Source organism: Lepisma saccharinum, chromosome 12 (genome assembly GCF_977018435.1).
Source record: "Lepisma saccharinum chromosome 12, izLepSacc3.1, whole genome shotgun sequence".
NCBI lineage: Eukaryota > Metazoa > Arthropoda > Insecta > Zygentoma > Lepismatidae > Lepisma > Lepisma saccharinum.
The window spans coordinates 62,955,376-63,027,464 of NC_139240.1; the positions used below are offsets into that span (position 1 = coordinate 62,955,376).

Sequence of the window (72,089 nt, forward strand, 5' to 3'; positions counted from 1 at the left end):
AAAGTAAAATAGCACCTTGAAGAATCTTTCTCAATGCAGAATAGGTAAGTACGAATGTTAAAAATGATGAAATAAACGAGTGAGAGGTGTTGGGACGCTATCGAAGTTTTACCCCATAAAAGAGTGATATATAAAACTAGCAAAAAACATACTTTCTTCAGGTTGGTAATAAGAGTGCTCATTTCAAGACACTGTTTCAAAGTCAAGATGTTTCCAGTGATGACTTTCTGTTTTCTAGATGCTTTGACAGAATATCAACAATGACACTAACTGAACAAGAAGAAGTCTCCCATGGTGTGGATGATGAAGAATTTGTAGCTGCAGAAGAAGAATTAGATTCCCTGAATCAGTCAGCTATAGAAGTTGGTGTTAGTCCTGTTAAGAAACCATGGTCAGTGAAGTCAAGTCATAAGCTGTATGCAGTGATGGAGGGGGGGATGCAAAGACAGTAAATTTCCCTTCGTAGATAAAATTTAGGATAGTGCGGAGGCAAACGTGGCGAAAACTGGAGAGGACAACTGCCCCTCCCCCCAATCTCCGCCACTGGCTGTATGCATCAAGAAAGTGCAGAGAAATTACTAAAGCTGTGGGTGAGTACACCAAAACAAGACTATTCAAGTAGAAATTCCACCTACAGAAGAAAATTAACCAAAAGAAGCTTGTGCAACTTGCCGAGAATTTATATCAAACATCAATTCAGCTGTTGAATCATGTGAATCCTGCAATGAAAAGGTGCAAGTCCTAACCATTATCCCAGGGTCCCTTTCCAAGGTACAAATTTTGCACCACATTTCATCTGCAACAAAATACATGGTGGACCAAATAAGAAATGTGAGGTCTGCAAAAGGAGTGTTTGGAAAACCGGATCCCTATTATGGCCATCCTGTGAATGAAGCACATGTTCAAATTGCACAGTCATTTTATCTGGACGATAAATGGGACTGTTCTTGCCAGAGTGCCAACAAAAAGGACACTATCACTATAACAGTTGTAGGAGAAAAAGTGGTGAAAGTGAAAAGATACATGACCTGCAGTATTAAAGAAACTGTTGCCATATACACTATGTTGCCAATAGTCACCGGACACCCCATACCAGTACGTTAATCCGGTCGCAGCACCACATCAGTATCGTGTAGGGCCATCTTTTGCCGCAATGACGTCCGCAACCCTTCGAGGAAGACTTTCCACCAATTTGCGATACATGTCGACGGGAATCTTGCCCCATTCCTCTTGCAAAGCGGCAAACAGCTCAGTGGTGTTTTTTTTTTGGGCAGCATGGCCTGGCTCTCAAGCGGTGCTCCAACTCGTCCCAAAGGTGTTCAATGGGGTTGATATCTGGACTTTGGGCTGGCCAATCAAGATTTTGCACACCCGTGTCCTCGAACCACGTGTTGATAATGTCTGCCTTATGACATGGAACATTGTCAGGCTGAAACAGGTATGGGCCAATACCGAATTGTTCCCACAATGTCGGTAGTGCAAAATTGTCCAGAACTTTTTGGTACGCATCGGCATTCATGTTTCCCCGAACTAAAACAAGAGGACCAAGACTATACCACGAAAAGCAGGACCACACCACGATGCCACCTCCGCCAAATTTCACTGTGGGTACGATACAGTCCTGTAAACAGCGTTCACCGGGCATACGCCACACCCACACATGTCCATTGGACCGTCACATCTGGTAGTGCGATTCATCACTCCATAGGATGGATTTCCATTGTTCGAGAGTCCAATGGTGGCGTTCCTTGCACCACTGTAACCGACGGGTCACATTGCGGGCTGTGATATGTGGCTTGTGAACTGCTGTGCGACCATGAAAACCAAGTGAGACTATCTCCCGGCGGACAGTACGATCTCTTGCAGCACTACTGGAAGCCGATCGAAACTCCTGTGCCACCATCTGAAACGACGCCTTCCGGTTTGACTTCACCACACCTTTCAAGCATCGACGGTCACGATCTGTTAATATTTTTGGTTTACTGGGTCTGGGTCGGCATGTCATGACCCCCTCTCGCTTCTACTTCACGATAACATCACTCACTGTCGACCGGTGTATCTGAAATTTGTTGGAAATCTCACGGGTCGAATGCCCAAACCTGTGGGCTCCAGTGATCATCCCTCTTTCCACCTCGGTCAGTTCACGTTGTCTGCCCATATTGACTGCTGTAGCTGGTATGAGTGTATTCTCAACCGGCAACGCCTTTTATAGGTTGTATGACGTGTACAGACGATCCCAAGCACTTTTTGAAGGGTGTCCGGTGACAAATGGCAACATAGTGTATAAGAAGGGGCATTCAGTATTCCACATTGGAAGATCAAAATTTTATCCACTACGACCTAAGTGGGTGGTTCCACACCCACCTAGAGATGTCTGTTTGTGTGTGTATGGTACCAATTTTGAACTTTGCGTGGTAACTTTGAAGAACTTACTTGAAGGCATGACATATGACACCTTGGTTGGACGTGTGAAGTTATTAGTAGTCTGTGAGTGTAGAGCGAGAGACCTGTTTGTTTCAGGAATGTGGTGACTGCCCTGGAAAGGGAGGACTTGCCTTACAGACACTTGGTCTGGAAAACATAGTAGATGACTCTTCGGAAGTTACATATGCAACATGGGAGGAAAATAAACTCATTAAGAAAACTGTTGCCATTGATACCTTCATTGACGAACTTGGGAAATGGACAGTGAAAGCAGTAACACACCAACATCTGAAGAAATTGAAACAACAATACATTGCAGAAGTGAAGGGACGTGTAGAGGCTGAACGACTATGTTTAGTGCTTCACTGTGATTTTGCTGAGAACTGGTCTGTGATTCTGCCACAAGAAGTACAAGGGTATCACTGGAGTAATGACCAAGTTTCAATTTTTACAGGAGTCACATATTTTCAAAACAAGACCACAAGTGTTGCAGATATAAGTGATGACAGAGGACATGACTCTGCACATGCATTGTTGGCAATATGCAAAATTCAACAACAGCTGCAATCACAGGCAGAAAAGATCATATTTATTTCTGATGGTGCACCTAGTCACTTCAAAAATCGTTACCAACTGTTTGAATTGGCTAAGTTACTTGTGCCAATGGAGTGGGTATACAGTGCTACTGGTCATGGGAAGGGGCCTTGCGATGGTGTAGGAGGCCTGCTGAAGCACCACGCTACAAAACATAATCTTTCCAGCCCAAGTACAGCTGCAATTCAGAATGCCGAGGATTTTACAAGAGCGGTGAAGTCATACACATCAACAGCCCTCATCCTGTTGCCCAAAGAGGAAGTTGAAGAATTCCGCCAGCAGAAAATAGAAGAATGGTCCAACCAAACTACCTCTGTGAAAGGAATTCAGAAGACACATGTCTGGACTCACAGTGATGGGCGAACCTATATTGCACGAATTTTAAAGAGCAAGAATGAAGAAATTTCATTTGTCCAACCAAGATCTCCGAAACGGCAGGAGAATATTTAGATTCACAACCTACAAAGAGGGATGTTTGTGGCCTGTGTGTATGACTGTGAATGGTGGATTGTAGAGGTTATAGATATCAGTTGTGAGTTAAATGATATCGTCGTGAACTTTAAGCTACCACTTGGACCGGCTGCTGGATATAGATTTCCAGCTGGAAGACAGCAACACCACCACCAGTGCTCACTTCCAATTCGCGATGTTTTAAAGATTGTGGGTGCCCCAGTTCCTATTGGTTCAACAGGAAGGCATCACTCAATATCAAAGGAAGATACTGATGCAGTAGAACAAATTTTTAGTTCATCGAATTGCTATTTTCAGTTCTAAGCAGAGTGCTTATAACCTGTAATATGTTTTGGAAGCTTTAATAGGTTTTGAAAGCTGTGTCTGTTACTTATATTTATGAAAAATTAAAATGCCGTTTCAAATAAGACTAGATTTTGATTTCATGAGACCAATATGTGAGAATGTGGTAATGGAAACTAGTTTAATGTATGGCAAAATTGTCAATTGTTTATAAAACCTGTTAAACTTAAAAGTGGAAGTTCTCCTTTTCAGGGAATGTAGTACTGTATGATGCTGATCAACAGTAAAAAAAATCAAAATTTTTGGAATTGACATTTTTAAAAAATAATAATAATAATTTCAGAAGGCTACAGCAAGATAACTTGGACACATATTTCCAAACGGAGGTTATCATTTTAATCAGAACATTATTTTCTTTCAAATAAAAAAAAGAGCAACAAAATATCTTGAACCGTTCCAGAAATACAGCATTTTAATATTTTGCCAAAATTCGCACGTGAGAAATGACGCCCGAGGTGCCATCTTTGGCAGCCTGTATCTCGGGCCAGGAATTTTTTTGGACAAGACCAAAAAAATACGGGTTTCTTACTTTGTCCTGAATTTTAACATATATATTTAATTCAATAACATCTGAGACTATGAAGGTAAGATTTTTTCTTTGCATGCCTGAATTGATATGGACTATCCAATTATTATTAATGAATCCTTATGGACACGTTGAAAGAAAAGACAAAATATATTTCTAATTCTCGTGTTTCATTATTTGAATCTCGGAATAGTTGAAAAGTTTTAAAAAGCTAGTTAATTTGTTGAACACAATTACGAATCTAGATATCGAACTTACGTTGTTGTGTGACTCAACACATGGAGAGTTTCATTCAGATGATCATTGAAACCCATCAGCACAACATTTGCAAGAATGCCGTGAAAAATGATAAAAGATTCAATCACCAATTATTTTATTTAGAAACGATACTAATTCTTTTAATTTTTTCCCCGATGGCGCAGTGGTAACTTAATCGCATTGAAATCGGAAGGCCCCTTTGGAGGAACATAGTGGTTTTACTCACTTTAAACTGTAGGTCCAGTTCCGATTAGCTTTTCTGTGCATGGAGTGGACATAAAATAGAAACTAAAAAACAACAACTCATTTTTTCAATTTTATGTTGGCACATGTAGCATTGAAATTTTTAACATGTGGATTATTAGTTATTTTGTTGTGTATTTAATTTATTAACTAAAATTTACATTCCATAGTTTTACAGAATATCAATTGCTTGTAAAAAAAAGATCTAATCGTAATAATTGAGGAATTTGTGTTTGAATCCATTAATTTAGCATATTTTAAAAACCCAGTCTCAGACCATGCGCGACCATCGACGCGTAACTTCTTGCATGTGACCCACAAAAGGTTAACAGGTGAAATTGTGCATTGTTGGACTACCACCTATTTGCATTTTTAGATATTCCTTATGCATATTAGCATTTTTGCATGTGTAACCTTTATTTTCAATTCACTGTTGTGACCGTACACTCTATGCTTCAGAAAAGCAAGACTTGTGTGCGTTTCTAGCGATCACGCTTCCTATTTTTTCCCTACTGCCCATACTTTACACCCACAGACAGTGGCGGTAATTGAATTCCAAAACTGAGGTGTTGCACAGATTGCAATATTCAAGCAAATCCTGGGATTCGAGTTTCGTCCGCCTGCCACGGCGGTGCCAGTATCGACCTAATTACCAGAAACACCGTTTGCATCTCCTGCTTGGTGTTTTGTTTTAGGTGTGGTGCACAAACACAAATCATATTCTCTGTGCCGCTGCAGTTGAAACATTTTGTGTAAATAAAGGAAAAAGGTATTAACTCCTTGCAATTGTCGTGCTTAATATATGAACCCTGTTTAAAGTGGAAGAGGCATTTCCTCCACAAAGTGTACCCCCCTTTTCCCCAAAACTGCTTTATTTGGACAATTCTGTACCAGTTTTGCTTGTAATTATCAGCAACTATATTTCACATATTGCCAATATTTTGCAAATCACTTAATCGTAAAACACATTGTGAAAAAGTAAATATATCAGCCTACCTGGGTAAGGCTGTCGAATTGAACTGCATAAGTCACTCGAAAAGTGGGGAGAAAGGCAAGCAGTCCTCTTCCTTCTAATGCGGATCAGCTGTGCTGCGTTGCTGAGCCTCGTAAAGTGTGCAGCCGCTTTATGTTTGCAGCCAATACGACAGGAAATATGGGAATTGAAAAGTCTGCGTGTGTAAATATCTTAAACTAGATAAATTACATTCCAAGGTGTATAAAGGCTTTGAAAAACATATCAAAATTGTTTTCAAACAAACAACGCAAGTGGCGCTTGCACAATCTTCCTTTACCACACGCTTCTGTACTGCGGTGGGAACATGCTGAAATGTGTCTGGATGGAGCTAGATTACTGTATTGACTTTTGCAGAGTAACGAAGGCTGCTCACATTGAGCATTTGAGAGTTAACTTCGCGATAACCATTGGCACTTAAACTTGGACACTTACATTAGATATGTGTGAAGTTGTATCTTATTTTGACAATTTATGAACATAATATAACTAGTTGAAATTGTTCAAATCATTTTGAAACCCTGTGTATTTATTATGCAGAGCATTGAAAGTACAAGGGTTTAATGATTACATTTAGAACTTTGTAATTATTACATTATTCTCCCATAACACAATGCAACGAAATGAAAAGTCAAAATAACTTTTTTCAAAAATGTATGTGTACTTTATGTATTTCGACCTCCTGAATTAAAATTTGATACTCAAAATATCGTATTACTCACAGTATTTGCACAAATCGCATAAATTTGCATTGAATAATATCATATAGGAAAACACCTCACGAAGCACAGAAGAGACACACAGCAAACTATCCAGTGGCGTGCCCAAGGGGGGGGGGTATAACCCCCCTTTAGGTCAGTATTCCTAAAAAAAAAAATGCAGGAAAAGATGGCAAAATGAGGGCTGACGACTAAAAAATGAATACCCAACCCCCTCCTTTTGAATATCCTGGGCACGCCACTGAAGCTATCGAAATGCAAATGGCGTTGCCTGTCCGTTCACTGTGTTGTGTTTGTAGCAGGAAGTGTTAGTGGAGGCTGTGTAAACTCTCCTAACAAATATTGTTATATTTGTGGTGAAAAAAGACCGAAGAAACATATCTGCTTTCGTGAAAAAGGTCTACCATGCCTATTTCGGAGTGAAACTAGGTGACGTAAATAAACCATCGGCTCCAGAGGTGGTGTGTGTTGTGTGTGCAGAAGATTTACAACGGTGGGCTGCAGGAAAGAAAAAGTCATTTCGATTTGGCATCCCTATGGTCTGGCGGGAGCAACAGAATCATACAGACGACTGCTACTTCTGCTCTTGTAAGGTAACAGGAAAAACAAGAAGGCTATTGTGTATCCGAACATTCACTCAGCAATTCGTCCTGTTCCACATGGCCCGGACATACCTATACCACAGCCTCCGCAGACATTACATACGGACGACAGTGATGACACAGATACCATTATAGGAGACAGATGATACAGCGTTTGAAGTAGGCACTGATGAGGGCCCTCAACTCTTCGCTCAGTCAGATCTCATTGATTTAGTCCATGATCTAGGGCTGACGAAGGATAAAGCAGAGGTCCTAGGGTCAAGACTGCAGGAAAGAAAATTGTTAGCAGCTGGTACATCCATTACATTTTATAGAAAAAGGGACTTGATATTCACACAATATTTTGCTGAAGAGGATGTGTTAGTGTACTGCCGTGATGTACAAGGTTTGATGCAGACGTTCAACATTCTGTACGCGGCAGGTGACTGGAGACTTTTCATTGACTCATCGAAAAGAAGCCTTAAGGCATTTCTGCTGCACAATGGTAACACCTATGCCTCAATACCTGTCTGCCATTCTGTGCACCTCAAGGAAACATATGACAATATTAGGATGCTTCTTACTACCATTCATTATAAAGATCACAATTGGATGGTGTGTGGGGATTTGAAAGTGTTGGGTATGCTTCTAGGCCAACAATCCGGATATACTAAGTTCCCCTGTTTCATCTGTGAATGGCATAGTTGGGCCCGTGACAAACATTGGGAACAAAAACATTGGCCCCGAAGGTTTGAATTGGTTCCTGGGGATAAAAATATCAAGTGCGAGCCTCTAGTGGAAAGAGAGAAAATACTTTTGCCACCTCTGCACATAAAACTGGGCATTATGAAGCAGTTTGTCAAGGCATTACCAACGTGTGGCAACTGTTTCAAGTACCTATGCAATAAGTTCCCCAACCTATCAGATGCTAAGTTGAAAGAGGGTGTTTTCATTGGTCCAGATATTCGGAAACTAATGTTAGATGAAGATTTCCTCCAATCAATGACTGACGTACAGCAAGAGGCCTGCACTGCCTTTAAGTGTGTGGTTCACAACTTTCTGGTAAACAATCTTAGCCCGAACTATATTGACATAGTTGAGAACATGCTGACGAAATTCAAAATGATGGGATGCTCAATGAGTTTGAAGTTACACTTCTTAAATTCTCACCTGGACTTTTTGCCTCCAAACTTGGGTGCTGTAAGTGAGGAACAGGGGGAGCGATTCCACCAGGATATCAAGGAAATAAAACTACGATATCAGGGCCAGTGGGACGTTCGGATGATGGGTGACTACTGCTGGATGCTTCACTGTGAGCACCCCGACATGTCCCATGAGAGGAAAGGCAGGAGTAACACCAAGACAAGCAAGAAAACCCGGAATGAATGAGGTAATTGGTGCTGGCGATGTGTACTTGTATTCTGCTTCTGCATGATGCTTGTGCAATACATATGTACTATATGATATGCAAATTTATTTATGCGATTTGCACAAAAACTGTGGGTGATACGATGTTTTGAGTATCATATTTGAACTCAGGAGGTCGAAATACATAGAGTACACATACATTTTTGAAAAAAGTTTTTTCGCTGTTGCACTATCTATGCATTTAGGAATAACGATTACGAAGAAATTAAAGGGAATCCTATTAATAAGATTAAGAATGAGGTCAAGCAAGGCATTGAAACCAGCATCACTGGGTAGCGTGGAGAAAAAGAGACTCCTTAAGGGCATTAAGGAAGGGAATATTCCCACCGCTTTCGGCATAGTAAAGATGCATAAAGTGGGGGTACCACTTAGACCCATTATCCCCATGTACGAACACCCAGGCTACGGTTTAGCCAAAAGAGTTGACTAAGACAATAGGGAAAATCAACGGAGATACCCAATTTAGTGTTAAAAACTCCGTTAAGGTTAAAGGGTCCATTGAGTTAGTTATATGTTGGCGAAACGGACATGATCAGTAGCTTTGACGTAATTAATTTGTATCCCAGCATACCCCGGGAAAAAGCCGGAGACTGCTTCCAAAGATGGTTGTTAGATAACAGCGTTGACATTTTGGTGGCATGGGAGTATGTCAGGTGGTTTTTCCTAGTCACAGGATATAATTAATTTTATGTTAATGACAAAATTTTCCGACAGAAAGAAGGGTTGGCTATGGGCAACCTATTTCAAGCCTCGTTGCTAATATCTTTATGCACTACGTTGAAAAAAACCACTTTAGAACAAGTAGGGGAGGGGTTGAAGTATTACGGGAGATATGTCGATGACATCCTCATCATTGGGGATGAAAAGGAACTCGACAAGGTTTTTATCAAATTAGGAAAACAAGACACTAGAATCTGCTTTACCAGGGAAAACCTAGTTGACGGGAAGATCAATTTTCTAGACCTGTGCATTACCAAAACTGACCAAGGGATTGTAACCGGGGTTTATCATAAACCGTTGGCAGGCGACTTACACCTCCAAGAAATCTGAACATTCTGATAGGATAAAATCAAATGTTCACCTTAATATTTTCATCCAAGCTGAAAGACTATGTAATGACGAATAAGAAAGAGAAGAAGCATGAATAAAGAGGGTGGGTATAAAAAATGGGTATACAATACTGGATATGGAAAAGGCGGCCAAGAAAGTGAAGAAAATAATAAAGAGGGAACGCTCTTATAGCGTTAAAGAGAAAGAGGGAGATGAAACTGGGGTAGGAAAGTGCAGAAATGATACCCATTTTGTTGGAATCCCCTATTGTAAAGGTGTCTTCGAAAGAACTGAGAAAACAGTGCGAGGGTATGGTGTAAAATGTGGGATGAAGGCCGTCGGAGTATTGAAAAGCATTTCACTGGATATAAAAAAGGGGGGAGGAATCGGCAAGATAACCCGGAAGGGCAAAAGGGAGTTTATAGGATTAGATGCGAATGTGCGAAGGAATACGTGGGATAGACGGGAAGGAGCATGCGCATCAGGTGGGGTGAACACGACGAGGATATAAAGGAGGATATACCCAAAAGAGGACTATCAGAGCACATATTAGTTAGCGGGCATAAGATCGCAACAAGGGAAGTTATCAGGAAAGTGAACAACAAATTGGATAGGAATGTTTATGAAACAGCCTATATATGCATGGATAATTGGAATTAACTTGATAGAGACGACGGCAATTTGGAAGATGGGTGGATTGCATTTTTCAAAAAAAGGGATAAAGCTGTGAATAATGATGCCAAGTTGGGTTTCCATGTTACGTCCGAGGTCAGGAGGGCCGCTGAGGTGGAAATAGAGTTCACCTTGGACTGGTGACTCGGGGCTTTCATGACTGGAAAACTAAGGAGGGGAAGTTTGCTTCCTTCTGGGTGTTGAGCATACGCTGCACATTCGCTGCTCCCAAGCACTGGCTGGGTGGCTTCTAACAGCCACTTCGGACGTTTCTTTTATGAGGTTTTAGATTGTGATATGCACAGTTTTAGATTTGTGTGTGGACAGAATGACTGTTTTTATAGGTACGATGTGGGTTCTTCAATAAGTGTTTTTTACCATAACCTTTAACCTGTATCCTCAACTAACACTTTCTTAACGTGACACCATGTTTGGTGCCTAGGAATACGCATTAACCTGAAGAAGGATGCAGTCTTGACCTCTGTAACATTGTTTTGATCGACAAATCGTACTCACACACGTAAGTAATTGATCTTAGATCTTTTTAAAGTTCTTCATTATTTAGCTGTGAGTAATATGCACATCACAATATGTTATGCATTCTGCAAATGCTGAGTTAGTTGGAAGCATTTTATCTGGTGCTGCAATTTTATGGACACGCAGTTTAATTTTTGCCTCAAAGTTCTAGATTATACCCCCTCCCCCTCCCCGATAAGAACCTAGGTGGGTTCAAAAATTCAGAAATATTTTAAAGTACACATCTAGACATTAGACATTCTATATTTTTATGATGTTAACAAGACATGGTGTGCGAGATTTTATCATTCTTATTTCAGTTTTGTAAAAAAAAAGTTAAAAAGATGGATTTAAAGCCAACAACTGACCCCATACATTCATCCACAAAACATATAAGGACAGCAGAAACTCCTCTTGTCATCGGTAATGGTGAGTTTATTAATTACAGATGTTATTGTTGAAAATGTTTTTATGTCTAATCATTTTGTATTGGTTATAGAGGAATAATTTGTACATTAAAAAGTCTTGCCAATGACTGAGTTTGTATTCAAGATGCCCTGGGTTCAACAAATTTCATTGGTTCAGGTTTTACTTGAAAACATAGATCCAGCATCAATTAAGACAAGGGTGTGCATTATTTCAGTATTATTGGATTGGGCATTTTAACTCTCTAGCTGTATTGAATCCTAAGGTTTATTGCTGCAGCAACACAAGCCATTTTCATCTGTCCCTATCCAATCTTTTCCATCCTTATCAATTTTCTTTATGCCATCTCAAAGTTATCCTTCCATCTTTGTGTTGGTCTTCCTACAGTTTTTTAGGCCCAGTAATTCCTAAAAGAATAAAGAATGTTAAAGGCAGATAAATGTGGCAAAGGAAATCCTGGGCACGTCACTGCATGGCAGAGCAGTACCACATTATGCCAAATGCAGTTTTGAGTCCTTGCCGAGTATTCTGCAATAGAACGATTCCTGTGTGTGCCAAAATTTATTGTCATATTTTTTTATCTTTTTTGTTTATGCATGAAAGCCAGATTGGACAAGTAAATCAAGAGCGCATTGATTCAGACTTTCTCACAAAATTCATTTAATCAGTCGTTGTAGTACTTCAAAAAATTTAACACTGTACTGTGTAAGTGGCATATATGCTGTATATTCAAAAATAATTTGTTTTTGAATGCTGTTCAACATTCAATGGCTGTGTCGTGAAATCCTCCACCGTCGATTTCTAGCACATTTCAAATTTCTTTGTCCAAAATGAAGTTTCTTCTGAGAAAGGGTGTTTTTAAGTAGCGCGGAAGGAAATTTTGAGAGATTACGTGCTACAAAACTTACATTTTTGTCTACGTAACGTCACTACGGTTTTTCAGGGCTTCTATAATGGATTCATGTCACAGGCGCACGTAGTTTAATTTTTTGGTACCTTCCTAATGTTTGAGTGAATTGTTGAAAAATAGTGTTGAGCAGGTTCTAACATGCCTCTAAAGGTGGGTAGCTGGAACGTAGCGGAATGGAGGCAGGGCATCATTTACCCCAGGGGCGCAGCCTGGAATCTGGAGGCAATTTTTATGATTTTTTTTTCAGCCCTGAAAAAGTGACTGTATATCCATCGGTACGGGTGCAGGTGGCTGCTACGAAACTGACATGGCTGCAAGTAGACTTCCACCTGGCAACTTTTAAACGGCTCTTTCTCCACTTTAAACGTCTGTACACTCGTAAATATTTGTTTCCGCTCTCGAGAATTTTGTTTTTCACAATTTGGAACACACAATCTTCCTAAAAAGAAAAAAAAATCCATAGCAAATTCGAGGGTGGAGGATTTCACGATGGACCCCATTCAATGTGGGGGAATGTTAGGTGTGGGATGCTTGATCTAGCCCTGAGGAAGAAATATACGTATAATAGAGAGGTGCATGCTTGGGCTTAAAACTCTAAACATAGTATATTTTGGTGCAGGTGACAATATTTAATAATAATATTAACTTTATTTTAATAGCAGATCTTGTCTGTGGCATGAGGGGTCCAGCATTTGATCCCTGAAGGATCTAACATTTCTTATGTTGACTCAGCATATTAAGCCTTGTACTGAAGTGAACGTACATTTTCTTTGTAAGCATTTATTGACAGCTGTGGTGCCATATTCCCATCAGTTTGAAATGTCAACATAGAACAGCAGGAAATATCCTTAAACCTATTTGTAGGGTTGCTACCCTGCTGATTTTTGGCATGGGTTTATTCTTTCACTTGCCCAAAATTATTATTATGCCTATATTGTCTGCATTTATACATTTAATTAGTGTACAATGTGTGGACTGTCTTCCAGGGTCGTACCAGTGCAGGGTAGGATGGGCCACAGAGCAAGAGCCATGCTTGGTTTTTAAGAACTTGATTGCTAAGAGGATGGATGCAGAAAAACTACTAGTAAGAGCTTATAATGCACAAGGAGTGGGAATAAGGCCAAGGGGAGACCAAGATGTTGGTGGAAAGAGCAGATAGCAGAGAGTGTTAGGAGAAGAAGACAAGGTTGGAACACCGTGGAAAGAGAGGAGTGGTTGAAGACCAGTTAAAATGAAGAGGCTTGAGTTCTATGCCGACCCAGCCAGAGGCAGGAAATGGCAAGGGATGATGACTATTGCTAAGCAGCGTAAAGCAAGAGAGAGAAGGGTAAGTATTTTAAGTACCAGTATGACTGAAATATGTAGAGTAATGCACTTGAAAATGTATTGCGTGATAATTGATAGCCATATTTGCAACTAGTCCCACACCGTGGTTGTCCAGACTAAGGTGTCAGGTTTTGGGCTCCATCTTCGGATCTGCGCTGGTTCGAGTCTCCTGGGGGTTGGGGGGGCATATCAAACTTTTATCCTGAGATTTTGCTAAGTGAATGCGACCACTTTCCACCCACCATCGTCAGGGAATTAGGGAGCTACGAGTGAGTAGTGTAAGCCAGTCATAACGACTGGGAGTTTGCCCTGCTGACCACACCTCACCTCGTTACTGGTTGGATGATTGGCTACATCTGCTGAGGCATGTGTGGGAGTGAGGCCGGCAGTCCCTCGAGGGCTGTTGCGCCACAGTTTATTATATTTGTGACTACCAGTTGCAGATAAAGAAACAAGTGCAGTGTAATTTGTTTAAAGCCTTATTTCTTCCCAGGGGTGCCCATCCCCCCAAAAGCCAATGACGCATCCCCCCACAAGTTCATCTCATAATCCCCATAAAGTATTTAATTAGGACAGTGTTTTCGGATATATTTTTTTATTTACTTTTAATGAACACTTCACTTGATACTCCCCATCCTGAGTTATTCCTTTTCTTTATGTATAGATCCACCAAGCTTTCTGAAACCTCGGAAAATATGCGAACTAACCGGCCTCCCCCACCCCTTCTCTCACCCCCAGTGTTGGTCGGGCAAGGACCTTCCCACTTCCGCTAACACAGTGTTGCTAATTTTACTCTCTTCAAGAATTCGAGGAGTGTTGTTGATGTGCGTAGACATGTTTTTGAGTAAGTGTAAAATGTCGAAAGTTGTGCACAGCAGTGAGCGAAATTTGATACTACGAATCATCAAGAAGTGTGAAGAAGAGAAAAGAGACGGGTGGAATTATCCTCGCGATCAACCCCTAAAGAGAGCAGTATATCTAACGGGACGGTCGGAGTCATTGCTTAAAAAACTGAAAAGAGAGAAAAAAGATTTACAAACCCCTGACCAGAAATTGTCAACTCCTGGTAAACGGAGACGTGCCCGACAGAATAAGATTGTCATTGACGACATGGATAAGTGTATACTGCGAAGGAAAATCCATGAAATGTACGTAGTGAAAAGAGAAGTTCCTACAATATTAAAACTTTTAGCTATTGCTAAGGAAGAAATTAATTATCGGGGGGGGGGGGGGGGGGCGACAAACATTATGGAAAATTATGAAACAGAAAGGCTTTAAATTTAAAAAATGTAGAAACTCTCGCTTAGCTCTGGTTGAACGAAGCGACATTGTGGTTTGGAGAGCAAGATATCTTCGTGCGATCAACAGATTCTGCAACGAAGGGAGGCCTGTTGTTTACATTGATGAAACTTGGATTCATTCTAATTACAAAGTAAAAAAATGTTGGCAGAGTGGAGATGTGTCAGGTGTCTTCACAAACGACAGTCCGGGGCAGAGACTTATCATAAGTCACGCCGGGGGTTCCATGGGGTTTGTTCCAAACGCACTTAATATATTTCAGGCCAAAACAACTTCTGGCGATTACCGTAATGAAATGAATTCCGAGAACTTCGAGAAGTGGTTGGAACAGAAACTTATTCCGAATCTCCCACCTAGATCTGTCATTGTTATGGATAATGCCTCCTACCACTCAATTCAAACCAATAAAGCCCCGAACACAAAAAGTAAGAAACTAGAGATTCAAGAATGGCTATTAAAAAATAACATCACTTTCGATATCGAACAAACAAAGCCAGAATTGTTGCTGAAAGTAAAAAATAATCTTCCCAATCCGGTATATCGAGCTGACACAATTTTGAAAACCCACGGCCACCACGTCCTTCGACTTCCACCATATCACTGCGACTTGAACCCAATCGAGTACGTATGGAGCACCATAAAGCGAAGAGTTGCCTCACGAAACGTAAGTTCAAATTTGAGAGAAATAAGGGCTCTTACCGAAAGTGCAATTGACAGTGTCACAGTGCAGGAATGGGAATGTATGTGCCAACATGCCATCCGTTTGGAAAAGGAATACCAGAAGAATGATGGAATTCTAGAAGATGAAGTTCAAATGTTGATTATAAACCTGGAATCGGGTTCCGAAAGTAGCGATGTAAATAGCGACAGTGACAGCGAAAGTTCGAATTCGGACCTCTCCGGCATAGACACCTTATAATCTGCCTCCAGGCCAACCGGAGGCAAGAACCCAAAAGTAAGTTGCTTTTTTTTTACATAATTTTTTTTATAGTTTACATAATTTAGAATATTAATGTTATGTGTTTAAATTGTTGATATCCTTCTGCGAGACAGCAGGCGTTTATATCTTTAGTGTCCCCCTCCCTCCTCTCTCTTATGCTATGTTATTTGAATTACCACATCTAGAAACGAAACTTAATATTCGGCCTGCATATTTGTTTACTTGCAAACCTTTCACGGCACACGCCCACTTCTAGATTTGGCAACACAGGGGGGAAAACTCGTGTTTCTGCCATCCCTTCCCTTGCCCCAGAGTTCCCGAGCTCCCCTCCTAAACATTCGACACTAGCGCCACTTGTTTCTGGCCAGGGTTTCAAATAAGTTGGTGGATCTATAACATATGCCACTATTGCACCAAATACTGTGTAGTGCAAAGTGGAGACTCGATGATCTGTTTTGCGTCTAGTATGAGCAAGATTTACCATTAATCAGGGGATAAGAGATGAATTGCCACATCAAACTACATGGTATGGATGTAAAGACAACTCTTAACATATTTAACGTCATAAATTGCATTATCATTTTTAATCTGCTAAATTTATATGAAATAACAATGTGCGAGTTCTGTTAAGAGAAAATATGCTGCATATTTGGAAATACAATAGGTAATTATAATTATCTGAATTTATGCAAAGACACATATTGACTTTTTACTATTTATTTCTTATGCTCATTCATTAAAATATTTGTGTGAACAAAGTGTACAATTGTTTTCCTAGTAAGAACTAAAAGCTTAATATTTTGTAGAAAGAAACCAATTAATCATATTTATTGAACGCCAGCTTACACAGAACATTTTTATGATGACATAAGAATTCTTAAGTTCTCAGAGTATCACTTGAATGGTAAGCCATTGTTTTGTTATATGTGCTGTTTTCAAGTTAATGTTTATTTGCAAGACAGCATTGATACTAAAATAAAATTTAGTATGAAGATCTTAAAAGAAGCTTTTGTCTCTGAATACAGGAACTTACGAATTTATCTATTATTTCATCATTTGCAATTTGTCCATCTCACTACACACAACAAGCAAACTTGACAATAAAGAATCCTCCAAATTAGAACGCAACCTAATTTTAATAAAACCTTTAATCGAACATCACCCTAAGACCATGGATTCATTACCTCCCCAAAATTATTCGTCATTATCCCCCAAAATAGTTTGGATGAATAATTAATAATTGATGTTTATTTGAATACAATACCATGTTAAACTGTCCATATATTTTTAATAGTTCAGTTTTCGAAATAACTGAGAGCTCGCACATTGATTCGTTAAGTGTAATAAATTATATAAGGGTTTCCCAAATGAAGGTGAGACTCTTGTTTTTTCTGTAATGTTTTATTGGTTGGAATATATGAACATACAGGAAGTTAAAGTGATCCACGGGTGACATATCCTCTACACATAGTCACCTTGTCTGTTCAAGCAAGTGTCCCAACGCGTCACAAGGGTATGGATACCCTGAGCGAAGAACGTCTGAGGTTGACTGCGGAACCAATCTTCAACGGCGTCACAGACCTCAGCATCGTTGGCGAACTGGTGGCCCTGAAGATGTGATAGTTGCAGGGTGAGATATCGGGGCTGTAGGGAAGATGCTCGATGACTTCCCAGCGGAATTGCCGAAGCAGATCACTGCACTCCTTCTGCCTTCAAAAATTCAATAATTGCTCGCTGGACCTGTTTGGACGAATCAATGTTGTGATCGTGCTTCTGCACATGTAAACAACACACTGCTCCGTCAGACCATACCAGTCTGCTTTCTTTCATACAACGCCACCTACCAGAGCAAACACAAAGCTCTGCGTAGTTAAGCAACGACGCTACGGCAAAAGTCTTGGTTTCATTTGGGCAACCCTTATATAAATATGCATTTAAACAATTTGTGAATGGAGAATAAGATTTATAAAACCCACAATTGGAGTATTTAACAGAAATTGTTACCTGCGCAAACCAAATAACATGCTGCAGCCATGTGATCGATTCAATTATTGTTTCAGGAGACATTACAGAACTTTAGTTAGAAATTCCTAAGCTAATGGCGAGAATTTTATGCGTTCCTCCTTCAAAAAACACCCCCTCTGCTTGGGGTAAATATTAGTAATCCATAGCAATAATTACGTGGATTCTATCTTCAGTGCAAATGTCACTTGTTAAAGTAAAATTGTCCTGTGACAAGATCTTAGAAATGCGAAGGAATTTGATATTTTCTTATAGGGTAACGTGCAAGTACACTTAGTACAATTATTACAGAACACAGGGAATCAATACTACAATAATACTGCAAATAGAAGTACATCATCCAAATGATGCACCTGCTTTTAATTAAGCAGAATACCAAAACTATAAGCATTATATTTTAAGAAGTGATGTTATGTAATGCAGTTATAGTATAAAACTTTAGTAAAATGCGCAACATGCATCTTTGTAACACAATATTGCGAGCAAGAAACTTTTTACATCCATTTCTTTGCAGTCTTTCAAGAATATTAATTTAATGGGATGTCAATACTTTCTTAAGACCCCGCGATATTTACTCTTTTCCAGCTTCTCTTTTCGCACGTTCGGTGCCAAAAACGTGTGTATACCATATCGCTAAGTATAATATTCGAACTCTCCCCCACTACAAAAATACTTTGACAATCTAAGATTTAACACTTTATCGAGAGCTTCATATCTCCCCCCTTAAATTGAATACTTAATCTTACCACCAAAATTTACATGCCAATTTAAACTTACTGTTTATGTTGTATGTTGAAGAGTGGGTGTTGCCTCCTCCAAAACAAATAATTCTCGGTCACCAGAATTTTCGTAACAGTCTAGACAATAGTAATATACAAGAATTGGATACCCACTCAATTTAAAGCTCAATCCCCCCTAACTAAAATACCCTCTATAATCTAATTCTAAAAGCACTGGACTTTGCAGACGTGAATGGGCTGAAGAAAGTCCTTGTGTGCTGCAATTCGACCAGCGTGTTGCAGTCTCTGGATTCGCCGTATTCCCGGCATCCGGTAGCGCAACGCATATTAAGACGGCTTGTGTCCTTATCTGCCAGTGCGGATGTACACTTCTGTTGGGTCCCTAGCCACGTGGGCATTCTGGGGAACGAAGCAGCAGATGCTGCCGCCAAGTCTGCTGATGCAGATGGCGACGTTCTCGTTCACCTTTTGCCAGCTTGCGACCTGCGGAACGTTTACCGTTGTTGCCTTCTTGACACTTGGCAAGCCGAGTGGGATGCGGAAACGGGGAACAAGCTTCACGCTGTTAAGCCCACCATAGGTGCTTGGCGTTCCTCGTCCCGTCCCTCTCGGCGAGAAGAAGTTATTCTTACCCGCATGCGTCTAGGACACAGCCATCTAACGCATAGTCCAGGGCTGGACCCTCCGTTGTGTCATGTTTGCAATGTTTTATTAAGCATTCGACACATTCTCATTGAATGTGTCGATCTTGCTTACCTCCGGCAGACTTTTAACCTTTCTGGCTGTTTGTCATCCCTCTTGGGTGATGACAGCAGTATTTTAACAAATGTTTTTAGTTTTTTGCGAAGAGCTGGACTCTTCCACCGTCTGTAAGGAGGTTTTTAGTTTGTTCTGACTTTTTAATGTGTCGTGTTTGTCTCGTGCAGGTCTTTTTACAACCTTGCACTTTTAGTTTTTCCCAAGGTGCTATCTACACCCCTTTTTTAAAATTAAGTCAGAATTTTAGATAAGGGGACATTTCCCCGTATACATAGAAGGGTGCGAAATGGCCTTAAGTACCGACGCACCCAGAAATTGTAATTCAATCAATCAATCAATCTAAGACTTAACACCGATATTCAAGAGTTGAATATTGTCCCCCTCCCAACATTTAATTCTCAATCCTCCCCAGAATCCACGTGTCAATATGTAAGAGTTGGATATTTCCTTTCACCCCCCTCCTGATAATACATATTACCCTTTACATTTCCCTTGGAAGTCTACAAATTGCTATTTATATAGCAGCAATGGTAACTTGTGTCCAATGCTATATTGTTCACACCAAATTTCCATCATAAAAATCCCCCCCAAATTGGGTTTACGGAACTGGCATTCACAAACCCACCTGTGAGCACTCCTGCCCCTAAGTACTTTCTTTTCTTCAACTAATGGATTGAATATGGTGCATTTAAGGTGTAAAATGTTTAGATATATTTTAGAAAAATATATTAATGTTGAATTTTATGTTTTTTGAAAGGGAAAAAATCCCACCAAAAATCTCGATGGCGCAGTCTGCCTGTGGGCATCCCTGTATCTTCCTGACAATTTTTTTGTCATAATTTAACATGTTTTCATCTCCATACAGCCATCAGCTTTGGGCATTGAAATAATTCAGGTTTTAGCAATATCAGCATTACCACAGTACTTTTAATCGAAATTTTAAATATCAAAATTTGCTATTTAAAAATTAAGATTTAAAAAAGGAGTGTGAAAGTAAACAGTGCCCATTCTCTATTTCTGCTCTACTGCAGGTGATGCAAACTCTGAAATAGCATAAATTAATGTGTGTCTGCTGAAACAAAAATGGCAATCACTTCTAGATCAAAATTATGGGAAATCAGTGTAGGGCTTTTTTGAACTACCAGTATAACAAGGTAGCAATATAGAAAATAATTTATGATAGTTATGTAACTGGACGACATGGGCTTTTCTTTGTTTCAGCTTGCCTACATCAGTGCCTGCATATCTTAGGCAAGGTCCACCAGTGTTGTTGCATCCAGAGAGAGTAGTGCCGTTTCAGATTCTGAACAATTTGAACGAAGCTTTCAGCCAAACGTTTCCCTAGCGCCAGTTCTGCAGCAGAAGAGGGCCTGCCTTGAAGCCATCAAGGTCAGTTGCAATAGCGTGGCTCTTTTGGGGGGATCATTCTATTACCAAAATCACATCAGTTGTTTAAGAAATTAACTGCAGGGATGACCAATTGTAATCACTTGCAATTGATGATATTGAACTTCACGTCGTCATGCTGTGTACTGTGGGGAGAAATTGGGCAGACAGACTCGTGTGTGCTAGGGAAAGCATACAAGAAGCCTTATTACAACAATAAAATGCATTTAACAACTTTACACACTTACTAGTTTCTTTTGAGCTTCTAAAAGGCAAAAAGTATAAATTTTCCACATGATTGTTGAATCATGTGTCTTGGAAGTCACAGGATCTGATCTTTTTGCCCGAAATATGGTGCAATGAATTGTGGGGATTTTTTTTTTTTTGCTGAGTACCATCCATTCGTTGACAGAATGCTGCCGACCTCCATGGTGGAGTGGTTAGCACAGTACGTTACGAGGCTGGGAGTCATGGGTTCTAATCCCAGCCTGAGCATGGGTGTTCTTTGTGAGTGTCCCTTCATTAGTTTCATCATGGGTGTAATTTGGGTGCCTAACTTTGGGGAAGGGGACAGAATCCAACTTGGACTTAACTTGGAGGGGGTGCAGAATGTAACTTGGCACTTTACTTTGGGGGGGGGGCAGAATTAATAAGTTTTTGCTGAATAGCTTACATCATAAAAAAATACACTCCAAAACTTTTCTACTCAGGTCCCAGAGGGTTAACAGAAGTATCATTAACTTCTAAATTTAAAAGCCTGATTTTTTTTTGGGGGGGGGGCAAGTGCACCCTTTGCCCCCACCAAGTTATGCCTATGAGTTTCATCATATCAACACTCATCCTCGTCTTCGCAATTTGCCAAAAGTGGCTGCAAATTGAGGTAAAATAAAGCAAATCAAACATTTAGGATACGGTACTGGTATTATGATCTTTCCCAGGATAGGGACAGATGGAAGGCTTGTGTTGCTGCAGCCATAAACCTTCGGGTTTAAGAAGGCTAGAGAGTTAGTTAGTTACTGGTATTGTTGACTTGAGGAAATGAAACCAACAATATCTTCACAATTCACGAAATATCTGGGGTGCTTAAGAATCGTCCAGAATTACAAAAAAGTAAATATTCTAAGATCTGTAGTCTATGATGAATACAGCAAATGTGGTGTATTACCTACATGAAGTTCGTGTTTCTGCATTGCACAATTGAGTACCCAACTGGCTCCTCCAGAAACTCGCTGCTCACGACGACAAGGTAACCTACTGCTTAAAGAGCAGCCTTGAAGCAAAAAAAATATCACCTTCATCAAAGCCAACAACTGTAAGCATAGTTAATACAGGGTGTCCGGAAAGTCCCTTTACACTGAATTTGAATTATGTGGATTTAAAGTGTCCATGTGAGTTCCTACATGTTTGTAGCATAGCCTTACGCGACTCAACGTCCGATTGTTTATTGCAAACTTTTAAAAGAAACTAGCGGTTAATAAATTTTTAATTTGCCCTGGAAAGCTGGAGGGCTTTGTTTTACATAGTTAAAACTAATACAAAAATTACCTCCAGTTGCCTTAGGTTAATCTTAGGTTAGTAACATAGATTAATAAACAGAAAATAAACACTTTAACCTCAATTAAAATAATATGGTCGATCTACGTACGAAATTTACTCAGCGCTGCATTTTCACTTTTACTGCAATCAACACTTCCGATATAAAAGTACACATCTCGAGAGCTCTCGACACTAGGGGGGAACACTATTGGCAGAAGCTCCTTGATGTCTTCTTTCCGCCGCTTCTTCTTTCCCTCGAAGATCTTCGACGTCTATCCCTCGAAGTAATTCACCGTCGCATTCATAGTTCAAAGGTCGAACTTGGTATCAACGTCGTCACCTCGATTAGCAATTCTCAGTTCACAACTACACACTTACAGTGTTCTTTTCACTTCTCACACTATAAACGTTGCCACGAGAAAACAGTCTGTATTTAAATAAAATTCCGCGCGCTCTTTTCCCAATCACGCGAACGTTCAAATGTCCGGAACACAGGTCACTGTTGACTGTCCACTAAACAAACGACATCTACAAAAACAGTCCACGAATATCTAACTGCAACTTGCTGCCGATGGCACAATCAAATTCGCAAATTCTCCATACCCAGAGATATCGACGCCAACTGCTGCATGTAAACTTCTGCAGTCAACGCGCGAAGCAACGCGGCCTTTCACTCAAAGGCTCTACAAACACTGCTCGAAAAACTTCACCGCGTTTTTCTTTGTCCCTTTACACAATGCATATTAAGGACAGTTCATTTTGCCCGAGGGGTGTTAATCTCTCTATCCTCCTTCTTCTCGGAAGAAATAATCAGTCCTCAAACAGCATACCATGGGTTACATTTTGAAACATTGCTCGTTGTCAGTCTATCAGTGTTTCTGCACCTCTTCTGACCCCAGAGTGCAAGTCAGTTACTGCTGCAACTATTTCAGAGTGCAAACTACAAGAAGAACATCATTATCTTTGATGAGTGCCATTTATCGCAGCTTTCGCAATCGGAAGGTCTTTTCTGGGCAAAAGATTTTTTTTTTTTTTTTTTTGTTGTTGTTGTTGTTGCAAATCTAGCACAATCTGCCTCATGTTATGATTTGGGCAGAGGTGACACAGCCTTATTGTTTTGATGGCTCTGTTAATCAGCACAGTTATCTGAGAATGATCAATGAGCAGTGGCGTGCGGTGCTAAATCAGGCAGGGGAACAGGTGACCTGCACTCGCCTCCTCCCCTCCCATACCTGTCGTAATATAATACAGTAGACCAAGTAAAATTCAACCCTTGTTGAAATGAACCAAATAAACATACGATACATATGTTACAAATTGTCAGAAGTGACATACATGAAGGACGTTAAAATTATGACAATACCAATGTTAAAGCAAATATGATATAATGTAAAGAAAACATTAAAAGCAAAATTGTTGATGCGCAACAAAGAAAAATTAATAAAAGCAATTTATGAGTGATCAGAGAAAAAAATGTTTTGTCGAAACCGGTTTCATCTCTCAATTTGTAGATTAAGTTGACTTTTATTTTTTATAGAGTTGAGCATTCTTGTAATTCAAACGGCTTCAATGCAATAATGGCAATCAGATGGCCGACTCTTTTCATGACTTCCGCTAAATTTGTAGAAATTGTGACAAAACCCGAACTGTTCCAAACACCCTTCTCGGGAAAAAACAAGGACGACAATAATTTGCCACTGGAAGAGTATCCAGTTAATCATTTTACAGAGTTGTAGTAGCTTGTTTGAAAATGTCTTGTGTACGATTTCGTTTTAGTTTTTAATTCGGTTAGGATAGGTGTTGGTTTGCTGTCTTGTCTGTAAAGTTCAATGAACTAAAAGCTTTCGTCTTCAGCCAGTCGATCATACAACATTCGCAACCCTACACTTGCAACATCCGCTTTCTTGTCCTGCCGCTGCGTGCGCCTTGGGCTGTTGGAACAGGTGGACGTGAGCTGTTCCTTGCAAGCTATTTCCCAGCATTTAGCCAAGGCATTTAGCAGACGCTTAGACTGTAGAAGATTTTTCCAGTTCGTTATGACTGGCAGACGCAATTTCGCAATGAGGTTAGGAAACTATAGACTTACTACACTCAAAACTATCACTACGATGCAATTAAACTTTAGCACAGGAAAAACTCGAAGGAAAACGAATTCGCTATGTGTCTCGTAGGGAACAGCTAGAGAGAGTTCAGCTTCCATGGTGGGAGGTGGCAGCACAAGGATCGTTTACCTTCGTGCGTGGTCGGAAATACTTGATGTCAGACAGCAGAGGGTGGGACGACGAGGGTAGGTGAAGTAAACAAACACCCTGTTCCCACTGTCAATGAGTGGTTGCTTCCAGTGTTGATGGTAAAATTAATCACAGACACAGTTTGGTTTCAACATGATGGCGCACCAGTGCATTTTGCTTAGTCTGTCGGCAGATGCCTGGATAAAATTTTTCGCAAATTCCTAGATCAGACGTGGGTCAGCAGAATGTCCGGCTCCATTGCCTTGGCCTGCACGAAGCCCTTAATGTAAGCACACCTGACAATGTGAAAGAAGATTTGCTGAAACGCCGATGCACGGACAACGAGCAGATGAAAGATGCTGTCCCTGCAATGTTTTGATTGATTGATTGATTAGGTTATTTTACTTCGCGTTTTGTGCCTCTTGGCTAATTTGCGAAGATGGGGATGAGTGATGAAATGATGAAATTGATGAATGGACATTCACAAACAACCAAGCCCGACCAGGATTCGAACCCGGGACCCTTGGTGTCGCAGCGCGATGTGCTAACCACTCGGCCACAGGGTCGGGCCAATGTTTCAAAATGTCAACCATGTTATGCTGTTGCTGATAAACAATTGGATATGGAGTCGCATCATAAAAAATCACTATTTGATATAATGACTTTTAATGTCCATCATTTCAAAATGCATCTTCCATTTTACAAACAAATTTGAACAAAAGCATATTTATGTTCAACAATTAGCACCAGGGGTGCCCCCCCCCCCTCTCAAGGCTGAGGATGCATCCCCCCAAAATTAATTATTCAGTCGTAGCACAGGAACACATACAAGCGAAACAAATCGTGCATGAAATCATCCAACACCAAAACTGAAGTCTGCATGTCGGAAGTTCCGAGCCGACTCTGAACTACCACGAAGAAACACCGGACAGTTTACCACTGGCCGAGATGCCAACAATTGAAAGGCGCATGAAATTCGAATCCTTTCATTGCAGTTAAAATCAGAAGACTAAAAAAGAAAAAAAAAAGCACGGCTCACTTCATGTTTGCTAACATAAAACATGCAAAACTGCTCATGCTCACTGCCATTGTTAGTGTACTGAATCAACCTTATTCTTAATAGTTTGTCTGCTTGACTAACCTTGTAATAATGCAAATGCCCCTCCCCCCTTTCAAACAGATTGTAAAGGCATAAGAGGTGGTGTTTCATTTCAACCCAATTGCCACGATCACCCACAGGTAGGAAGAAAAAACAATAACCATAACTAAAATTCGATAGCAAGTCAGTGAAACAAAACGATCCCCCCAATTTTGTGTGAAGATGTTTAGAATTGGTAGCTAAACTATAAAATTTTGTTCCCCCAAGAAACATTTCCATGACACAGGCACATCATGAATCCCCCTGTGGGCTTAGCACATACTGGAATTACAGGTTTCTTTTGTTTTGACACTGGTTACTAGATTATTAAGAAGTAGAAATAAATTTGCAAAAAGAATTGGCAATAAATTGTTATTTAGGTTGGTCAGACTCACTTTAATATCACCAGGACCCAGATTTATATACTTAGAGACAGACATGTAATTATCTTTTCGAAGACAGGTCTGGAGTCACTTGAAAATGATAAAGTAGTAAGTAACCCAGTGAAGTAAGTGTTGACCAGTTCAAACTGTCTACTTTAGAGATTTCTTGTGTTTCAAAACCGGTTATCAGATATGGTGGATAGTCTAGAGACAAATATGTTCAATAGCTCATTTGGTCCTGTATGCAAGTTTATTTTTCAATGTACGATACTAGTGTCAAAAGTAAGTACTACTTTAGCATTCTTTGATTTCCTGTAACCATTTTTACAATATGTTGTGTTTGAGTTTCATAACATGATTAAGACATTGTTTCTATTGTAGGCGAAGCCTGAAGTTGTAATTATTGACGAAAAGAAGTTGGATGTACCATCGCTTGGCAAACACACTTCCTACACTCCAGAAATTGAACTCTCGACAGACACTGATGAAAGTTCTGACATAGTTGGAGGTACGTTAAGACAACATACACAATCCTTTGCGTGCACACGCACAAAAAAACAGTAGGTCATGTGACTTTAAAATTAAGATACTAGTTTACAAGCACAGTTATGGTATAATTTTAGTATATTTAGCAGGAAAATAATTTGTGCTAAAGTAAGCATGCAAATTTCAGCGAAAATAACATAAAAAATTTGAGGCCTCCTGTGATTAGGTGTCCGGTGGTGTTATTTCTATTGGGGTTGTCAATCTTAGCCTTTGAAGATCCCTTTTAGACAAGACAGTGGTTGGTTCTTTCTTCATAGTTTCCATCAGGTTGCCTCTTCCACCACCAGCACCGTACCTTATGGGATTATCAGCTGAACCAAATTTTTTTAACAATGCATTCATTACTTCTTCCCTATTCCTTTCTCATTCGGGTTTGGGGCTGACAATGGACTTCTTTTTTTGTCTTCTGCATTACCTTACTGTATGATTTTTGCTCAAGAAATGTTACTTTCTAATTAAAAAAAATATGGGTACAAAACGAGTTACATCAATATTTAGCTTATTCAATTCTACTTTAAGCTATGGTAAGCAATTTTTCTTCGAGTATGCCTTAGATTTTATATCGTTGTGAGAACAAAAAAGTGCCTGTTTTTTGGTGTTTTCCAACTGACCGCTCTCTTTGAAATCCTACAAATAAAAAATTGTTGTCCGATCATAATGAAATTTAATATAGAGGTGATTGAAAGGTTTTCAATAAATTTCTTAATTTTCAGATTTTTTTTAAATTACCAAATTAACATTCTTATGAAATTTGTGAAACAACTTTTTAGTATTGGATAGTCCTACAAATACAATCTTGGTCTTGTTTCGAAGCTCTTTACAGCTGTTATTAAAACCCATTATCATTGTCAATTCACATTACGAAAAAACTATTTTATACAGATTTTTATTCAGTGGAGCATGTGTGTGTTGAATGTGGCACCATCACATACAATGACAGCCTGCATTCTACGGTTCAACAAACATTAATCTAGTGACAGTATGTTCAGGTATTTATGTTTTTTGTATTAATTCTTACAAAATGGGACATTAGTCCAATAACCATAAAAATGTGTTTTATTGTGTTCATTAGGGGTGTGCGGGACAAAAGTTTCTGGGTTGGGATGGGAAATTTTTTAAATCCCGACATTCGGGTTGGGAAAAATTCTCAATTTCCAGAAGCTCTTGAAATCTCGAATTCTACACGCGATTTTCATCTTAATTGATTGTTTTTGCATTTCTGGTATAAAAACTAACAATTTCAGACATTTACAATGCAGAAAACATCGAGAATTAACATTTAAGTCGGGATGTCATTTCCCGAAGTCTGTATTGGGACTTTTCAGGATCCCGCACACCCCCAGTGTTCATTGTGAAACAACCTGCATCATATTTCGTAATACATCAAATGCAAAATGTAAGGCTATTACGAGAAAAATACGTGGGTTGGAAATTTAATAGTGGCAACACTGCTCTACATACGCCATGAAACTGAACCAGTGCTTCTCACGTATACCACTCCCAGTATGTGGACCTTTCCTGCCAACATTAGGTGCATGCGCAGTGAGAAGAGGAATAGAGTATTATTGGAGTTAAGGTCTAAAGTCGTGTATTCAGAACCCCACTAAGTGAAAGTTCTGGTGATTCCCGCCGTACCTCCAGGACAGACTGTCAATGCACAGTATTACTGTTCATTTTTGGAACGTAACCTGCAACCTGCTTTCCGAAAGAACAGGGGACACTTTCCGCTGAATCCTCGTGTCAGTTTGCAGGACAGTGCTCGGGTACATGTAGCGCAACCTGTGGCTGATTTGTTAGCTTGATAGGACTGCTAGAACTTTGATTTGATCCCTAAGATGAAGCTTCCGAATTGTTCCAGAGATTTTTTAGGCAATAGACCGCTCTATTGAAACAATCAACAGAACAGGCACTGCTACGGAAATACTACTGCTTCCACATCGCTGGCAACGGTTGTAATCAATTCTGGTGACTACATTGAAGGGCTGTAAAAGTTTCACAGAGCATCTCCTTTGTATCATTTGAGAGTAAATACGAGGGTCACTATTTATATTTTGAGCCTAACAATGAAAAAACAGGAATTTGGCATTGAAAACTGCTTCATTGTTTTTCGAAGTATTCTCCTTTATGGTCAATACACTTTTGCATTCGTTCGAACCATTTGTCAAAGCAGTTTTTCCAATCTTCTTGAAACACCTCCATAATATGGTTTTTGAACGCATCAACAGCATCTTCCGCCGATGAAAATCGTTGTCCACGCAATTTATTCTTGACATTCGGGAACAAGAAGAAGTCATTGGGTGCCAAATCAGGACTGTATGGCGGATGACCCATCAATTCGATTTTTTGACTGTTCATAAAGTCGGTTGTTAGACGAGATGTGTGACAGCTGGCATTGTCTTGATGAAGAATGATCCAACGGCGTTTGTTTGTTTTCCATATTTGACCGAAGACCTCTGGCAAACAAATTGTTGTGTACCATTCAGAGTTGACCGTTCTACGTTCCTCTAAAGGCACAGTTGCAACATGTCCAGTTTTCCCGAAAAAACAGGCGACCATTTGTTTCGATGTGCTTCGAGCGCGAACAACTTTTGTTGGATTGGGTTCATCTTGAAACACCCATACAGTCGACTGCTGTTTACATTCCGGCTCATATGCATATATCCATGATTCGTCACCTGTTACAATCTTATATACGTCTTTTTTTTTAAGCACCACGATCGTATTTATTGAGCATTTGTTTGCACTAATTGACGCGAGCATCTTTTTGAGTTTTTGTCAAATTGTGTGGGATCCAACAAGAACATACCTTTCTCACAGCTAAATGATCACGTAATATTCTATATATGCTGGTGGAACTAATGCCTATGGTTGCCTCAATCTCACAGCATGTCACGTGACGATCTTGCAGTATTAGGTTTTGCACAGCATCAATGTTTTCTTGAACAACAACTGATTTTGGACGACCTTCGCGAATCTCGTCGGTGAGCGAATGGCGGCCACGATTAAATTCGTTATACCAGCGTTTCACAGTGGCAAAGGATGGGGCTTCATCGCCAAATGTGGAAGTAAGTTGATCGATGCACTCTTGTCTTGATAATCCACGTCGAAAATTGTAAAAAATCATCGCACGAAAATGTTCACGAGTTAATTCCATTTTATTGTTGTCGCGCAATCTCCAAGGCAACATGAACAACACAAATGAAGCTATTGACAAAACATTTGAAGTACGTTATGGTCAATAATGCCAGACGATTCCGTGCAAACGTCAAATCGCGCCTAACTTCAATCAGTGTTGCCAAGGCTCAAAATATAAATAGTGACCCTCGTAGTTGCCACTTAAATTTGCAACCCAAAATAACACAAGACCACACACATCTCATGCAACAGTGTGAGGAATTCGGAACTTCTTTTTGGAGCGAACTCATTATGAATGTGCGAATTACTCACAATAGCAATATAACACGTATTTTAAAAATATTTAAAATATTCAAAAAAACACAAAAAAGTGGTACTTACGTTCTGTGAGTATGTTATTTAGAAGACAACATTTCGAGAATCTACTGTTCTCTTCTTTAGGTCCAAAACTACGACTAAAACTTTCGACTACGAAAAACTTTCCATAGTCACGTCAAGATGTTTTAAAAACCAGGAATATGGATGTGGGTTTGATATGGGTTAGACAGGAATTTAAAAACTATGCCTAAAACTGTTGTTGCCTCCATATTCTGTTACAAATTAACAGTCCCTGAAGTTAAAAGACCCTTTCCGTCTAAAACACGTATTTCAACATTGAACAATTTGAGTGAGGAAACATTCTGAGGTTACTACGGGTAGTGAAATGACGCGGACCTGTTTTAAGTAAGTACCACTTTTTTGAATATTTTAAAAATACGTGTTATATCTTTTGGAGCATCTACCACATCTTGCATATTCACTGGACCTTGCACCGGGCGATTATCATGTGTTTGGCAGTGACACAGGCGGTGCACGAGTGGTTGCGCAGTCGGTGAGAAGAATGCTTTTCTCGTGGAATACGGGCATTAGGGGAAACACTGGCATACCTTCATTGATCATGGTAATGGCTGAAAAAGTCATGAAGTGATTTCAATCCTATTGTATGGAAGTATTTTTTCCATGACTACATATTCTGCTAATTAAAAGTATGTATTCTGCTAATTAAAAAATTGAGGTTTCTATTTGACTCCCATGTGGTTGGTTTTGCTCCGAACAGTGTTGCCACAATCTAGCAGAACAACTTCCCTTTTTCGTCCAATTTTTCCCCTTCATTTAAAGAAATTATAATAATAACAATAGTAAGTAGTAGTAATAGTATCTACAAGACTCGTGACTAACACTGCTTGTTCTCTTTGGGTGTTGGCAACCTTGATGGCTGTGTTAGCGTCGTTGCCTTGTAACCAAGGGGGTTCCGGGTTCGATACTCAGTTGAGGCACATAGTGGTTCGGATCCCACTTTAAGCTGTAGGTCCAGTCCCGATTAGCTTTACCAGGGTGCAAAATCCTGGGGGGACAGGAGGAATTCTCCCCCACCAACGATCTTGCCCTGAAATCCCCCCCACCAAACCTTTCCGGGGGGGGGAGAGTTTTGCTTGTAACAACAAACATAAACACTTAGTTTGGGAGTCAAATATACTGTACTGGAATAATATCTAAAACACACAAAAGAACGGACAACAAAGAGCCTCCTCATCTCTAAGGGCTCTTCTGAATCCAGCAATTCCTGGAACACAGAAATTAGTCCGACTTGTTATTTCTTCTCCATTTCTCATCGCCTTTCGTCAGCTACCACAAAGTACTGTATATAAATATATTTATAAAACACGTAAGAGAATTTAGATGTGAATTTTATACAGGAAACAATTATCTTCTTAAGGTCTCTTAATTTTTGCCCCTTAGTCACGCAAAGCATTGTTCATTTCACTGGTAGTAGCCTTAATTATAATCTTAAATTTGCAATCGAATTTTAAATGGACAGTCGATATAATATATTGTATGTTTTATAAAATAATTAGATTATTTAATAATTGACACATATTTAAATTACATTACATATACTATATATACAAAAATGGCCTTTTCTACTTCATACTTTCTACCTACTGTGACAATGAGGTCATGACCTCGAAATATGAAACTTTTCTTCAATCGTGGTAAGTGTTTACTGTCTCCTATGCCATGTTTGTGTGTGTGTGTGTTTCTGCTCCTTCCCCCCCTCCACCAATCTGCAGCAATTTCAGACCCTGAGCCTTACTGTGCATGAAGTGAACTTGAATCCAGGCCCGTAGCTAGAGGGGGGGCAGGGGGGGCAACTGCCCCCCCTGTGAAAAATACAGAACACATTCCTACTTCGAATTCTCACTAATATTTACAATTATATCATGTGTTACTCTAGCAACATTACAAAGACACTTATTGATTGTGTGATTTATTAGGGTGTATGGGATTCCGGATAATTTCGAATCAGGATTGGGGGTAGGGGGATTCCCTTCCAGATTAGACTTCGGGAAATTATTTCACAATTTGCAGTATCTAGAACAGTTGTGACATTTTGAGTAGTATTGTATTAAAGGTATCTAATGTGTTTGGATATTTTTCTTGGATGTGTTGCTATGAACTTTGAATTGGTTAAATTTTTGTTTCCCAAGTCTATCTTTTGGTAATAGTGTGGTAGAGAGAGGGAGTGGATATTTGATTTTTGTTACTTTGCGTTGCTTTTCTGCCACTTCTAGCTAATCGCAACAATGAAGGATGACGTGAAATTGATGAAGAGACACTCATAAACAGTGCCGCAACTACAGGGGGGCAGGGGGCATTGTCCTCTCCCCCTGACCTTGACAGAAGTCCATTCTAGGGGAAGCAAACATTTAAGTAAAAAACAAGACTAGGAGAATCTAAGAATAGCAGAACAATTGGATACTCATGATGGAATAAATTTTTACGTGTTCCTTGCATTTTTCTACCAGACGGACAAGGGCACTTGCAAGGGGCACAGAGGGGCAATTGCCCCCCTCGATTTCAAATTTTATACAAATAAAAAAACATTTCGTAAAATTTTCTTGCTCGCTTCGCTCGCAATATCTGCTGTTCTATTCTGTTCTATAGTCCAAGATCAGAGCCATAAGTATCTATGGGGTGGCAGAAGTCGGCTCTGGAAGCCAAACGATCTTTATGAAGAAAAAAATGTTAAACAGAATGCCATGGTGCCCCGTAAAATTATTGCACCCTATTAAAATAATTTCTTTCTATGAAACTCAATATGAAATATTACTGATGACACTGTAATCCAAGAAGTCATTGATCAATGAAGGGATTCCTATTTGTTTGTCAGGTGTTAAAACATGTATTTCAACTATACTACAATTCACACAATATTTTGCAAAATGGTTAACGTAACCAGTAGGCAAACATTGTCTGTAGTGATGCAAGAGTCTCCCCTTTGAAATAAATAAAGTCCGTGGTGGACTAAGGGACCCATGTTTTAATGTTTTAGCAAGTACAAAAAAAAAATTAGCTACAAATGTTTACACAATTCATCAAAGTGTAGATAATATGTAACCAACATTATTTAATTAATTCTATTTTCCTTGTATAATACAACACAATGGTGTTGTTGGATTCTCGTTAGATTCCTTTGTGTGTAAAAATCTTGCATACTAGAAACTAGAGGGAATCATAATGAAGCATGATTTATAAAGGGCTCCCTTAATCAGTTCTGCAGAGAGGCCCAAAGTTGTTGGTGCATATTAATAATCTATTAACATTATCGACCTGTAAATATCAAGTAGATACAGTCCCAATTAGCCTACCTAGGTATTTATGTTAAACTTCATATTCTTTGGCAATCTAGAAAGGTCATTATCGAAATATTGCTATTTGATGTTGCTCGAAGTTCGTTTGTTCGTTGCACTTTCAAGATATCATCCCTTTCTGTTACTTACCTCTTTTCGTGGAGGGGGCAAGTGCCTCCGTGTACCCCGTTATATCTGCCAATGCGACACAATATATTAAAAATTTGCCCCCTCTAGGATTGACTTTGCCCCCCCTACAAAGAATTCCTGGCTACGGGCCTGCTTGAATCACCAACTCAATCAATCAATTGATAGCTGTGCAGCCCCCCCAAGGTCTTGTCATTTTTAATACGTGTAATCTGTTCCAATATTGAGCCTGATGGATTCCCTGAAATTTTGGTATTCATGGAATTTTACTTTTCTCTTTTAGTTTAAAATTCTGTCCAAATTTCCCTGCAAAAAAGGGAATTTTCCTTCATGTGGCAACATGGGCTCCAAGTTATAAACACGGTTTAAAAAGAGATATTTCCCTTCATGTAACACTGGCATCAAGCATGAGCACTGTTAAAAATCGATTAAAATCTTTAGTCGATCAAAAATACTCATTATTTAATGTGCTTTTGTTTTTTCTAGGATGTTCATATGTATGAAGAAAAAAGCTTTATGCTGCCAAGGGAGATGCACGGTCTTCAAGGTAAAATCCACGAGAACATCATGAAGGAGTGCAGCCCAGTATCAGTCATAACGGGCCCTCTAGTTATCAAGACGGAACCAATAGCCACCATGGAGTGAAGACTAGGTGTGCGGAACAAGTTTGTTCACACCGGATTCTTTGAGAAGCCTTAGAGGATGAACATTTGGGAATTGCATTGCTTTCGGTAAACGAAAAGGCATTGCTTTTTCCATAGCAGAAGAATGGCTGTAAATCTGTTCATTTTTGCTCACCCAGTAAATCTTGAGCCAGTGAGAGCATTACGACGTATCTTTGTTTTTACTGCTTTGACTTGTGTTTTAATTTGTTATTGTTAAAACTTACTGCTGGTTTGTAAAAAAAATAAAAAGAACAAACATGCATTGAAGAATGCATCAATTCCAATACATAGGGGTGTTAAGGGAGAGCTGATGGATGGATGGATTTTGGTTTTTGTCTTTCTTTTAAGGTGCAGTGCTTATCTTCAATTAATACAAGCATTATATTCGTAGTAGGAGGTTTAGAATATCACTGGCAAATAATTTTATCAATTTTTCAAAGTACAAAATGAAAGGTGCTGAATTGTACTCAGCACAATCATAATTTGTTTCCAATGGGAATTAAATAGTGTGCATTCATGGCCTGATATCTTGTGTGCCCTCCTTGGAGTACTATCTTACTTTGTGAAATGGCAAATTCCAACCCATTCAGCACGTGAGACAGGTGTAATGTAAACGAGACATTGTAACATCCCAGAAACTTAAACTAAACAATGCGTGCTGTACGGGAACTGGTTTTATGACATCTGCATGATCTCATTGTCGAAGAAGGCAAAGTAGATGGGGAAATAATCATGAGATAGCGAAGTTATAAGGAAACGGGTAGAAATGTAGTTATGGTGCTAAAAAGGCTAGGTGAGTGTTGTGTGTATTTACTTACCTGTAAGAGGTATTTTTTTAAAATTTCTTAGTGTTTTTTTTTAATCAAAATGAGAACAGCAGACCTTTACCTGTAAATATCAACATATATATTTATGTGAATTTTGTTCCGTCTTTTCTTACGTTTCCGAAAGCTTTATCTAAAAGGAAAGGAAAAATTAACCACATAAAACTTTCTTAGAAAGGAAATCAAGTGGGATATTTGATGAGCAAAGACCAAAAAAATAATAACTAACTGCTATTGGCAACTGCTGCTTGCATACTTCTCCTGGTGTGTTATTCTTATACAGTTTTCTTAATATTTTTTTTTAAATGGGGGAGATTTATTTTTTTAAAAAAAGTGGTTCATACTTATAGGTGTACATATGCATATATGTGATTTTTCATTTTTTTATGAAACGTAATTTCTGTTTTCATTCGTTTCTTCTCAACTTTGGTTTGTATAAAGCATTGGTATCTTTTATCTTGTGTTTATTTGATGTGCAAATAAATGTAGAGGAGAATTATTGTTTTAAAACAGCATTAATCTCAAATTTAGTGCATTTTGTCAAAGAAGAGTTTTTTGTCCGAAAAAGCTTGCAAATCCAGAAAAATATTGCCGTTCCGAGGTTCAAACATGAAATGATAGTTCTCGAAAAATTTAAATTATTTTGTAGTTAATTTTTAGAGTAACCAAGTACACACCTGTACATATGCATCGTGTCTAAATGTGGGAAGAAATGAAGGTTGACAAACAGTTGCAGGAACCCTCTGCGGATATTCACTGCCACACGTTGCTCTATTAAATGCTCAGAGAAGATGGTGGTCACGGTATAATGCGTGTGTATATATCATCTGTATAGACCATTCCTTAGTGTGTTATTGGATATTTTTTTTTCCGGAAAAGGTTAAATCAAATGCTCTATCTGCAGTTGTTTTTTCTTTGTATCTTTTGTACAAAGTATTCGATGAAGTAAAATTGGAAGTCAATAATGCTTCTGTACGAGATAACTACATATGTATATTATATACCAGGTGAGTCACCTAAATTTACCGCCGGAAATATTTCGTGAACAACAATAAATATTGAAAAACTGCTTTCGCAGATATATAGGTATGAGAGGGCTCATGAAATTAGTGGACACAATATGTTAAACTATGTAAGGAAATAAATATGGTTTTCAACACAAACTTAGTTTTTTTGTAATGGAAACCCCCATTTTATTTTCAGCTCATTTAAAAGTACGGAAAAAATAATTAAGAATGGCGTTTGTTACATTGTACTATGTCAAGTAGTTCTCAAGTAATTGTAACGTGAAGTTGAGCGTGAAGGCGCATCCCCACTATGCCTGTCGGCAGAGCCGAGCGCAAATGCAGTTGCCCATACAGCCTGGAGAGAGAGGGGGGCGAGGGAGAGGGGGTAGGTTGAAAGAAATAAAAAAAAGTGGTTTTGTAAAAAGAAGGAACTTGTTTCTGAAGATGCTTTTAAACCATGCTAATGGTCAAATTTTAAGCTGCTAGTTTACTTGAATGAACAAAGATGCCTTTTAACCTGCTTCAGAAACAATTTCTTGGCTACTGTTTACCTTGTCTGTAATATTACATTATTAATGTTGTAAATTTTATAGAGCAATTCTGTAATGAGAATTGCCTGACGTGTTGCTTTGACAATATGAGCGAGCATTCATGTCAATAAAAGTGATTAAATAAATTGGTCTAAGTCACATGTGATGGAGCATTTTCATTGTCTCGATGATATTCCCTTCTTCTAGCAGTTCCGTGAACAATACAGGCATCGACGTAAGTCAGTTTACCGAAAGGGCATGTCAAAGGGTGCAGTGGTAAACTGACTTATGACAAACCCTGTATACAGGTTGGTACATATTGTATCTACCAGTTTTTTTAATAACAAGTTACTTTTTTTTTAAAGGAACTGTTAACTAGTTACAGCAATCTCCATGGCAGAGTGTTTAGCACATTGTGCTATGATGCCAGAGGTTCCGGGTTCAAATCCTAGCCTGGAACATGGTTAAATTCCGTAACTGTTTCAGCTATATGTCTTCTCTGGATGCTAAGGCAAATGGATTTTCAGTGATACCGAAGAATGTTCAACAAACTTGGTGCAAAAATTTGAAAAATAACTCACTTTTACCATAGTTGTAAGTGATTTTTGGTTTGTGCAAGGTACAACGATTGAACGCTGGGAAATGAGTTTGTGAAAACAAAATTTGAATGATCTTTTGCTCTAAAGTAGATCCCTCAGTAGGGCTAAAACAGATCAAATTGCAGTTTTTCACTGAAAGAAAACTCTGCACTGTCCACAACCTGTGAAAAAGCAAAATGATTATGTAGAGTGGAGCTATAGAGACACTAAAGGTAGGAATGAATGGAAAAAGAAATAATAAAAATAAAAGAATGTTTTAGAACACTGAACAGCAGCTATACATTATTCTAAATTTTACAAATTTGTAAAAATTATTGCTCTAAAAAGCAAAAACGTAATTGACAGTAGAGTACAATTAAATATTGCAAGTTTTTGTAGAACAGCAAAAATATATTCTTAAAATATTCAACACAGAAAAATAAACTGCAAATTATATTTTCTGATTATGATAGAACATTTGCACATCCAATTAAAGTAGCCTGAGTATCAAGTTGCATATATAAAAACTGAAAAAACCTATACCAACTAGGATAAAATGAGTTTCCTAATAAAACTGCCCTCTACTGTTGGAAAAATGAAGTGGAAGATGCCATTTTTAAATATGGTTTCCCCTTTGATTTACAAGAGTAAAAGAGGCAGAAATCTTTTCATGTGGACAAATTGCACCATCTGAGGTAGCTAGATACTCTTTTGTGGTGAAAACCTTCATCTGACATGGATGCCCCCTGGTGGCAATAACATGAACTAATTCAAGGATGACAAAGGTCAACTAGAGGACTTTGAAGGTCAAATGAAGGTGAAACCAGTAAAATGGGGCAAATTAGGAAAAATTGCAATTTTCATGGAATTTTGCAGATGACCTTGAAACTGGTTGCCTAACCTACAGGTTCCACCCCTTTGTGGAATGGACTCTTCTAGTCGATTGCACAATCTGCTGGTTGTCTACACTCAAGGAGCAGTTTCCTTCCCTCTCTAGAATTGACTCTTCCAACAGATTGCACAATGCGCTGGTTGCCTACACTCAATGGGTAGTTTTCTCCCCTCTCTAGAATGGACTCTTCCAATCTTCTTACTTCCCTTTTAGAATGGATTCTTCCAGGCAAGGGTCAATTACAGAATAGGCTGGTTGCCTCATATTGGGGGTGGGGGGAGGAAGTTGATGATGCTTTACCTTCCCTCCGAACTAACTCTTCTGGAAGAGAGAGTCCATATTCAAGAGGGGAAGAGCGCTGTACAAAAAGATGGTGTAGTTAGCTAGTTGCAACAGGGCAATAGTTCATTTTTATAAGATCAGATGGCAGCACATTTGAAAATTGTATTTTACAACTGGAAATGCAAATGCTGCAAGAGCTTACTTCACAGATTTCACTTTTAAGAGAACAAATGGCAAATGTTACATTTTTAATGTGCTTAGCAGCCAATAAGAGGGAAAGTTATTAAATTGACTTTTTTTTTTAATGAATACACATTATTCACAAATACTTACATTCTTAAGATAGTAGTATTTCCACACATTTGTTGCTCAAAGTAAAACTTTTAGGATTCTCTTTGGGTTAACTAAAGGAATCTTCACTATCATTTTACACAAATTCAAATAAATTTTAACGTATCAAAATATGTTGAAAGTTCTTATTGCATTCTAAGAACTTAGTACAGTTGTCCAATACTTATCCTTGCAGTAAATTTTGAACTTTTGCATTCTAAAAACTTCCTTACCTTTGGTACAATTTTAAGAACAAATGTTTCAACGAAAGGTTCTTTTTTGGTGAAAAGGCATCCATTAAAAAATTAAATCAAATGGAAAACTTTCTTTTAATTCTAAGGTATGTAACACTCGGTCACCTGTAAACTAACTCTCTTCACCCCCAGACAGGCTGCAGTAAGATTGATTGATTGATTTAGTTTATTTTACTTCGCGTTTTGTGCCTCTTGGCTAATTTGCGAAGATGGGGATGAGTGATGAAATCATGAAATTGATGAATGGACATTCACAAACAACCAAGCCCGACCAGGATTCGAACCCGGGACCCTTGGCATCGCAGCACGATGTGCTAACCACTCGGCCACAGGGTCAGGCAGGCTGCAGTAAGAAGAAAATGTTAAAAGTAAGGAAGTTTTTAGATCTTAAGAAGTTACTAGTGTCCAACTATAGCCATCTTTATTCAAAGGGAGGCTGGAGTCTTCAATTTGACAACCCTGTATTACATCATTTTCTTGCTCTATTTTCAAGATTGCATAACAGGATTGCCCAGCCTCACTCTGAATAAAAATGGCTGTGGTCAACCACATTTATAGTGTGTGCTTTTGGTGAAAAACATGACACTTGGTAAGGGTTACTATAGTGGTAGAATAAGAAAAAGCATATCTCAACATAACGTTTTTTATTATCTAAGATTTACATTTACATAACTATGGATTTTGGGAAAGTTCTATGTCACTTTAAAACAAGGTATCACTTGACAAATTTTATATTTTAGTTTAAGACCCACTGGTAGTTTATTTAATACACTGCATTCAAGATTAGCATTTATGCAAAAGTGAAATTGATCAAAAGCTTTGATAATTTCCAATTTATCAAGTCTCGTATATCCCAACCATGACAAACGTCTACAGCTATTAATTTTGATAATTTCTTCCTTTGTGCTGAAAGCTGAAAATAAATATAATGGATGACTGAGCAGATGAATCCTGTTGCATCTACAGGTACTTCCACATTACAGCACTTTGAAATGACTTTTCATTTGGTTATTTCAATAGATCCTTACCAAGAACTCCAAGGCTGCCGTTAAAGGTGAGAGATACATGCTACCGCACAGGAAAGGTAAACTTGAATAAAGATTCTACAAGGCTAAAATACATAAAAAGATGTTTCTAAAAAGGCATGCACATGCTTTCGAAAAATGTTTGATACATTTAAATACTGTTCAGCAATGCATGAACTGGGTGAAAGATTTCATCCTGTTGGCTTTTCTGCTGGCGTAGTTCAATGTTCGTAGTGTGTGTAAACACTATTTTTGGACACACTCTATACATGTCTCACATTGAAAAATTAGCTGAAGAATACTTTTATCTTATTTAGGTTCTCCAAATTGTCCGATTGACCTCGACCCAAAAATCTGGATAAATAAAAGAAGGTTCATGTTGCGACTATAGTTATCTTCACTCTTCTGGCTTCCTTCAGGTTTCTTTAATTTTCTACTCTTGGTTGGATGAAACTGAATTACTTACCCTCCTCCAGTAATATCAAATTATCACAACCTATTAATAAATTAGCACTTTAAAAACAACACTATTTTCATTTTGTACAAAAATACCAAGATTACTGTACTGTAGATAAACCACACAACTTATATTTTTCAAATGCTCAAGAAACACAGATGGCTACATTCAGGGTCCCCACGCAAACTCCAAATCCATTTTCCCTGAGTTTTCCAGAATCCTCATATTTTTTCCAGAGTATTGAATGCACAGTAAATGACCACTATAATTTTACAATGGGCTCCTCAATTTCCCCCCATAGCCATACCATCCTCACATTCTTTATTACTGTTGTTTTCTGATGCAAATAACAAAACTAGTTCAATAATAAAATAAAATTACACTTCTTTGCATATAATTAAGAACAAAGATGATCAGTTTTTAGAACTTTAAACAACTCTCAAACAATTTCTAACATGTCTGATATAGAACATTGAAATATTTTCACACTTTTCATAGATGTTTATAAATGGATACAATATCAATTAATCTGTAATGCGTACAATAATAATTAAGACAAACAAATTATTGGAATTTTTAAAACATATAAAAATGAAGTGACAATTATTAGTACCAATTTAAAAAGGAATAATAAGTTACTGAGACTGAAATATAAAACAAGAAATGTACTTAATGTCGGATACAGCAAATTAAGAAACTTTACTTCTCAGAAGCCTTTGCAATAGCCTTTGCTTCTTCTTGCATCTTTTGTTGTTTGGCTTGTAAAGCAACATGGACGTGGCATATTATCCCGATAATAGTGTTGCCCCTCAAAAAACACTAATTGAATTTGAAATTATTCCTGCGTCCCCATTACATAATAATTAATCTAAATTACTATGACTGAAATCATATTATGAAATATATACTTTTATGTTGACATTCGTTTTCAAAAGGGGAGTGTAGCCATCCTTGTCGTTGTCCCCCTTCAGAAGTTTCATGCCCCTACATTATTATACTTTCACCTAGAAATTTAGTGTAGAGGAATCTTATCGCTGTTATTAAACGATATTATACCCTTAAAGAAAATGAAATATTTTCAAGCCGATGAAAGTTCAAAGCAACTACGGGGGAAGGGAGTGCAGTGGCGCAACCACAAGGGGACATTGCCTTTTCCCAACCTTGGATGAAAATCAATTTCAGGGGGGGCAAACACTGAAGTAAATGAAAGCAAGACTAAACTAAGAGTAGCAGGGGAAAAGGATGTAATTTGTTTTCACGTCTTCCTTGCATTATTTCTTCCAGAAGGCTAGGAGCTCCTGCAGGGGGGCACTTGCCCTGTCGACTTCAAATTTTAGACAAATAAAAATACATTTCCTGAAATTTTCTTCCTCGCTTCGCTTGCAATGTCTGCCTTTCTTACAGTCTTGTTAAGTTCACATAGCTAGGGGCGGCGAGAGTTGTCTTTGGGTGCCAAACGATCTGAATGAGAAAGATTGCCATGGCGCTCCATGAAATTTTTTTGCGCCCTATTAAATCAATACTATTCTCATTTGCATAAATTTGGATCGAAAAATTTTGTTTCTCACTTCGCTTGCAATTTCCTTCTCTTCTGTAATGCATCGTAAATTACCAGAGGCAGAAGTAAAAACAACTAAGTACTTCAGACAACTGCTGCTGTAACAGTTTGGTTTGGAGGAAAAGGAGCGGGCACATTTCAAACACAATTTAATCATTTTGGCTGTTGGTTTGTTATTGGGCGGATGAATTGATTATGTAATGTATTTAAATAATATGTTATATAGCTATATACTTTGTATATATAGACACACACATATATACCTATCAATGCAATGAAACTAAAAGAGTGAGATAAAATGAGGTTTTTCTTTTCAGACTGAACTTTCATCAAGGCATTCCCCCTCCCCCCTCAATCACAGGGTCTGTGCATGCCTATGCTGCTTATGATAAACATGGGAGTGACTTCATCCTTCTGCAGTAATTAAATAAACATTCTTAAATGTAATGCACTGTATGGGATTCAAAATCCTGATGTTGGTTTTGTAACATATTTTCACGGCACCTTCTAAATCAATTCATCAATCTAATGTCCCAGAATATGTCTTCAGAAATGCATAAAATTACAGGTAAACAACCACACTGCTAAAACTACAGTTCTAAATTCACTTCACTTGCATAAAATGTAACTTCCTTCAAGCATGTCTTATTACAGTGACATATGGTGTACCAAATGGTGTCTACCAATATGCATTTTAACCCTTTCCAGACAGGGTCTTAGAATATTGAGTTCTCACCAGGAGACAAGGGTTTCTTGATGTTTTAAAAAAATCAGAAAATATGTACAGTAAAACCTCGTTAATCTGGACTTCGCTTAATCCGGACAGGCAAAAGGAGAAAAAAAAACAGAATGCAAGGTTTTAAATGTGGCTAGAAGTCAACAAGAGAACTTCCCAAAGAAAAAGCAGTCCAACCACTGATGAAATTCTGTGTCCCACAAAATTAGGCCTATGCCCTTTAAATACACCATAATAAACATGTTTTGTTGCTATAAATGGAGTTTTAATGCACTTTCTACTGTTCTTTTAGGTTATTTCAGTTAATCCAGACTTTCGTTAAACCAGTCAACTTATCCCCTTAGCTGGATTTTGCTTAGAATTTTGGGTTTTAGCAATGCTTTCCTGCCCCTTTTGGCTAATCCCGATGATGAGGATGAGTAATATTTTGGTGAAATTGAAGGAACATTCACAAAGAACGCCCATGCCCTCGTTGGAATTGGAACCCAAGACTGCTGGCATCATAGCAAGCTGTGATAACCACTCTGCCACGGTCAGCTCAAAAGCAGGATAGCAGACATGAAGTACAGCGTGCTTCAAAAAGAATATACATATTACAAAGTATTATTTTGTCCAAACTATCGATCGCTGCGCCCCGGCTCGGCTATTAGAGAAACGAATACATAGTCTAGTTTATATAATAGCCGCTAGATGTCAGTTGTGTTCTGTTTTGCTTGGTAACCGTCAGTTGTTTGAAATGGCTACTCCGCAGCAGAAATCATTTTGTGTTCTCGAGTTTGCGAAGTGCAATTCCGTGATTACAGTGCAAAGACGTTTCAGGTTGAGGTACCAAATTGATCCTCCGAATGGGTGGAACATTCGCAGATGGTATCAACAGTTTGTAGATACAGGATGTGTATGTAAAGGAAAGAGTCCTGGCCGCCCTCGTGTTCCTGAAGAAAATGTTGCACGAATTCAAACTGCTTTCCAACGTAGCCCTTCAAAATCAACTCGTCGTGCCAGTCGTGAGTTACAACTTCCTACAACTACAATTTGGCATGTTTTGAGACGTCGGCTGGTTATGAAGCCGTACAAGGTACAGCTGTTACAAGCTCTGCATCTTGATGACAAACGCAAACGTGTGGCATTTTGTAACTAGATTCTTGGTGCTATTGACAATGACAACACTTTCGCACAACGCATCATGTTTAGTGATGAAGCTGCATTTCATGTCAGTGGTCAGGTAAACAAACATAATGTTCGCATTTGGGACCTACAGAACCCACATGCATTCATGGAACATGTACGAGATTCACCCAAAGTGAATGTGTTTTGCACGATATCCCGATCATCTGTTTATGGCCCATTCTTCTTTGATGGAAACACGGTTAACGGTCAGCAGTATCTCTCTATGTTACAAAACTGGTTGTTTCCGAGGCTGCACGAAGACAACTTCATTTTTCAACAAGACGGGGCACTCCCTCACTGGAGTCGCCAAGTGCGTGATTATCTGAATGAAACTCTACCGAACCGTTGGATTGGTCGTCAAGGAGCTGGCGACTTAGCATGTGTCAGCTGGGCTCCACGGTCACCGGATTTGACACCCTGTGACTTCTTCCTGTGGGGTTTCATTAAAGACAATGTTTATGTACCACCACTCCCACAGAACCTGGAAGAGTTGAAGAACCGGATCCGTACTGCCGTAACATCAGTGACGAAGGACATGCTTGCCCGAGTATGGGAGGAATTTGAGTATCGATGTGATATTGTTCGTGTCACTGCTGGAGGACATATTGAACATCTGTAATCTGAACTTGAGAGGTTCGTAAGTATGTATGTCAAGCTTCATCTTCGTATGTCTTAAAGTTTAATAAATATATGCATGCAAAATACGTATATTCTTTTTGAAACACGCTGTACAAGTATCAGCCTAGAATTCCATATCCCTCAAATGCAAGTAATTGAAAAATATATATTATTAAAATTATGTTAATGATAATTGTGTACACAACCTTCATCGAATCAGTCTTCAGTGTCATCTGAAATGAAAGAAAAGAACAAATGGAATACAAACTTTCAAGAGTTTAAATACTTATCTCGTTACAAGAAAGAATAGACTTCCAATGCATAAGCCATTATTATTATTCACATGCTACAGTAGTAATAATAATATTAAGAAGACTGCCTGAATCAAAAAAACTGGACTCAACTTCATAGAAGCTTTTTAAAGGAATTTATTACATTATTATTAATGAGTTGCACTTTCATTCTTCATAACAGTAACTGTGAGTGAGTTACATTCATCTCAAAATAGTTAGTGTTACTTTTCCTTCCTGCATACTGATATGAAATTGTAACAAACACTGCTAGTATTAATGTAAAATTTAATTAGTAATTAATACTCAATTGGCAGTATATGGGTCACAAGTGGTGAAGTGTGATCTTAAGAAGGCAAGAAATGCAGTTTTCCAAAGGAAGGGTGGGGGGAGTAAATAAATTATACAGTCCATTGTTCCAGTTTTTCTAGGAAAGAAAGGTCATTTTAAATAATAATATATCCCCCAACTCCTCTCTCAAGGGCCATGCTTCTTCGATCAAAATACTTGGTCACGTTACTGATATAATAAAATAATTTATATTACTTACAGCTTACAGTACACAATTTGAAATATCAATGTTTGTTTTGGTAAATTCACAACACACCAAACAAAAAGAACACTCACTTCAACCACTCGTTCTTCCCACACAAATGGAAAATGTTCCAAAAAGCTCAGACAGAAAAGTGATACCAACCTCGTTGTAAAAATTAATGTTCACGGGAGAGTGAAAGAACTGACTTGAAGATGAAAATTAATTAAGCTTTGGAATAATAGGTCATTACAACAGGAAGAAAATGCACCGGTTCTTTTTTTTTTTTTAATAATGTATCATATTAATAAAAATAGTATTTCGAGTTTGATAGCATTTACGACTTATGCTATTTGCGGGTCTCAGAAGAGAGTTTCATTGCTCTTTTCAGGCGCGTGCCCAGGATTTTCGTAAGGGGGGGGTTATGAATCTAACACATTTTCCAGTTCACAGGTCAAATTTCTTGTAATAAATTAGATAATTAATATACTTGGATTTTACCCCCAATGAACGCAATCAATGTATTTGCTATGGATGCTTCATGTTTTTATTGCATCATATAAAAGCACCTGCTTGAATATTTCCAAATTATTAATATTTTATATTTAATTGCTCAAATATAATTTTTAAACAAAAAGTATGTGCACTCAACATTGTAACAACATTAAAGAGATTAAGACTACTTGATGTCTTAAAGACAGTAATAAATAAGGTACCACAGTTCAACAATTTAAATTCTGAAATTTAGGCATCTGACAGTATGTCGTCACAAGTAACTTTTATATCACGGTGAATGTTCAGAGCAGCTAACCCATTTAATCTTTCTTCGCAAATGGTATTTCGAAGATAGGTCTTCAAGTGCCTCAAAGTTGAGAATGATTTCTCATTTGATGTTGTTGTTACCGGGATTGTACATAATATGAGCAAACGTGTGTTTACCCAGGGAAATATTACTTCACTGCACATATCAATTGCTTCAAGAGCATTTACTAGACGTCTTTGCATTGCTGCAAGATGACGATACCACAGTTTCATTTCAGTGTGAGCGTCGTCGCCTTGTAATCAAGGTGTCCCGGGTTCAATACCCGGTGGAGGCTAATAGTGGTTCGGATCTCACTTTAAACTTTAGGCCCAGTCCCGATTAGCCTTACTGTGCATAAAGTGGATTTAAAACATCAATTCAATCAACATTGTACTTGTTGTGGAGATGGTTTTGCTAAATATTGTGTACATTTTTGGCATTGTATTATTATATTATTGGTCAAAACATTTGTTTGACAGTCGACAAACAAATACGAACCGCTTCAGTAATTAACATTTTCTACTACAGTGTCATTAATGTGTCATATTCATTTTCATATTAGGTCTATGGAGAGGAATTTTGTATAATGTTAACGTTATGGAACTGCGAAACCAACTGTTGAAGGGGCCACTCCCCCCTTCCGCTCCGAAGCCCAGTACCGCACCACAGGATCTGTCACTGAGCCCGACAAAATCTTGCCAGACAGTGCTCGAAATGCAAATTCGTAGCCGAAAAGGGAGGGGATGTTTGATCGATTTTGGAAATACGAGGGGGTACATCCTTGTATGGATCAACATGGAGACAATACAGTAGGTGGAGGATGCTCAATATGAAAATTATTCTAATTGGGGGTATGATTTGTGAAACTTTCTTAACTGAAGGCAGCATCCCCTACTTCGACCACTGATGCCAGAAAAGATGCTTTCAGAAAATGAATTTATTACTGCACACGTATATTACTTATTGTATTTGTTGCGTTTGTACAAGAGAAACATTCAGAAGATTTGTAAGGAATATTTACAGTTAATAGGATGCCTATCTAGTCTATCCCGTGTCGTAATACAAACTTTATCCCTTTCCTACAAAATAATAAAACTGTCCATGCCAACCGTGATTTTATAATGTGGTTGCATACATATACACTAGCGACATTAGTGCCACTGCTCCGATGCCAGGGTTTCAAATACCTTGGTGGATCTATAAGATAGGTAATATCGTTTTTCGAGGGTTTGTGAACAAAACAAAAAGTAAATGATTTTAAAGTCAATTTTATATTCAGATACGTTAATCGGGACTGGTCTTAAAGTTTAAATCGGGATACGTACCACTGTGCAATGCACCTTCACAGGGGATCAAACCCAGGACCTCTTTGATTACACCACCATCGGTGAGGCCCCTGAAATCATTGAGGAAACTTGTTCATCATAATGTTCTCTCGCCCTGCGAAAGTTTATTGGTGATATAGGGTGACATCCTACACACGTCTTCCAGACATACACACGCGGGCACACCCCTCCCCTGCACACACACGATTGTATGCTTACAGCACATGCTGTGCCCTCCCAGAAAAACAATTCTAAATCCGCCTATGGATATATCTGCTATCAAATAATGAACGGCACTTACCTCGACAGTTCCTTGACATAATTTTGCAACAAGGTTTGCAATATCTTCTGTTATGCCTTCTTGTTGAATATCAAGAGTCTGAAAGTTCGCACGTTTCACTCTCGCAATTCGGATGGAATTCCTCTTAACTTAAATCGATCTTTTCTGACGTTCTATTTGTGGAAGGTGAAGCTTCAACTTCCATTTTTTGTTTCTTTTTGAAATAATCTAATAATGTATTTCTCCTCTTTTTTCTATCCATCTTTAGTTCCACGTCAAAAATCTATTACACATGCAGAAACGTAACACACAACACGAGCACTTCGACTTGCTACCTTGCAGACTGCAACTCGCTGCAACCCCAGTGAACACCAGGTCTTGGGAGAAAGATACCGGGCGGTCGAATGTCTGAACCATGCATCCAGCTTGGTCCAGCTCAAATTACGTCACCAGTGTTGACAGCAACCAGTAGTGTCAGTGTCAGTAGTGTTGGCAACTGCTAAATTATTTACGCACAAATTCAAGCGAGATCTTTCACACATGTTACAAGAAAATTCAATAAACTGAAGGCTGGAAATTGGTTGCGAAAAAAATATCTAATTTGTAAAGAGCACAAGAGTAAAACGTATAATATTTTGGCATATTAATTGCTTTTATTTTGTTTATGAAACTGACTGGGCCAGTTGCGCTATATAACGCATCCCTCCCTTCCTCCCGGCATGCTATTGTACAAAACATCGATTGCCTACTTCGTAAAACCATGCCTCGCTACTGCCTGCAACAATTATTATTATTATTATAATTATTGATATTTTGAAATAAATATGCATCCAGGTGCGAAATAAGATTTTGACTTACTTTGCCTACTAATTGTAGTGATTCAAATCTCACAGAACTTTGCTCTGCTGGTATAAATGGTATAAGAAGGGGAAAGAAAGAAATGGGAAGTTAGCAGCACTGTCGTAACAGGAAAGGGAGGGTCATTCTCCTAAGAGGGTCATCGTGGGTGAAAGAAAGGGGAGGAGGGATTCCTTCAGTTCGCATTCCAAGGGGTACGGCTCTTTTCTTGACCATACTGAGAAGGAAATTCTCTTTCCTTTTCAGTGACTAAGGAATGAATGAATGCCTGTGCATTGCTGTAACTCAACTCCAATATTATCAAAAGTAATTGAAGAAGCAATACATTTCTCGTTGCCAAATGTAAACATTTTACAATATTGGCAATTTATGAAATAAAATGTATTTCTGCTTTGAATTTTTTTAAATGACGAAACCAATGGGGGGGGTTTTAACCCCCACCAACCCCCCCCTGGGCACGCCACTGGCTCTTTTTACATAAGTTTTGTCAAAAAACCACCAGTTTGTTGAATTTGTTTGTATGGAAACTAACAATAAATATTGGGTAAATCATTTGGTAGTTGTTAACACTGGCATAATTTGAGATGATTGAGGCATGAGGCGGAAAACAGCCAGCTGTTCTGCAGATTCCAGAGCTCTCCAGTGCTGGGGACACCATGTTTGTCTTAACCCCTGAATGTCAACATTATTGACACGATTTACAAATCGTGAAACTTAAAGTAATACTTTAAAGTTTGTTAACATGGAATTTGGAACAGTTATAATGATTTATTTCAATAATTCTGTGTTTATAATAAAACAAATATTCATCTTCGAGGTTGTGTTAACACTTTTGTGCTTTCTGCTTGGCTCGGCTGTTTTCGAGAAGCCAAAAAGCTCCAAAAAGCAGAGCTTTTATTAGTGGTTTTGGGACCGTTCCTTCACCAGCATCTACCCTTCGCCATATGATACTTCAGGAGCGTTTCCTCGTGCACTGGCTGCAAGCAGAGAGGTTGCCCCTTGGAAACGGGCTGCTGAAAGAGTTTGCGGCCGTAAAATTTCGCAAATTCGAGTGCAATTGGAACTAAATAAGCCACTCAACACTGAGTACATTAAATATTATTTTAATAGTGGCTTAGACTATATCTTCGCCACTGTGGGTCACCATTCCATACAGACTAGGGTGCAGCAGGGGGGTGCATTTCCTCCATAGTTTGCTGAGAGGATGCTAGATAGCTTCTTTACTCAAACAGGCAAAATGAGCAGTATATGCTCGAAGCAGGAGGCACGTATCTAGAAATATGTTTCGGGGGGGGTTTCGAACCAAGTGTCTCAGGAATAATAACAATGTTTAAATTAAAATAATTATATTAAATCAAATTAATACCTAATAAGTCTTTCAGGTGGGGTCCGGACCCCTGAAATACATCCTTCGTGTCCTTCCAAGCCGTATGATCTCAATATAATCCTTGTCTTGCAATAAGTTCAGAGGAAATTATATAACAACGGCTAAACAAATAAATTTTTCATTACTAAATTTTAATACTTGATAAATCTTTCAGGGGTGGGGGGGGGTGGCGGACCCCCCTAAATACGTCCTTGACCTCGAAGCAAAGTAGTACCTGTATAACTGTCATTCATCTGTGAAAGTTGGCCCTCCGTGAAGTGAAGGATGCAGTGAAACTTAACTGAACATAGTCATTATCTCCATGTATTGGTCTATCGTACCAATACAGTGGAAATGTTGTAGAAGAGGATGAAGAAATAAGGAGAATGTGGAGAAATCCTTGAGAAATTGCTGAATGTGAAAAAATGAAATAAACATGAAGAAGTGAAGGAAAAAGTGAATCTCACATGAAAAAAAGTGGAGGAAGCTCTGAAGAGAGGTAGAGCACCTGGAGTAGATGAAGTGAAGTAATACTAGGAGCAAGAGTGATTGGTGTGGCAGTGGCTGTACAGAGTGTTGAAAACAGTGTGGCAAGAGAGAGAAGTGCCAAGAGATTGGACAAAGGGACTAATAGTACCCATATTCAAGAAGGGGGACAGAAAGGAATGTAAAAACTACAGAGGAATAACACTAATGTGCCACTCAGCAAATGTGTATGAGAAAATATTAGAGAAAATAATAAGGGAAGTAACAGAGCTGAAGATGAGAGAGGATCAGTCTGGATTTAGAAGAAGCAGATCAACAGTAGATATGGTATTCACAATAAGGCAATTATGCATTTATTTATTGAGAGAATTTCAGATACAGCACCTAGCCATTTTACACTGAAATCAATAACCAAATAAGCCAAGATAGCACAATTAAATATTATTTAGCAACATATTTTCTGATGCTAGACCGAAAGGAAAATACATCAGCACTTGATGGGAGGTCGTTATATTGGGAGGGAAGTCTGTGGAAGAGCGATCTTTTTGCATTTCCAGTCTAGGCTTTTCTGTGTAAAATAGATCTGCGTTACGTGTTGTGCGATGGACACTCGAAAGTTAAATTCCTGGATGAGCATGTTGCAACGGATTTTGCCATTGGCAATTTTGTATAAATAATTGAAGTCATTCAGTAAACGACACTGTAAGTGTAGATAGGACAGGAGATGTGGTGTTGAAAAATTGCGTAATGAGGGAACCCTGTAAAGAACTATAGCCAGGAAATATTGAAGGACAGAATCGATTCTAGAGAGCTGAGTGGAACATGACATGGACCAGATGGGAGAGCAGTATTCTATTATTGGGGAAATGAATGACTTGAAATACAAGGTGAGGGCTGAGATGTTAATTTCGGTGAAACGATACAGCAACCTTTAGAGACGCATTGCCTTTTTTGACATGCCTGTAATATGTTCTTCAAATGTGAGTTTTTGTTCGAAAACAATGCCTAGGTCTTTGTGAGAGGATACTGCTTTGATGTTTTGCCAAAGATGGAGTAAGATGACTTTTAACAGGTTATTTTTGAGAGAGATTGTGAGAGTACAACATTTTTCAGGATTTAATGTAAGTTTCCATGTCAGGCACCATGAAATAAACGTTATTATATCATTCTGGAGAAGATGAGTATCGTTGGGAGGTAGAAATTTCTCTGATAATTTGACAGTCATCTGCAAAAAGAAGGTAATTACTACATACAGCAATGAGATGTGTGGCAAGGTTATCAACAAAAAATATGAACAAGAGGGTCCTAGAACACTCCCCTGTGGTACTCCCGAGAGGACAGGAAGAAAGTTAAGAGATTTCCTGGAAGAACTACACATTGTTGGCAATCGCTTAGGTAATCTGTGAGCAAGTTAAGAAAGCTACCATGAATGTTGAATCTACTGCATAATTTGTGAATCAAAAGACGATGACTGACAGTATCGAAAGCTTTGGCTACATCAAAATATATTACGTCCAGTTGTGAATTGTTTGAAATAAATTTCATAGCATGCGAAAGAAAGACAGACAGGTTTGTAAGACATGAACTACCAGAAAGAAAACCATGTTGATTTGAACATAGGTATGGCGAAACAAATTTATATAGCCTGTCTTTGATTATTTTTTCACAAATGATGGACAACAAAGAGAGTAAGGAGATTGGCCTATAGGAAGAAGCAGGGTTTCTGTTGCCACTTTTGTGAATGGGAGTGATGTTAGCTTGCTTCAAAGCATGAGGAAAGATGCACTGCAAGAAACATCTATTCAGAAGAATGGAAATTACAGGAAAGGCACTACGAGTATGGGAATGATTTGATTATGGCATTCCTAGATATAGAAAAGGCATACAATAGCATGAACAGAACAAAGATTTGGAAGGCTCTAAGAGAGAAAGGAGTCTAGGAAAGCTGAGGGAAGATGCCAGTGGGAAGAACAGAGTGGTTCAGTATATTAATGGACTAAAACAGGGAAGCGCTATTTCCCCCTTGCTCATCATAATTACAATGGATGCAATTAACGAAGATAGGAGAGGGGGAGATTAAGGCCCTGTTGTTTGATGATGACTTAGTAATATGGGGAAACAGGGAAGAAGTGGTACAGAGACAGATTGATAGTTGGAATGAGGAAATCAGAAGAGCAGGAATGAAATTCAGTGCAGAAAAGAGCGAGGTGCTAATAACAAGAAACAGAGCCAGAAATGTACCAAGAATAAAGATGGACACAGAAGAGTTGAGGGTAGTGGAGAGTTTCAAATATCTAGGAAGCATAATTGACAGAAGTGGAAGAATAGATGAGGAGGTAAACAGAAGAGGACAAATGGGTGGTGGACTCTATCAAATTGTTCGAAGATTAATATGGGACAGGGATGTACCTATGAAATTCAAGAAGGTAATATGCAATACATACTATGTACCAATAATTACATACGCAGCAGAGACTTGGACAATGACAGAGAGAGACAAAAGAAAGATGCAGGCAGTGGAGATGAAATTTTTGAGGAGTATATTGGGGAAGACTAGAAGGGATAGAATAAGGAATGGGGAGATCCGACAGACAGTGGGTGTGTTGAAGTTTCAGGACAGGATAGATGAGATGGTTCGGACACATGAAGAGGATGGATGCAGAAAGACTACCAGTAAGAGCTTACAATGCACAAGGCCAAAGGGGAGGCCAAGCTGTTGGTGGAAAGAGCAGATAGTGGAGAGTGTTAGGAGAAGAGGATAAGATTGGAACACCGTGGAAAGAGAGGAATGGTGGAAGAAAATGGAGAGGATTGACTTCTATGCCGATCCAGCCAGAGGCAGGAAATGGCAAAGGATGATGATGAGTACTTGTTGGCAGAAGACAAGAGATGCATTACAAGTTCCTCTTCTTCCAATGGTTCATTCTCTTAAGATTCTTCCACCACTCTCTTTTTCTTCTTTCCTGTTGCATATTTGTCTTTGCTTTTCCTTTTCGTATTCCTGCAAAGATAAGGAAAAGCATATTTAGCATCCCCATAATATAAAAAATGTAAGTACTCAAAACAGAAATTTCCGGATATACGTTTGAATTTTGACAGGGTCTCTACAATTTCATGAAAACAAAATTTCCTGACTTTTCCAGGTCTTTTCAGACAAAGTCATTAGGGTAATTCATGTACATATTTTAACATGCAAGTGAGAAGATCACATTTTAGTCAAACGCCACACACAGAATTGCGGTTTTGAATTTGAATTTGAATTTAAAATTTTGGGTGCATCAACACTAAGGCTATTTTGCACCCGCCACATTATATGGGGTCCAGCCCCTTATCGTTACAAATCACAACTCTAACGTTGCAGAATTAAAATCATAAAATATTAAAATGTTCTGACTTTCGTTAAAAGCTGAGGCTGCAAAGGAGCACTCAACACACATAAGGACAAAAGAACAGGACAATACAAACAAAATTATACTGGCCGTGGGGCCAGTCGCCAGAGCCTCGTTAGTTTTCAGTCCAGGGTGCACTAACGTGGAAGTGAGGTTGACATTTGGGTGTACTACGTTCAAGGTCACCCCTTACACCCCACAGAATTGCTGTTAAGGTAACAGCAAGGCCCACCTTAGACGAAAGCATCATCCTTAACATTTATGCCATGACTGAAATGCTACCGTGTAAAGTCAAAAATCTTACGGCATTTCAGATGCTATGGTATATTTCATGACATTTCTCAAGGATGTAAACGGGCCTATTTCCGTAGCATAACCAATCAGAAGCGAGGGGAGATGTAATGTTGGCTGCGTGAGATGTAAACAATGCATCACTTCACATTTTTAAAAGCCGATAACTATTCAACTAAGAGGAATAACATTTCCTACAAAAAGGTATTTGTTACAAATCAATGGCGCTGCTTAAATACATACTCTATAGCGTATACAGTGCATGTATGGAAGATTAAATTAGTTGTTTCATTTAAACACTGTGCACTCACCATAGATTGTGTGTAACTCGACATGCCTTTCGTGCTGTATATATCTTATATATTATAATCCATGGGTGTCGCCAGAAATTTTTGTATGGGGGTCGGGCAAATGATTAAAGTTGAATAGTAGATAAATAATAAGTATTATTATCAGTTATAAATGTTATTATACAATAATAAATATTATAAAACAAAAATAATTTTATTCGAAATAATAATAATGATAATTATTATTATATAAATAGGGAGACTCGATCCACCAATCGAATCAATACCAACACAACCATTTTCCATTATTTCTTTTGCATTTTATGCAGTTAATATGTGAAATGCATTTTGATTAACTTTTGCACGTCTCGTTCAAGAAAAGGCTTTAAATGTTAGGGTGATTTTTTTTCATAGAGTGTGTTGTGTGGCCTCTCGCCTACAACTGTAATTATTAGAATTTTGAAAACTGTGGAACCATTTGTTCTTTGGATGAAATGGTAGAATATAACATTGTTCCTGTATTTTTCACCCAATGTTTTCGATCCAATGAATTTTTACTTTGATTATTCTGTTCGAATACTAACGAAATGAACATTATTTCGGTTCTTAACAATAAGAGTAACAAACTGTCAGCTTTCTTGTATCTTTAAATGAATGGTGTAGATTTCCAGGGGGGGGGGTCCACCGACCCATTCGAGCCCCCTCCAAACGCCCATATTACGAGGGCGATTCAATAATTATTGTCCCCGGCATACTTAAAGTATATGAATTGCAATGAATGATGGGAATATTGTAGCCTAATGTCTTAGATGCCTATATGCAAAATTTCAGAACCGTAGGTGCTATAGTAAATTTGTTTTTCTCGTTTTACGTGTGAGAGGTGGCACTTAGTTTGAAAAATGGAGAAAACCGAACAACGAGCTGTCATCAAGTACCTCCAGAAAAAGGGGCTAAGCCCATAGGAGATTCATGAGGACATGGTCAGTGTGTTGGGTGATGGGGCTCCTACCTACCAGGTGGTAAAAAACTGGTGCTGCGATTTCCGTTGCGGCAGGGAAAGCTGTCAACAGGCCCCTGGTGCTGGTCCTCCAACAACAGCATCCACCCCAGAAAACATTGATGCTGTGCATGACATGATTATGGCTGACAGAAGAATCACGGTGCAACAGTTAGCAGACATCATGCACATCTCTGTAGGCTCAGTGGAAACCATTGTGCATGAACACTTGGGATTCAGAAAGGTGTCAGCGCGATGGGTCCCCAAAATGTTATCCCGTGAACAACAGAAAGACAGAGTTCAATGTTCAAGGGCTGGTTTGGAGCTGATGGGGGCAGACCTGAAGCAGTTCTGTGATAGATTTGTGACAGTGGATGAGACATGGCTCCACCACTATGATCCCGAGTCCAACCGACAGAGTATGGAGTGGCGGCACAGCAATTCACCTCCCCCCGCAAATTCAGGGTGCAAGCATCAGCACGCAAGGTTATGGCCACAATTTTTTGGGATGCGAAGGGTGTGCTCCTTATTGACTACCTGGTGGAACACACTGTTACTGGGGACTATTATGCAGCCCTAAGTTACGCGAAGCAATCAAGGAGAAACGGCGTGGGATGTTGCGGCGAAAAGTGCTGTTTCACCACGATAATGCTCCAGCACACAGAAGCCATGTTACTGGTGCCGCAATCCATGCTGCTGGTTTCCATGTGTTGGAACACCCTCCCTACTCACCGGACCTCGCCCCTAGTGACTTTCATTTGTTCCCGAAGTTGAAGGAGCACCTCAAGGGGACGCATTTTCCCTCAAATGCTGCTGTTATGGACGCTGCAGAAGAATGGCTCACGGCTCAGCCACAGACATTCTTTGAAACTGGCATAGTGGCTTTACAGCATAGGTAGAAGAAGTGCATTACTGTGAAGGGGGACTTTGTGGAAAAATAATACTACTTATATGTCAGGGACAATGATTATTGAACCACCCTCGTATAATCGTAAAAGCTAGCGGAAATGTTACATGAAATGCTTCCGTGTAAAGTACTATCTAGGTGAATATTTTCAAAACGTACATTTCAATGTAACCGGGTGATAAAACAGAATTTATATAGCTTTGGCATATTTCTTAATTTGTATCTCACAGAATACAGCTTTGTGCTTTAGTTTTGCTAAAAAAAAGTTATTACTTGAACGGTAGGTGAAATGTCACCTCCATGCAGAGTAACCAACCTGAGTTACGTCTTTAGCATTAATGTTATTTTCTTGTTTTTGATTTTCTTATAGAATTAAAAATATTTTAGTAATGTACAATACATTGTGGATTATCCTGTTCACTGTATTAAATTAAAAATTGTAAAATGAAATGGCAAGAATTGTTACAATCTTGTAACCAAAAAATATGTCAACTCAGTGCAGCTGAACAATTATTTGAAAATCCTGCTGCAATGCTTTCTGGGTAATGACCAGAGGTTACACTAGGAACAGGAAACTGGCAGCCATGACACTTGTAGTGAAGCTTCGGTGGTTGTTTAGAGCACATGTGAGTGAATTATCCAGATTGTTTCACTGTTGGAATTTGTTCATCAGTTCATATTTAAACACACGAGAGAAACAGAACATGACATAGAGTGGGATGAGGCTAAGCAGATAGGAAGGGAGAAGAGAATGCTAGTGAGAAAATGGAAGGAGGCCAAAGGAATAGAGAAGAAAGGTGAAGAAGGCACAATGAACTGGAATGGGGGACTGAAGATAAATAAAAAATGGAAGAAGGTGTTAGAAAGAGTGGAACGGACAAGAGAGAAAGAGGAGAGAAGAAGGAAGAAGAATGAAGGAAAAAGAGCATGAGATAAAGAGTTCAACCACATTCCAGATGGAAGAAAATGTTTAGCCTTTCAGGTGAAAGTACAGTTGACAAGGGAAAGCCACCTGCTAGAATGTTCCAGAACAACTTTCTAATAGTCTGGAGGGGAGTAATTTTTGTGTATATATATCATCCTGTTTTGTACCTTGTTACATTTGTACTTGGTGCAGAGTCTGAAGGAGACCTTGCTAGAAGGTTGAAACGTTACCTTTAATTTTATAATAAAATAAATTTCTGCCTTGGTCAGCATATTGAGTTTTTCATATCATGGAAACAAGGCTTAATGGTGTTATAATTGGACACTTTAACAGCTGATAACTCACATACGTTTCTGACCTTTTCATGTTTAATCGATTTGAAATAATGGGTGAAGGCAGACTGCCTGTTGAATGCAGGTTTTGAATTCAACAAATTGAGTTGAGTTGGTGTTTTTAAGTCCACTTTATGCACAGTAAGGCTAATTGGTACTGGACCTACAGTTTAAAGTGGGATCCAAACCACTATGTTCCTTCAGTGGGTAACGATCCCAGGAGCAGATGATAAGGTGAGGCCCCTAAAATAACAAATAGGTATATGTATTTTTTATAAATGGCCAAGCAACCAATTTTTATTGTTCAACAGGCTAAAGAAAGAAAAAAAAATCATGTGTATAATACACTAAAATAACTTAAAATTTTATCCCCAGAATAGTTAGTTATGGTCTACTCAAGAAGAAATCAAAGTTTTTCTGTACGTACACACTTCTTGATCCGTAAAATCCCCCAAAGTTTGCATTCACTAATCTTATTGACTAAGAAATGCATGAACTTGTCAGCAATTCAGAAACAACAACTCACCTCTCCAGCTTCATCAAAAATTATTTTCAAGTTGGGCTCAATTATATTTTCTTTGCCACAGCTATTATAACACCATTTACCATTTTATAATGTAGAAACATGTATTATTTATTGACGTGGTTTGTTTTACTTAGTTTCTCTGCAACTTTTGGCTAATCATGAATGTGAGGATGATTTTATGAAAAAGGGACACTCGTAAACACCCATGCTCAGGCATGAAAATCTGGTCTGCTGTTCTCTGCCAGACTAACGAAGAGTGCCTTTTCATAATTTTATAGAATTTCAATTTTTGGTACTATTATAGTATGGGGGTGACACCTATAAATCATATATTTCACACTTTTTTAAATTGCTAACATACTATTTTGGAATGCGGAACATTTCCTAAGGTGAAAAAATGCATTTCTAACTAAGATAATGTCTATTTCTTACATATACGAGTACTTACTGTTACTTGTTATTTCGATTCTGTAACACATTATGGCGGGCGATAGCGTACTGGTTCAGGGCACGTTGTGAGTGTGTTTTGTCCATTTATGCAGTGTTGCAACCTCATTCACCAGAAAATACCTACTTTCGTGCACGGATTCGAAATTATGCTAATACCTCGCAAACCATTGTCGTTAGCCCCAAAAAACATTTTCCGTAAGTTTAGGTTAGGCAAGCATAGTTAAAAAATATATATATATTCACGAACTTGCACAACGCTACAGAAAATGATTTCCGTAAGTAGTTTCTAGTGTAAATTTGAAGAAATACTTCACCCCTATACTATAATGTTGCCCAATTTTTATAGTTTTATAGCATTTTTTGAATTACAAAAAGAAAAGTTATTTATTATTTGACATATTGCCAAAAAACTTTGCAGACATCTAGAAAAACTCAAAAAGTTTTTTTTGTGACATATTACAAGTGCTCTATATGTTCCCCCCCCCCCCTAGCAATTCTGCAAATATCAATCAAGTTCTTCCCACACTCGGTGCAGCATGTCCCTATCAAGGCTTCTGCTTCAATCGTTTCCGTAAGATCTTCCAAACGGTAGGCTGTGGAATGTTCAGCTCTCTGCTTGCTTTGTTTGTAGACTTCTGTGGGCTTCGTGCAAAACTCGCTCACGCGCTCAACCGTTTCTTCAGTCACTGTAGGCCGACCAGTTGATTTCCCCTTACAGAGACATCCTGAAGCTGTAAATTGTGCATACCATCGCCGAATGGACTTGTCAGTTGGTGGATCTTTGTTGAACTTCGTTCGAAAGTGTCGTTGCACTGTTACGACAGACTGATGTGAATGAAACTCGAGCACAACATAAGCTTTCTCTCTGCCTGTCGCCATATTGAATAAATGCTCACTGCTGCACTCTCGTGGTAGAAATCAGAAGCGAACCTGCAACAAAAAAAAAACTTTTTGAGTTTTTCTACACATCTGCAAAGTTTCTTGACAATATGTCAAATAATAAAGCTACAGTGAATTTATGAAATCGGGTCAATCATTTATAATAACCCTGTATATGAAAACGTGTTTTACTATAAATCACCATTTTAAGTAATTATACTGACATCAAGCACTGAGAAAAAAAAGAGTAGAAAACATTCATATTAAATACAATCTTCATAAATTGTGCAATCACTTTCTTGTAGGGCTATGAGTTACCAGCACCCACTATATACATAAAGATGGACGAAGAATTTCAGAAATAACTCAGCAGTGCTACCTAACCTGCCTAAACAAAACATGTCCACATTTTTTTAAGGCAATATTTCTTTGGCTGAAAAATATTGTACATATACTACTGCAACCAACCATGTCTAATTTACTGAAGTGAGCATGTTGGAATGAATGGAATGACATACTTTCTTTCACAGTAAAAATTGTACAGAATCTCGATTTGGCCCAAGTTCCTTTTGTTTTATTGTGATGTCATCATGCTACGAATGCAATTTTTAGAGGTTTGATTTCGATTTATGTCTGTTAACACATACTGCAGAGTTTTAGCGATCACTTAATATTTTGTTCAATATCGTGGTTAGGTTAGGCAGGTAAGGGTTGGTCCGTGGGGCTATCCATCAGCTACCCTTGCATAATGTATAATTTCCACCGGTGACGAACACGATAGTAGGTATTTTTCGGTGAAGAAGGTTGAAACACTGCATACCCACAACATGAGTCAAGATGTGCCCGCCATGTTGTGTGTTCCGGAAGGGAAGAAAGGAATTTAAAAAATCACTCTGTATGTGAAAAATTGTGTTTGTTTTCATGTAAAAAGCATAATGGCACCTTGAACTATGTTCCGCAACACACAATTGGTAAGTACGAACCATGCGAAACACAAAATATCCCATTTAAATATGTCTCAGATATAACAAACTGTTACCAATTCGGTTCTCTTAGCATTAAAATAAAATCCCTAAATGCATTCTACTAAGGTTCAGATTTAATTCTACATTCATTCCAACTAGTCTATGATACTTACAGTCGATTGTCAACGGAAAGAACATTGCCCATGAGAAGCGTGCATGCCTGGGTAAGGTTCTTTTTTTTTTTTTTCACATAACTAACTTTTTTTGGAATTCAAACAGTGCACATTACTTTAAGGAAGGTTCAAATTCTGTGTGACAATGATTTCGAAAATTCTACGATAGTTAATCTCTCTGCTAGGAGAATTTGAAAACATCATGGTACTACTTTACTATACCAGAGACACCTATCAATGATTTATTTCGCAATTTTTTACAATGCTAACGTACTATTCTGCATTGCGGAACATTTCTTTAGCTGAAATAATGAACTTCTACCGAAAATAATGTCTATTTCTTACAGTTGTTCCTTATTTCCCACAAACCATCCACGGGTAGCCCCAAAAACCATTGACATTAGCCCAAAAATTCACTATAGCTCCACGAACCATCACGGGGACGAGGTATGCCTACTAGGTTAGGTTAGGTTCCATTAGCACTCATTTGATTCAATTTAGGGTACTACTTTACTATACCAGACACACCTAATGCAGTATTACCTTGACGATACACTGGGAAACACGTAGGATATATCAGAAATATACGGAATGTTCTGCAAGTTATTTAATCACTTCATATGATATGATATAAACAGACACGTGTATAATGAACGATACAGTCAAATAAATTCGGCAGTACAGTTTACTCCGCCGATCTATGGAAAAAACTAACAAGAGTGCAATTCACCCTCTATTATTAGGTTGAGTTAAACTCTTACATTTCCTACCAGTAATATCATGGATTTAATGGATGTAATATGGCTTTCAATCTTCAAGCGTAGAAGAAATAGGGTATTTCTTCTGAGATTCATGCTCACTAAATATAGCACCATTCAGGTTACATGTAACTCACTCATTTTCAGCTATCTTTCCTAGAAATTGATGAAGTAATCGTAATCTTCAAAGAAAAACTGTTTCCTTTTTCCTATCTACGGTAAAACAAAACCGTATGTGGTTGCGGAACATACTATACGCAGACTTTCAATTTAACCTTTTCGGCGCGGCGTGAACAAATTACCAATGCTTGCTTGCTGGTTCTTGGCCAGCGTTGCCAACCCCTCAGCTACGAAAAGTGCTGTTCGAACTGTGAAATTATGCTAGAATGCCACCCAATTGTGCTAGGACAGTATTATTATTATTATTAACAATATCTTTTGTTACTATTTTCAGATGTTATATTTTATCCCACTCTAAGATCTATATACAGGGAGGTTATTTCAGTCGTTCACCGCCAGAGTGACGGCCGTTCGGCGGACTCTTCATGCAACAGGTCCCGGCAAATTGCATTACAGGAAGTCCGTAACAGAAACCGCTTGTTTTCTAATGTTTCCACTTTTCACAATTACAGTTACAATTACAATTGAAATAAGCACGTACCTTGTCGCAAGTATGCTGGAAAAGGTGTCCTCTCAAATACAAATATTTCTGGCACCATATTTCTGACATCTAATCTTAGATTAGTCATCGCTACTTTATCCTCAGTTGTCACGACAGCGCCGGCAGCTTATCGGGGGTTGGGTGAGTTGTCAGCCGCGAGAGGGCGCTTCATACTGCACGTGTCGGCAGTGATGCCAACCGTAGGGACATGTCCCTAAGCATAGGGACTTTTCACTAAATTTCGCCCGCGTAGGAACGTAGGGACAGATTTTGCCAAATGAGGGAAAACGTAGGTACTTTTTTCAATCTTGGTAAATGACATTTTATGAATTAGTTTATCTGGATACTTTAGCGAAGAGGAGAAAAAAGAACTAACTAACAAATCTCCATCAGAATTTTGGAACATGTTATCGGTTACCAAAAACTTTCAAGGCAAGTTCCTTTTTGAAAACATTTCCACTCTCGCGAAAATAGTGCTAACATTGCCACATTCTAAAGCGGAAACGGAAAGAATATTTTCAATGTTAAGTGATACAAAAACAAAAAAGGGAAATAAAATGGGACCAGAATTGTTAAAGACTGCAGGAAATACAGCATCACCAACCAACATCTATCTCTGCACAGCAGCAGCATGTATGACTTCAAATAACATAATCAACAGTAAACGACTCAACGTTATTCATTAGGGGTGTGCGGGATCCTTTACTTTAAAAAGTCGTTAATTCTCGACGTTTTCTGCCTTGTAAGTTTCTGGAACTTATCGAAAATTGTAAGTTTTTATTCTAGAAATGCAAAAACAATCACTTAAAGTGAAAATGACTTGTAAAATTCGAGATTTCCAGTGCTTCGGGAAATTTCGAACATTTCTCGTCCCGAAAATTTTCCGACTTGGTCGGGAAATTGCAAATTTTTCAGTCCCGAATGTCGGGATTTAAAAAAATTACCGTCCCGATCCCGTCCCGACCCAAAAAATTCTGTCCCGCACACCCCTATTATTCATTAAGGCAAGAATTTACAATACCGGACCCTTCTGTAATTTCTATGCTACGTCTTATACTCACGAAATAATTATTCGTGATGATTTATCTCAAGTTAACATGTTGGGGTGAGGGCAGCGGCGGCTCGTGACTTTTCAAAGATGCGTGCTACAACTGATGCTGTTTTTCATGTACTTATAATGCCCCCTACCCCCCCCCCCCCCCCACCCACACATACGTGCCGGCTCTGTGGCCACGAACGTTTGGTGGTCGACTTTCGATCTCGCTATTGAAGTTCCGGGTTGGAGTCTCGGCCAGGGTATGGGTATTGTTTGTGAATGCCCCTTCATTAATTTCATTATTACAAAGTATTACAAAGAATACCCATACCCGGGCCGAGACTTCAACCCGGAACTTCGATGGCGAGATCGAGTGCCTTTAAATACAGTGCTGTTGTCAAGATGTTCTTTAACAGCATTGTCTAAACTGCTGACAAAATCAAGGAGCCCTAAAAATACCCCAGGTTTTGCGGAGGAATCTGTTTCATCGTGGCCGGCCACGCAGGGACAACTCAAAAGCTCCACAGTGATGCAGTCGATGATTTTTGACAAGACGTGGCGATTTTTTTCAACTTGTTCATTATGAGATTCTAGATAAACGTGGCTTAACTGCGTTGCTATGTTGACAGTTCCGAGAGAGACAAAATTTAACTCATTATTCATGTGCTTTTTACTTTCACTGTGCTTTCTCATATATTCACTTAAATGTCCTAGATCTTTTACCCCTCCTTTAGACCACGAATCATTACTTCCAAAAAGTATGCAAGGAAAACAGAATAATGCATTTCGAATTTGACACCCACAAAACCATGGTTCACTATATTACAGTTTTCTATTAAATCGCCTTTTATGCGTAGCGTTCTTACCTCCCTTTGCATTTTACGATAGATCCAAATCTGGCAACGGCCGTCCTAACGCTTTTATTTCCAACTTTTCTTCAAGTGTTCTTGAAGAGAAAGGTCGCTGCAACAAAGAATCCACAGAATTCATGGTACACTAACACACACACACACTCACTTTCACTTCTAACAACAACAAAAAGCTAATCCTTCATAACAATGACCACCACTTCACGCGCCACGCGATTTTAACACAATGAACCGCGCGGAAAATTTTCGGATCTGGAAGCCGGGGAAAAATGACGGTACTCTGTAAGTTTGTTTCTTGACTATTGAAGTGCTACATAAACACAAGGAAATATGTAGCATTTAAAAACAGGCAATTTAGATAAAATATAAAATTAGAATTTCCTGAACATAAATTACGTAGCAGAATCCACTTTCGGAAGCAAAAAAGGCACGGACTATAGTTTCAGAGTTGCAATCTTTACAACTTACCACCGAAATAGATTAAAGGCTAAGGGGTAGTGTCAATTCGCGTTCCAACTTTTTTGCAGGTGCTGCAAATGTATACGACATGCTACAAACATTACATAACTCTACACTGATAACGTACAGAACGTTTGAAAATTACATTAAGAAACGTTGTTCTGACAGAGGCAATAGGTTGTCGTAGACTTTCTTCTTATCCTGAGATGGCACACTTACCGTGCTGATTCCTCCTGTAGCACGCTAGCAGACGATTTTTCTAGAGCCGGGACACTATCCCCCGTACAAATCGAGGAGTGGGGGTGTACAGTATTCATGCGCGGAGGGATGAAAAAGGGGCGAAAACGTGCTGTTGAGATTTTAGCACGGTACGCTATTCCTTATAGCCAGCGTGAGGGAAATACGTGGCGCCGCTGGTAAATGTTGAGGCTCTTAACATGAGAAGTTTCATTTCACTTTGGGGCTTCATTAAACTTCTTGCATCTGTGAGATTTGCTTTTTTCTTCTTTTCATTTTAACAAATTTAGCAACGTGCTATAGCACGGTAGCACGTATTAAGCAGCCGCCACTGGGTGAGGGGGAAAAAATGTTAATTAACGTGTAGAAGTTGTAAAATAAGCATTTCAATTCTCGCAATGATTCTCCGTATACAAGTATGGTAGCCATATTTGTTGATATGAACAAATTACAATTAGTTACGCTGTCTACAGCGTTGCCACACTGTTGATTTCATACTTGGAGAGCATGGATTGTGTAAGAATAGCGGAAGAGAACAGTAAAAAAGTTGTTAATGTTATACAGATTGTTAGGTGGTGTGTGCAGGAGGGCTAATTAATAAACTTATTCATTTCAGTATATTGCCCAAAGAACGTGCTTACATGTGACAGCGACAATCACGATGTAGAAGAACTGATTTGATTACAGGTAAATTTGGCAACATTACATCAATCATAAAATTGCAGGATACTAAAATGGCGTCTTCGATGATGTTAAAGTGCTACGAAAAAAATATTTTTTATCGGTTCGTAATCACAATTACCGCAAAACCATTCAGGAATAGCCCCACTGAGCATTCTCGGTAAGGTTAGGTTAAGTTAGGTTAGGCAAGGCAAACATAGTTAAAATTTGGGCTCGAAAAACGGGTAGCCCAACAAACCATTGACGGATAGCCCCACGAACCATTCAGGTACAAAAAAGGTAAAGTGTTCCCCTGTGCATAGCACCACGCCATGAAGGCGTATAGGGGGTGTGAGGGTAACGCCCCACACTTTCTTGATCCGGTCGTGAGTGGGGGTGATGTGATCAGCATCACGCCCCTGACCGCCTTTACCCCCCAGGGTTTCCCCCAGGTACCCATGTTATTCGACGCTGGGTAGGCGCCGGGGCCGCTTCCAGGTACGGTTAGGTTAAGTTAGGATAGGCAAATGTAAATTCGCTCCTTCATTAATTGTGGAAGCACCGAGCAGAAAGACTTGGTAAGTAAATGTGTATATTTTATCTTCTGTTTTGCATGCTCATGAGGTGATAATTTTTTTAGTCGCTTTACTTGGCGTAGGGACATTTGGTCAGTTGTAGGGACATTTTGACTACGTCTGTAGGGACATTGCCGAAAAATGGTTAGCAACACTGTCGGCTACCAGACGTCAGTGTACGTTCATGTTCACTTCTGTTTGCGTTTATCAGTACAGCCCACCGCTCAGGAGAAGATCCCTGCCGGAAGTCGAGTGACGTAGCGGCAGGAGACTCCACTATTAGGGTTGGGGGAGTGCACCGTGGGTCAGAAACAAGCGCTGTCGTCTCGCTGTAAGCTGTAAGGCTTGAATCTCATCTACTCTCAAGCAACGCTCAAATCTCTGTCCACGCTCGGTCAGGGGGTATCCACATTAGCGGTCAAGGTATAGCCTAATCATCGTCAATCTGGTGTTGATTTCGTGACAGAGTACTCTGATTTTCTAATTATTATTTTTTTTAATAAAGAGCCTGCCGATTGTACTAACTACAATGTTTAAGATATTTTCAACGACGGAATTGGCTATTACAGCACTGGCGTTCGAAGAAAATGGTAAAGAAAAAAAGAATTGCGAAAGCGAGAATGTTTATTTGCACTTACAATGTGCAAAACTACAAATGCAACAATGGTAAACATTACTTTGTCGGTCTAGGTTGGCCATGAAAATTTTCGGGCTGATTGTTTCATATCGACATTGTTGATCATTTCTTTTATTCGAACGTTTCCGACACTACACGGCTGAATAATGTACAGGATAAGCAGTACAAAAATATGCTGTACACTGAAGATAGGAAAAAAACAAAAAACAACCAATGAGAAATAAACAAATTCATAACTCAAAACCTAATAAAGAAAATCAAAATTGGCCAAACTTACTGCATTTATGAAAGAGGTTGTGCCAGATCATCATCCTCCCCATCATCCTCTTCATTGCAGCTTGTGGTGCTTTCTGAAGAACTGTCGCTGTCGCTGTCCTCTGCTCCTCCAAAAGAAATAATTATTCGTTCGACCTCGTCTTCCATCAGTCCGTCCTTTTCCCAGTACTCTTTCTCAAGTTTTTCCACGTGCGCGCAGTACCCCTTCCAGTCCTCTTGGTTGCAAGATGCAATTCCCTGTATACTGAGATTATGTAGTTGGGATACCGACAGCGATCCCGATATATTATGATCCCGCACATATTTTTTAACTTTCGCCCAAGCTAATTCGATGGCGTTCAAATCGCATGCATAAGGTGGTAAACGGAGCACTGTATGGCCATACTGCTGCAGAGTCTTGTCCACACGGAAGGTTTTCTCTTGTGGCTTATTAGCCTGTATTAGTTCGTGCAATTCGACTTTCCTCATGCTTGCGTCGAACGGGATGTTATGATTTGTCAGCCACGTTACCATGTCTGACTTAAGGCTGTAGCTCGAGGGAACCTTATCCACCTGCACAGTATGATAAGGAGCATTATCTATGATGACAACGGACCGATGGGGTATATTCGGGACCAGCTTCTCTGTCAGCCACTTCTCAAAGTTTGAGCTGTTCATTTGCCCATGGTAGTCTCCCGTGGAGCAGCCTGCTTTATAGATCAGGCTTGCATTGGGAATGAACCCATTACTGCAACCTGCGTGGACAACAATGAATCGATGTGCAGAACTTGCGTTAGATATCACACCCGAAATATCATTTGACTGCCAACATTTGTTTGATATTAGATTGGTGTCCACAGCCGTTTCGTCAACGTACACAAGCGTGCGATTCTCTTCCCGAAATCGTTTTATGGCACGTAAATATCTGCTCCGCCATGTCACAATGTCCGGTCTCTCCATTAAAATTGTCCTTTTGTTCCTGCAGGTCTTCCATTCAAAGCCGGATCTTCTCATCAAACGACGCAAAGAATCCTCCTTCCACGGGAAATTAATTTTTTGTCGTATGACAGACAAAAGTTTACCACAGGTCGGCACACTTTTTTCACTTATGTACATGTCACGAATTGAATTCCTGATTACATTCATATCAAAATCATCGAGAGTCACATTACGGTGAGGTGGCCTTTTCCTAATCTTTCCAGGGGAAACTAGTTTTCTCATCGGTGACCGCTCATTTCGTTCACGCGATTCTTTCCGAATCCTCTTGATTGTCGGCTCCGACAAACCTGTTGCTGCAGACGCACGCTTGGTGCTCTGTGTAATTGGCAGCAAATATTGCTTCTCTTCAGATTCACGATCGCAAAAGTCAATTACTTTGCTGACAATATTACGCGCTTGACTATGCACAGTAGCACCTTTCCTCCTTACACCTGCCATAACTCTTACAACACCACGAACACCACGAAAAATCACAATGAAACACCCACGCAAAAGCACTTCCACAACAACAATGACCGCAGCGGAAGACTTCCTGCTACCCCTAAAATCTGCAAATAGACCGGTCTTCCCCTGACCCTCCGCTCGTCCTCCCCCTCATTTAGGGATCTTCTCGTGAGCGGTGAGCTGTACACGTGTTGCTTATACTGTGTTATTGTAATGTGCTACTCATGGCCAGTGCTTTATTGTGTGTTAATTGTTATTCATTCATTAGTTATGTCGTTAAACAAATATAGTCTTGAACAGAGAGTTTTTATGTACGATAATTACGTGAAAACGAATTCTTGCAGAAAAATGGTCAGGGAATTACGATAGACAGGATCTCTTGAACCTAAGAAACGTGTTGTATTGCTGTTAAAGGAGGTCATTTTCAACATCTCTTATAACACAGGAGGTTAGTGATCATCATTATTATTACTTTTAAATATCATTTTACGCTTTCGGTTTGCTTTATGCGCCGGGATGCTGTCTTCCCTTTCTGACAACTGACGATAAAGTAACGATGTCTAATCTAAGATTTTCTGTCAGAAATAAGGTGCCAGAAATATTTGTATTTGGGAGGACACCTTTTCCACACACACACAGTATCCTTGCGACAAGGTACGTGCTTATTTCAATTGTAATTGTAACTGTAATTGTGAAAAGTGGAAACATTACAAAACAAGCGGTTTCTGTTACGGACTTCCTGAACGCAATTTGCCGGGACCTGTTGCATGAAGAGTCCGCCGAACGGCCGTCACTCTGGCGGTGAACGACTGAAATAACCTCCCTGTATTTGAAGTCCCTTTTTTTTTTTTGCCTTAGGGTCTCTGGGAGTAAGTACAACAATGAGGGTGAATGAAGAACTGATGAAATGGTCTATGGACTATGGGATGGAAAAAAACATAATTACATGTCCATACCTTGCCAAGGCTCGAACTAGGGAATGTGGCTCAGTAAATTTGTAAAAATACTTCAAATATTTTTCTAGCAGATGGGGAGAGGGAAGATGACATGACACAGTTAAGCGTCGTTACCTTTCAATTACTCGCAGGGGGGGGGGGGGTCGGTGTATAATTCATAAATATCTTTCATTTACTACAGCATTTTTTTGCGTTATATGGAACACATTTCCACCTCCAACAACACCTTGCTAGAGACACACACTTTTGTGATAGTTCTTTCTTTACAACTTTCAAATGGTCATACAATGCATTTCTATGTAAACTACCAATTTTTCAAAAAAAAAAAAAAAAAAAAAGGAAAGGAAAAAAGGTACTCACCAAACGATAAAATAAAAACTGCCTCTTTCCCACTCGTTTCTATATTTCTGTTTTCGGGAGTTTCACAGTTACTTATTTTGTTATTAGTACCCATTTTTCGAAATTGTTTCAAATGTTTATATTAAAAAAATAGAAAGCAGGGAAAAAACACTCGCAGGTACACTCAAACATACGCTCAAAAATACACTGAAAGACGCATGCACGAAGAATTAAAATCATGGCCGAGTCTGCTGCCACGCACGTGTCAGCAGTAAGAATAAGCATCAAATTTGCTGCTGCCACGTAATTCGTCTGCTAAGAGGATGTTACAAATCTTAAGAACAGATTAAGACGAGAGAAATGCAAGTTTATGATTAGTGGGAATGAATGTACAGGTAATTTAGAACCTTTTTCTTTAGAAAGCATTTAGCGATATTATTTTAATGCTAACCTTTTTCTTTAGAAAGCATTTAGCGATATTATTTTAATGCTAATAGATCTTAACCTAACTACGAGAGCATTTAGGTTTATTATTAGAAGAATGCTGAGGGACCTAATCTTAAAAATGTTTGTGAAAGTAATCGCTACAACTTTACAGTATGTGTTACAGACGTAATTGCATACTTTCTACTGCCACGCGCATCTTTTTTGAGGTTCCAGCAGAAAAAGAACGTGGCAGCAGACACTGCCTAAAATTCATGGACAGGAACAACGCTTTTTTCGCCGCGGGAGACGGCTTCCGAAATGGTAAGTTACCCAAGCTGAAGACAAAGATGGTCAAAATTTGCCGACAAGGGAGGGCGCCTCATGAGCTTTATTTGTCAATCCAACTTTCTACTAAATATTCCTGGCGAAAATACAGGCACCACAAATGGCTGGCCCCTTGTTCGGTGCTGAGAATGGACAAACTTTTGAGGGTGTGCCGTCCCAACCAACCCTCCTTTTCAATTTTATGGCAGGAAGATGCGGAAGAGATAAAAGGCGTTGGTGGGGGACGGGATCACTGGCCCGGTTTACTCTCTTTTGTCGGAAACGTGTCCACTCCTGAAATAGAGATGGGCAGTTACTTTTATTTTTACATCTTCAGAGCACTTTCCATTGAGTTCAATATCTACCGATCGTTGCACATTATGCTAGATTTGGCTGTTATGCCAAACACAGGGTGCTAGGTGCCAAAGACGGTTCAATTATGCTGGGTTTAGCACCATTATGCTAGGGTTGGCATCGCTGTTCTTGGCTCACACCGCCTATCCTTTGCGATTTCGAGCCAGCGGGACTGATTGATGTGTTCCTACTTCTTCGTGTCTTCTTCCTCGGTAACCCTTATGGCACTTTCACAATTCACTTTCACTTTCACTCGTGATTTTCACTAAGGGGGGTATCCTGTGGGGAATGTTACACTGTAGATTTCCTAGTTGTTGTTTTTGTTTGTTTGTTTGTTTGTTTACGTGGCGATGTTGTGTTTCCGTGCGAAGCTTAATAGCGCCCACATAACTTAGTGGGAGCTCGAGGCTGACTTATTAAGGTTGAGATTGACACCGGAAATGGAACATCTAATCGAAGTAGGGTTTTGTAGAACGTTTCCCGATGAACTTGTCGTAAGGGGCATTGGAAAATCAGATGCGTTATTGTTTGGCTGGGTTCTCCGCATTGACAGGAAGTTGAAGGTACCGCGTGTATTCTTGCCAAATGTTGATTCACGAGCATGTGACCCGTGCGCATTCTCAAGGGGCCCGTTCCGAAAGTCGCACGAGTTTAACGCGTTAAACGAGTTATGGTAACTGGCTGTCCCATAAGTGCTTCTGTGCGTTTCGTGAGTTTCATTATGCTGTCCCAAAAGTCGCATTCCGTGCGTTTCGTGCAAGAACGAGATTCACCAAACGCACGGGTCAGGAGGCTGGTTCGTTCCGTGAGAATCGTCTGCTCCTTGTAGACAAAGCGCGTGCTGATGGATTAAAATTGCACTAGTTCGGAAAATGTATTATAATTTTAACAGAGACCGATATGAAGCAACATGCACAAGATGAGTATGTCTTGACCGTTCTTAGAATGTGATTAAAATGAGTAACAGTGTCCACATTAGAGTTTTTTTTGCCATAAGGACATTCCTTCCGCTGACGCCATGCGGAAACTTTGTCTAAACAAAACGCTGCGCCTGCGCTTTCGCCTAGTGTGTCCCATAAGTCTGTAAAATAACTGGTTTCACCAGATTCACGAGCCCAGTTATTTTCGTTGAATGCGTTCGTTTCGTTAAGACTTTCGGAACGCACCCAATGTGAACACAATCACTGCCCGAGGTAGATTCAGAGATTGATACCAAGGTTGTTTTGTACCGATATTCGCATTCCACTTGTAGGTTGTTGTGTTTTGGATTTCATGGGTACACCATTCATCCCATTCATATTGGATTTTCATTTTTACTCGGGGGAGCAAGTCTGTATAAGGTAATCGTAAGGGAGTTGCGTGTACAAGTGACCGAGCTTGTTTTGCGTAGTTATCTACTAAATCGTGGGATTTGTTTTGATTGGTATGGGCCTTAATGTAGGTGAAGGTCACTTTCTGTCTTCGTTTTCGAAGTCGTAACGCTGCACTTTGAATAAGATAAGGAAAAATCGTAAGTTTGTGGGCTGCGTTGCCAGCTCTGGACAACGTTTGGAGCATGCTCAGGGCGTCTGTCAGGATAAGAGTGTGGAATGCCCGATGTTAGGATATGAAGTTGTTAAAATGTTTTGATTCAAAAGATTCTCATACCCAAATATGTTCATGTAAATTTTTCATAATGTGATA

General features: G+C 39.1%; 1 long non-coding RNA gene across 3 annotated transcripts; it reads left to right on the forward strand.

The window, feature by feature from the left end:
• The first annotated feature begins 11,161 nt into the window (after nt 1-11,161).
• Nucleotides 11,162-36,134, forward strand: LOC145996507 (uncharacterized). Of its 3 annotated transcripts, none has more exons than XR_014442786.1 (4): nt 11,162-11,265; nt 13,159-13,499; nt 20,480-20,647; nt 33,918-36,134. It is a non-coding gene; the product is annotated as an uncharacterized LOC145996507 (long non-coding RNA). The 3 variants fall into 3 exon arrangements; XR_014442785.1 differs by lacking the exon at nt 20,480-20,647 and adding an exon at nt 26,314-26,440; XR_014442784.1 differs by lacking the exon at nt 33,918-36,134 and adding an exon at nt 26,314-26,402.
• The last annotated feature ends 35,955 nt before the right edge of the window (nt 36,135-72,089 follow it).